The 63,273-nt window shown below is 41.2% G+C and overlaps 4 protein-coding genes and 1 pseudogene across 9 annotated transcripts; 2 read left to right on the top strand and 3 right to left on the bottom strand.

Moving 5' to 3' along the window:
* The first annotated feature begins 11,339 nt into the window (after nucleotides 1–11,339).
* Nucleotides 11,340–31,952, top strand: TDRKH (tudor and KH domain containing). Of its 3 annotated transcripts, none has more exons than XR_012468738.1 (14): nucleotides 11,340–11,435; nucleotides 19,352–19,500; nucleotides 21,192–21,298; nucleotides 24,969–25,158; nucleotides 26,017–26,156; nucleotides 26,238–26,571; nucleotides 27,434–27,597; nucleotides 27,775–27,947; nucleotides 29,260–29,324; nucleotides 29,505–29,656; nucleotides 29,814–29,921; nucleotides 30,175–30,271; nucleotides 30,455–30,577; nucleotides 30,722–31,952. XR_012468738.1 is itself a non-coding variant. In XM_074188853.1 (14 exons), exons 2-13 carry the CDS (start codon nucleotides 19,353–19,355, stop codon nucleotides 30,508–30,510), a joined length of 1,734 nt encoding a protein of 577 aa, XP_074044954.1. In that variant the 5' UTR covers nucleotides 11,355–11,489; nucleotide 19,352; the 3' UTR covers nucleotides 30,511–30,535; nucleotides 30,722–31,951. The 3 variants fall into 3 exon arrangements, 1 of the variants encoding a protein (XP_074044954.1); XR_012468737.1 differs by having other exon boundaries at nucleotides 11,354–11,489; XM_074188853.1 differs by having other exon boundaries at nucleotides 11,355–11,489; nucleotides 30,455–30,535; nucleotides 30,722–31,951.
* Nucleotides 15,233–19,302, bottom strand: LOC141489501 (ubiquitin-ribosomal protein eS31 fusion protein-like; annotated as a pseudogene).
* Nucleotides 31,953–32,313: 361 nt separating the features above from the next.
* On the bottom strand, nucleotides 32,314–34,894 carry OAZ3 (ornithine decarboxylase antizyme 3). Its single transcript, XM_074188856.1, is given in 6 exon segments — nucleotides 32,314–32,587; nucleotides 32,814–32,899; nucleotides 33,366–33,541; nucleotides 34,225–34,299; nucleotides 34,301–34,361; nucleotides 34,649–34,894. Coding segments are annotated over 6 exon segments (570 nt in total). The 5' UTR covers nucleotides 34,678–34,894; the 3' UTR covers nucleotides 32,314–32,444.
* A 1,053-nt stretch (nucleotides 34,895–35,947) lies between these two features.
* On the top strand, nucleotides 35,948–49,492 carry MRPL9 (mitochondrial ribosomal protein L9). Of its 2 annotated transcripts, none has more exons than XM_074188855.1 (7): nucleotides 35,948–36,112; nucleotides 36,252–36,408; nucleotides 39,614–39,738; nucleotides 39,963–40,013; nucleotides 40,685–40,786; nucleotides 41,874–41,957; nucleotides 48,539–49,492. In XM_074188855.1, the coding sequence occupies exons 1-7, from the start codon at nucleotides 36,002–36,004 to the stop codon at nucleotides 48,599–48,601; spliced, it is 693 nt and encodes a 230-aa protein (XP_074044956.1). In that variant the 5' UTR covers nucleotides 35,948–36,001; the 3' UTR covers nucleotides 48,602–49,492. The 2 variants fall into 2 exon arrangements, with proteins under 2 accessions (XP_074044956.1, XP_074044955.1); XM_074188854.1 differs by lacking the exon at nucleotides 48,539–49,492 and adding an exon at nucleotides 42,097–48,495 and having other exon boundaries at nucleotides 35,963–36,112.
* On the bottom strand, nucleotides 42,669–50,183 carry RIIAD1 (regulatory subunit of type II PKA R-subunit domain containing 1). Of its 3 annotated transcripts, XR_012468740.1 has the most exons (6): nucleotides 49,970–50,183; nucleotides 49,758–49,834; nucleotides 48,319–48,365; nucleotides 47,183–47,290; nucleotides 46,647–46,658; nucleotides 42,669–42,829 (listed from the first exon to the last, which is right to left on the bottom strand). XR_012468740.1 is itself a non-coding variant. In XM_074188858.1 (5 exons), the coding sequence occupies exons 1-4, from the start codon at nucleotides 50,051–50,053 to the stop codon at nucleotides 47,223–47,225; spliced, it is 276 nt and encodes a 91-aa protein (XP_074044959.1). In that variant the 5' UTR covers nucleotides 50,054–50,182; the 3' UTR covers nucleotides 42,669–42,829; nucleotides 47,183–47,222. The 3 variants fall into 3 exon arrangements, 2 of the variants coding, with proteins under 2 accessions (XP_074044959.1, XP_074044958.1); XM_074188858.1 differs by lacking the exon at nucleotides 46,647–46,658 and having other exon boundaries at nucleotides 49,970–50,182; XM_074188857.1 differs by lacking the exon at nucleotides 42,669–42,829 and having other exon boundaries at nucleotides 46,376–46,658; nucleotides 49,970–50,180.
* Between the last annotated feature and the right edge of the window lie 13,090 nt (nucleotides 50,184–63,273).

The following is a 63,273-nucleotide window of genomic DNA, read 5'->3' as shown; positions in this document are numbered from 1 at the left end:
CTAAAACCAATCTTTGGAGACAGAAGGAGTGAGCAGGGATTTTCCAAATTTCCCCAAATGGCACCAACATGTCTAGGGTTCATAGATCTAGAGATGAATAACCATCAATCCCCTTACTTTTCAGTTGAAGAAACTGGGGCTCAGGAAGATTAAGTTATTTGCTCAACATCACACAGATAGCAAAGCATCAAGTCCTCTGATTCAGGACCTGGAAACACACATATTCAGATTTAGAAACAAAATAGACTCAAGAGGTCAGGTAGTCTAGCTTCTTTATTTCTTTATTTTAAGGTGCTAAAAGGTTGAAATTTCTCAAAGGTCACACATCATCTCCCAGAGTTTAACTGTCATTTCTACACAGGTGACTCAGGCACAGTCCCATCTCTCCCCCGACTTCCAGTTGCACATCACCAATCACCAATTGGGATGTTTCAAACTAGATGTTCTGGACACATCTCAAACTCAACCTGTCCCAAATTGGACTCATCTTTCCTCTGAAACCCTTCCCTCACTCAAGCTTCATGATTTCTGTCAAGGTCCCAAGGTCTTGTTCCAGCTTTGTCATCTTGGCATCATCCTCCACTCCCACATATTCAACTAGCTGTCAAGTATAATCACTCTTCCTCCACAAGGTCTTCATCTAAGCCTTCCTTTCTCTCTTCAGGCTCGATGCTGCAGTCTTTTGGTGTTTGCCTTAAGGCTCTCACCCCTGTGCTACCCTTCACTTGGCTGCCAGAGTGATTTTTATAAAGGTAGCTGTCAACCCAATCCTCAACTCAATCAACTCCTATTGCCTCTGAGATAGAAACTCCATTCTTCTGCTTTTTTAAATCTTCACAAACTAGTCCCAATCCACCTGGTCAGCCTCTCCTGCACTCTGTGATCCTGATAAACTCATCTTCTCTCTATTCCTGACCCAGGCCACTCTATTTCCTGTCTTTATGCCTTTTTACTCACCATTCCATGCCCACAATGTCCTCCCAAACCTTCAGCTCCCTGAGTCTCTATCATCCTTTAAGACTCAGTTCCACATGAAGCCTTTCTTCCCAACTCCTAGTGCCCTTCCTCTTAAATGATTTTGTCTGTAATGACTTTAAATTTTTTCTCTTTGTATCTATTCTGTGTAAATGTGTTTGTAGTCTTCCTCACTAGAATGGAAGCTCTTTATGAATACAGATTGTTTCCTTGTATTTGTGCCCCAGGACCTCAAACGGTGCCTGTCTCATAGTAGGTACTTAACAAAAAGCTTAATGATTGTTAGTACTGAATCTCCTGACTCTTACTTCAGTGTTCTTTCCAATATACACACTGCCTTGTGTTAAAGGAGATTTGGATTGGCCTTCCCCATCTCCTTTCCAGCCTAAAAAGATGGAATTTTCTTCTAAACTCAGATATCTCCCAGAACAATGATGTTCATTCTCTACTCAACCATTTCAGAATCACCCCCATCTTGAGCTTGGCAAACCAGCCCAAGGGCTGACATTTACCCCTGATGATGTAGATGTCCTTTTCCTTGGACAATCCTTATTCCCCTAAAGGACCTGAAGACAGGGTGGGGACTGGGTTTACTTTTTCTTTGTATCTCCACACCAGACTCTGGGGATTTAAAGCTCTTTTCCCTAGATTAATTTAGGAGCAGAAACAAAAGTTGTGAATGGGGAGGCAGTATGATGTACTGCCATACTGGATTTAGAGACAGGACAGCTGGATCCAGTTTATATAATACCTTTAGATCACTCAGGTTTGTAATCTCCATGGTTACCTTCTACTTACTCATCCTAGATGTGTGTGCATAAACACACCTACACATTTACATATGTGTATATTAAACACATATGCACACATACAAATACACATATGGTGAGTTTCCCAATCTTGTCATTTCTATCTCCATAAAAAATCTCCCTTATTTGATACCTTCTCTCCCTTATCACCGTATCACCTCTTACCTGGACCACTCAAAGGGACTTCTAGATAGTCTCCCTGCCTCAACTCCCCTCATTCCCACCCAGCTGCCAACATATCCCCTTAAGCCCAGGTCCACCATGTTGCTCCTCAGTAGCTTCCTGTTACCTCTTGTATCAAACATAAATTGTTCTTTAATACTGAAAACCCTTCAGAGCTTGGCCCTTTCTAACATTTCCAGTCTCCTTGCTTGTTACAACTCTTCCCACACTCCACAGTCCAGTCACAGCTTGCTTTCCCTTCCACCTAACACTCCAGTGGCTGTCTCCAAGGCTTGAATTCCTCTCACTCCTCTCTCTACCTCTTGGATGCCCTGACTTCTTTAAGGGCTCTGTTCAAATCCCACTTTCTGCAGGAAGTCTTTCCAGTGGCTTGTTCCTTCCTTTCCTATTCTGTTTGAATCACATATGTCCCCATTTACAGTCAAGTTGCCTCCCCCTTTAGATCAGCAGCTCCTTGAAGGTAGAGGTTGGTTCTGTTTTTTCTTTGCCTCCTCAGCACCTAGCACAAGGCTTGGTATGTACTAAATAACAAATGCTTGTGGATTCACTGCTTGATTGTGATCTTCAGCAAGTAACTTAACCTCCTTGGACCTCAGTTTTCTGAATTGTAAAAGTGACCAGATGATCTGTAAAATCCCTTCTTGCTCTAAATTGATGATACTATGACTCTTCAAAGAGGCAGGGGTGAAAGTCCAGGTCAAATAGGCCATGACAAAAAAATGCTGCTTCCTCCCTCCTGTGTATTTTTACCCATCTGCCTGCAAGTATCCAGAAAAGAAGGGGGGGTTCTCATGTCCTAGGCACAGTAAGGCACCTGTGTATATATGTGTGTATATATATATATATATACACATATATATATATATAACTATATATATATGGAGTATAGTAGGGAGGGACTTTGCACAGCAAAATATCATTTGCCTTTAATCTTTACATAAATAAATTAAAACATAAATAAATTAAAATTCATTCCATAAATAAAAACAACATTTAATAGCCTTTCCTCTTTCACAGAAATCCACCTCATTTGTAAAATGGGGACAATAAATGCCTGTCATATCTACCTCACAGGGTTGCCATGAGAATCAAAAGCTAAAATGTTTGTAAAATACTTTGTTTGAAACACTATATAAATTTCAACTATTATTATTAAATAGAGAAGTGAATTAAGTTCTCTGTAGCTCCTAATCACAGGGAAGGGAGATGGAAGTTAGATGAAGCTAGATGTACTATGGAGATAGCTACCCTATGTTCTGTCCCCGGTCTAGAAGAGAAGACAGACTTGGGAGGACAGGGAAGCAAATCTCATTAGCAAGATGAAGGTGGGAGATTTACCATAGCACCTGTGCCCTAAGAAATGAATAGAGATGGTGGCCTATTAGAAGACAGGCCCCTCTGCTCCCACACACCTATTCCATCAAAAATCTGAAATTTGTATAAGCCCAAATAACAAACAAGAACTTTAATGAAATATTATAGTGACTTCTTCCACCCTAGAAATACACAAAAAATAAACCAAATGCCTATGAGAAATAGAAAAGAGAGCTTCAAAGAGGTCTGATGCCACCATAGTCAACTAAGTCAGTAGTCTTCAAGTGGGACTAGCCACACATATAATTTGGCCATAGATCTGAGATGGTAAGAGCTGTTTCCTCTAGTTTCTGTTCCCTCCAACTTCCCCCTATCAGGATGAGAACCCTGGAAATCCCAGGGAACTCCAACCAGTTTAAGTGTCAAAGAATTACAGGATCACATAAGATTTGGCAGCTTCTACTACAATTAGAGGAGACTTTGAAATACATATCCAAAAGACTTGGTTAACAGCCAAGAATAATTAACCCTGCAAAGCTCTGTATAAATCTACAAGAGGAAAAAATGAAGTAATAGAATAAAGTATTTCTAGTGAAAAGACCAGAGCTTCATGGGTACTATGAAATGAAAGCCTAGAAAAGCACATTTTTTGAACAATTGGAAAGAGCTATATGATGATATATTATTCAAATAAAGGGAAAAGAACCTCAATATCCTCAAAAAAAGTATAAAAGGAGTTAAATGAGAAAAACAGAGGACCTGGGTAGGGAAAGATTGCTTCTGAACTGAGGATTTTAAGAGGGCAAAGAGAAGGGAAGATAAAAGGAATACATTGATGAAGAAAGAAGGAAAGGAAGGTGGAACTTGATATTTTTTAAATTCTCAAAATACATGGAGGAGTATACAAAGATGGAAGGATTAGGTAAATGGGCACTAGATGAATTTCATTCTTATCTGGAACAGAAATGGGAGCACCAATAGTTTGATATAGAAATACAACAAGTTTAGCAGTGAAACAAGGGTATCAAGAGGGAAGACAATATCAGAAATGGGTGTTAATAAAAGAAAACTAGAATATAAGGGGAGGGCCTATCAATTAGGAATGGCTGAACAAACTGCGGCAAATGAATATAATGGAATATCACAGAAATGATAAAAGAGACAATTTCAAAGAATCCTGGTTAGTATGAACTGATGCAGAATAAAGTATGCAAATCCAGGAGAACAATTTATACAATAACAATATAAAGAAAAATAACTCTGAAAGACTTAAGAACTCTAATCAAAGCAATATACAATCACCTCTCTCTATGGTCTATAATGAAGCACCTCCATGCAGAAAAGCAGTATTCAAATCACAAAAATAGACATACTTTGGACAAGGCCATTGTGTGGCTTATTTATTTTAAGGATGTTTTCTTTCTGTCTCTAAATAAATCATGTTTGATCTCTCTCTCTCTCTCTGTCTGTCTCTCTCTGTCTCTGTCTCTCTGTCTCTCTGTCTCTCTGTCTCTCTGTCTCTCTCTCTCTCTCTCTCTCTCTCTCTCTCTCTCTCTCTCTTTCTCTAATTTTTATTTGCCAGGAGTTGCTAGGGGAAAGGGTAACAATCTTGGCACTCCCCCCCCAAAAAGAGGAGCATTGAAGCATGTTTTAAAATACACAAAAGAGGAGAAGAAAGTATAAACAAACAGGATTTCTTTTTTAATGTCACATGTGGAATTTATTATCTCCAGGAGAAGCAAAGATTGATCCCTTCCACCAGGTGGTGTCCATCACAATCTGTATACATCAGAAGTAAATAAATCAAAGAATCAAGCAATAATTATTTATCTAGTCCTAACTATGTGCCAAGAAATGTCCTAGGGGCTGAAACACATTTGCAAAGAATGAAAAAATTCCACTCTCAAGGAAGTTATATTCTAACATAAGAGATAAGAAATACAAATATGAAGATATAGACTTAATATAAAGAAAATAAATATAATATAATTAAAATACAAGGTAGTGAGGAAGTAAAAGCATTCACAGTAGAGGAAAGAAAGTAAAGAAAGGCTTCATACAGAACATTAGTCCTTTACCTAATACTGTGAAATCATTTTTGAAATAGAGACTTGATTACTATAGTTCAATATAACTGGTTTCCTTTGTAATCCTAAGTATTTTATATATTAAAAATATGATTCTGAGGAGTCTATAAAAAAGTCCTGACACAGAAAGTGGTGCTTGAACTGTGTTTGGAAGGAAGGGAAGAGTTCTCTGAAGCAAAACTGAGGAATCCACTGCAACATAGGGTTGTCCAATGCAAAGGTCAATGCAGACAGATGCCCTACAGTCTGAGGACAGCAGCAAGTCACTTTGGCTGGAGTGAAGAGATGAATTACTAGGATGGGACTGGCAAGATATTGTGATGAGGTTTAACAGCTTAACAGAAGAGCTGACAGTTGATTCTAAAGGCAAAAGGAAGTTACTGGGGAGGAAAACTGACATGCTCAGATCTAGTTCAGAAAAATCACTGGAGGGGCAGCTAGGTGGCACAGTGGATAGAGCACTGGCCCTGGAGTCAGGAGTACTTGAGTTCAGATCCGGCCTCAGACACTTAATAATTACCTAGCTGTGTGGCCTTGGGCAAGTCACTTAACTCCGTTTACCTTGCTAAAAAAAAAAAAACTTAAAAAAAAAAGAAAAAAGAAAAATCACTGGAAAGGGGAAAAAAACCTACAATAAGTCAATCAGGTAGAAGGTCATTGCAATAATACAAGTGAGAATTGGGGAAGACCTGAACTAAGGTTATGGTTGGTTGAGTAGAGAGAAAAGATCAGCTATGAAATACTTGGCAATGGATTGGGTATGTGGGCTGAAGAATAAAGAATCAAAGGTTGAAAACATAGGTGATGATGGGGCAGCTAGGTGGCGTAGTGGATAAAGCCCCGGCCCTGGAGTCAGGAGTACCTGGGTTCAATTGGCCTTGGGCAAGCCACTTAACCCTGTTTGCCTTGGAAAAAAAAGAAAACATAGGTGATGGATGGGAGGGTGGAGCCCTCAATAGGGAAGTCTGGAAGAGGAGTGAGTTTGTGGGCAGAGATAATGAATTATGTTTGCTGAGGCTGTGCCTAGGATATTCAGTCTCAAAGGTCTAATAGACAGCCTCATGTATCTAACTTTCAAAGAGTTTCTACTATAGCTAACCCCAAAAGGAGAGAGGTAATGATAACAACGAGAAGTTCCACAATCTAAATGGTGCAGGGTTGGGTTGACCTAACACTGAAAACTAATATTAGGTCTGATTTCAGTATTTCTGGTTTTATAGGAAGTCCTTACTTCCATTCCTCAGGTTTAACCTCAGTATTCCTGGCCTTATGGGAAGTTCTGCTTCCATGGTTCTCTTCTTTATCTCTGGTTATTAAACTCCCAAATCTCAGTTTTGGAAGGGATTGTAAAGGTTGTCTACTACAATCTGAACAAGCCTCCAACTGAAGATGTCAAGTGAGGTCTACCACCCAAGGCAGCCCATGTCACCTGTGCTCTGATTATTGGGAATTATTTTCCTTACATCAAGCATTTGTTTTCTTTCTACAACTTCTACTCCTCTATGGTTCCTGGATCTCAAATCTAAAGGTCAAGGGAAAAAAAAAGTTGAATTTCTCTTTCTACGTAATAGTCCTTGAAATACCTGAGGATTGGATTGGTGTCATTTTCTCTAAGTCTTCTCTTTTTCAGGATAAATAATTCCTATTCCTTCAATTGATCCTGACTGGGAATGTTCTTAAAGCCTTTCACCATTCCAGATCAGTTTCCTCAAAATGCTCTCCATTTATCAATGTCCCTCCTAAAATTTAGCACCCAGAACTAAATACAATGTTCCAAGTGTTATCTGGCCAGCATCTAGTCACAGGAATTAGTTCTCCAGTCCTGGACACTGTATCTCTCTCTTAATGCAATCTAAGATCACACTGGCTTTTTTGATGGCCATAGCACAAAACCTTATATCCTTTCTATCATATTTTCTTTCTATGTACCTGTATCTAAAGTCCCATGCTTATCTAAGTCAATTGTAGCTGAATTGTAACTCTTCCTATGGCTGGAGCTAGTTGTTTAGAAAGCACAAGCTTATCCTAGGAGATAGTGGGCTAAAATGGGAATATGGGCAAAGTTCTAAGGAACAGAGAAATATCTATTTCCTGCTCCCAAGGGTCTCTTGGCCTTGATGCCTCGTGTAGACCCAAAGGCCTCCCTCTGTCCCTAGTTACCTCCAAAGCCTAGAATCAGAGGATAGAGCCAGAAATGAGGCACATAGAGTGGATCACATAAGACCTTCCACCAGTAGTTGACAGGGAGAGCAGGGAGATGCTTTATGAGCTATATTAGAAAGTCAGATGGTAGAATGTGATAGTGGTATGAGGGGGTATAGAGATACCAAGAGGGTCAGTCTGATGTAAAAGGTTCAGACCAAGCCAGAATCATTTATTTTACTCCCCGTGTCATATTGTATGAGTTGGAGATGCCCAATGTTAAGTAGTTCCTCTCCTTATTCCACCTAGTTTTCTCCATTTCCCAACTAACTCTCTCATTTACCTACATATCCAGTAACAGTGAAATTGCTTCAAATGCTTCAAAAAAAGGTAAAGTGAAACCCAATGTGTATTCCTAATCACTCTGCTCACTGCATTCCTACCAGGCTATCTATGCATGAATCAAAGATGGCACCTCATAATTGGCCCATGTTCCGGACAGCTCCTCTAAGCTATTGCACAACAGAAGGGTGCTATCACAAAGTACAGAATCTCAGAGTTAAACTCCTCAACCCAACCGGAACCCTCCCACAGAGGATCATAGAGACTAAGAGCTAGCAAGGATTTGAGGTATCCTTTAATCCAACACCCCCTCCCATCAATTTACATATGAGAGAATTGAAACACAGATCTGCCAAGATCAGACAGATAGAAAGTAGTAAAACTTGGTCTTATACCAAGGTCTTCTATCTCCATACTACATTCAGTAAGAATAAATAATTGGGGGCGGCTAGGTGGCGTAGTGGATAAAACACCAGCCCTGTAGTCAGCAGTACCTGGGTTCAAATCCGGTCTCAGACACTTAATAATTACCTAGCTGTGTGGCCATGGGCAATCCACTTAACCCCATTTGCCTTGCAAAAACCTTAAAAAAAAAAAAAGAATAAATAATTGGTCATACCACCCAACTAACACTTACCATAATCTGACTTGAGTAGCATCTGTCTAAAGTCATCTTCTGAAAGTCACAAGTGCCCAGGATTTGCCCCTTCATTTTCTGTTAAGTGACAAAGAGCCAGAAGCAGGGAGGGAGAAGCAGAAAGACTCAGTTTAACTGTAACTATAAAGATCTTAAAAGCTCATCACCCTATGTAGAATGGGACATTTTTTAAGACGTGCCAATGCAGGAATTTGTTTTGCTTGAATATGGATATTTGTGTTATGAGTATTTTTTCTTTCTTTTTTCCAATGGGGAGGAGGCAAGAGGAAGAAAAAAAATAGATTTTTTTTTTTTGTTCATTGAAAAAAGAAAATTTAGTTAAAAGGACAGCAATAACACATTGTGATCCTAGAACAGAGTGGCCCTTAGAATTACAATAGTTTTTTATAGCTCACCTATCTTTCCATTGTTCTTTCTATGGGGATTGACTCAGGTGTTCAGGTGTTGAAGCTAAGCAGTCAGTCAGTCAAAAAATAAGTGCTAACTCTGGGCCAAGCATTTTGTTAACTACTGGAAATATAAAGAAAAGCAGGATTAGTCCTTGTCCTGAAGAAGTTCACATTCTAATGGGGGAGACAGCATGTATAAATGGGTTGTTGTTTGTCCTTCATTCTCAAAGACCATGATATCAAGGAAGTGATGCCATGAAAAACATGTGGATTGATTTTGAGTGAGGGGAGCTGTGCTGAATCACCAGTCTTGCTTTTTCCTTCAGAGCCAGTAGGAAGATCTGGAGATGGCCCTAGATGGGAGGTAATCAGGGTTAAGTGACTTGCCAAGGTCACACAGCTGGTAAGTGTCTGAGGTCACATTTGAACTCAAGTCCTCCTGACTCCAGGGCTGGTGTTCTATCCACTGTGCCAGCTAATTGCCCAACATGAAATATACAGAATAGATGAACATTCATCTCAGCAGGGGAAAAGTATTAATAGCTAGTGAGACTAGGAAACATCTCTTGCAGAATTTGGAATTTGAGCTGAATCTTTAAGGAAGCTAAGAAAAAGAGACGAGGAGGGAGAGCATTCCAGGAAAGGGAGTACCAGGTCAGCTCAAAGGCATGGAGATGCGGGAAGGAGTGTTGTTTGTGAGGAAAGGGCAGATAGATCATAGCACATGCAGAGGAGACTAGAATGTAAGAATGGAAAGATAGGGAAAGGGCAAGATTATGGATTTAAATCCCAAACAGAGGTCTTTATGTTTGATTGTGGAGAAATTAGTGGGTCACTGGATTTCCTTGGTTGGGGGATAAAGGGATATATCATCAGACTATGCTTTAGAAAAATCCCTATGGCAAATGAGTGGAGGATGAATTGGTATGGGAAAAGGATTAGAATAGGCAGGCAATTAGAAGGCTATGATGATAATACAGGAGAGGTGTTGAGGGCCTGAACTGGGGAGCAGAAAAGGGGTATAAAGGGAGAGAAGGGGACAGATATGAAAGATGTCATGAAGACAGAAATGAAAAGATTAAGCAACAGATTGGAGGTATAGAATGAGTGAAAGTGCAATGATATGAAAGATATTATGAAGATAGAAATGAAATGATTAAGCAACAGATTGGAAGTGTGGAATGAGTGAAAGAGAGGAGGTAAAAATAATACTGAAGCTTTGTACCTGGATGACTAGAAGGATGATGTGCCTTTGACAGTAACAAGAACCTTCAAAGGAGGGCAAGGCTTGGAAGGAATGATTATGAGTTCCGTTTTGAACACACTGAGTTTGAAAGCATAATAATGAAAGTGAGCATTTGGGTGATGCTTTAATGTTTGCAATCATTTTACCTACTCTAGCTCATTTGATCTTCATAATGACCTCGGGAAGGTCTCTATCACCAACCCCATCTTACAGAGGGGGAAACTGAGAGCGAGTGAGATTAGGGGACTTATACAGGGTCCCACCGCTGGAAAATGAGGAAGAGTTCAAACTCAATTCCCCTTCGAGTAGGCTCTTGGGGCTCTATAGAAATCCTGCCGCAGAGTTGCGAGCCAGGTCACCCAGGCTTAAGCCCCTATCCCATGGCAGACGTTGGAGGGAAAAGCACACGCCGCCCCTGCCTTCGAGTGGAATGGTGGAGGCCACGAGGTGGCAAAGAGCTGAACTGGGGATCACCCCGGGGGGTCTGCACCCCTCAGGAAGATAAGGACGCTCCAGGGCGGGGCTGAAGGGCGGCCCGGGGAGGTCTTGGGGGACGGCCGCCGCGGTCCTGGCTTCCAGCTCTGGCGGGGCCCCCTCCCCGGGTCCCCCCCATCCCCGGGGGCCCCTCCGCGGCTTCCTCGCTCCGGGCCGGCGGCCCCCGCCGCTCCACGTGCTCCCCCAGCAGCAAGGCCCCCCGACCCACGCGGCCGGCCAAAGAGGAGACGCGACGAGGACGCCCCGCCCCACTGCACCCCCATCGCCCCGCGGCGGGGCGCGTCCCTCCCCCTCCGGCCCGACCCCCAGGAGGAGCCTTTCGGGCGGGGGGGGGGGGGGGGACGCCGGGTTTTCTGCCAAAACTGAAGCCGCAGCGGACTCGTTCAGTGATTGGCCACACGCTAGGCGACTCGAGCTCCTTGAAGCTTCCGATTGGCTGTTTAATTCTCAGGCAGGTGCCGGTCCAATGGATGAAAGGACCGTCCCTCCCTACATTGAGGCGCCGATTGGCAGTCGAGGAAGGCCGACTTTGAAACTCTTCCCTATCATTGGGCGTCCTCTCGCGGCAGGTACGTCGTTCGTCGGGCATCTCGCGCGGTGATTGGCTTGGGAAAGGAGGGGGAGGGAGCGGGGGAAGCGGACCCGCGGGAGAGGACGGTGGCGGAGGATTGGCTCTGGTGGGTCACGTGGGCGGGCGCTGATTGGCTGAAGCGAGGCCCCGCAGCTCCCCTGGTCAGGGTGTGAGGAGACGGCGACCGGGGAGCGCAGGGGACGAGGGCTATTCCCGGAGGAGCGGTATAAGCTGGGACGCGGTCGGAAGAAGGAGTTTGGGGCCGGGTCCGAGGGCGGGTGAGAAGATGGAATGGAGTTTGGAAAAGCGAAAAGGCTGGAAAGAGGCCAAGTGTCTGGGGGCGGCGGGGATGGGCGTGGGGGGGTGGGGGAAATGGAGGCCGCCCCGGCCTTGGGGGATGGGAGCTGAGGAGCCGAGGCCAGAAGCGCTTATTATTTTCTTCCCTCGAGGGGAAGAAAAACGGAGGAGGCTCGGGCTCGGGCGGAGAGGGGAAGCGGGGGAGGGAGCCGAGAGCTGGGGCGGTGGGCGGGAAGACCAGCCTTGGGGCCTGCAGCGGGCGAGGGAGGGAGGCCTGGGAGACGAAGAGGGAGTTACTCATGGCAGACGAGTTGGGGGGAGGGGGAGGAAGGGGAGCTGGTGGGGGCAATGATGGAGGCTGGAGATGGGAAGGGTCCATTGTGGGAGTTGGTGCAGAGGCCACAGTAAACCCCGGTGTTGTCAAGTACTGTCTTTCTATAGCTGCTTTAAACTACAAAAGCCACTGATTGCAAGGGCCCTCCTTTTTTTTCCCCCTTTTATTAAAGATTTTATTTGAGTTTTACCATTTTACCCACCCAATCCTACTTCCCTCCCCCACCCCCCCCACGGAAAGCAATCTGTCAGTTTGTTTCTATGTTGTACATTGAGCCAAATTGAGTGTGATGAGAGAGAAATCATATCCTTAAGGAAGAAACAAAAGATATAAGAGATAAGAAGATCAGACAATAAGAGATCTGGTTTTTTTTTTCCTAATCGCAAGGACTCTTCTTTCAGATTCATTTAGGAGTTAAGGAGACTAATAAGTTGGGGGGGGTTATTTTTTTTTTTTAGTTTTATCGGGGTTCCAATCTTAGGATCATAGGTTTAGTTTATCGAAACTTAGTTTATCCAAACCCCATATTCTGCAGATGAGAAAATAAGTGATTTTCTCAAGATCACACAGGTAAGAAACCAAATTTTGGTTAGGTCTTTCAGCTCCAAAGAGGGCTTCATTGCTTCACATTAGTCCCGAGCTGTCTGAAAAATTCAGATCCCTGAGGTAGAGCAGTATAGTTGTCTCTTTGCCTTTCTACAGGTTTGTTTTTTCTTTTAATTTCCTTTAATTCCCTTTTAATCGAATTATCACTTGCTACCTAGTTTTTGCCTATATTCCTAAACTCAATTATTTGATTCCTCTCTCTACCACCCTCCTAGTGCAAGTAGAATAATTTTGGAAGAGACTGAAAATCGACTTTGCTTTCAAAGTCTCTGTTTCTATTCAATCAGTTTTTACTTGTAAAAGGAGACGACTATGGATCTTTAGCCTTAGATGAATCTAAAAATGCTCTTAATAGTCATAAGGAACACTACGTCTTGGTTAAAGTTCTCTTTAAAAGCAGTTATTTGACTTTATTTCATTGACTTCTAAAAGGAAATTTGATACAAAATATGTGTATATATATTATTATCAACTTGTTTACAATGGAAACAAACTTTTATGTATCAATTTAAGGTTTAAAAACATTTTCTTCACATCAGCTCTGTGAAGTAAAGCAAGTATCCACATATTTTTCTGTCTGAATCTGAGATTTCATCTGTGTAAGGGAGTTCCTGGTAAGGAAACACTTTCTGCCAATAATGATTTGCAATTTCAAGTCTTAAGAAATTTGCCTAGAGCATTGAGAGGTTTATCTACTTGCCCAGGGTCACAGAGCTAATAGGTCTGTAAAGCAGAACTTTATTCTTCTGACTGAAGGCTTCCCTTTGCACAGATGAGGAAACAGATACTCAAAAGAGGTAAGTGGGGGGCAGCTAGGTGGCCCAGTGGATAGAGCACCGGTCCTGGTCAGGAGTACCTGAGTTCAAATCCAACCTCAAACACTTAATAATTACCTAGCTGTGGCCTTGGGCAAGCCTTGCAAAAACCTTTAAAAAAAAAAGAAGAGTTAAGTGGTTTTATCCAGGGTCACCCAGCTAGTGTCAAAGTCAGTTTCCATTTGACTTCAAGGTTAGTTCTTTTTCTTTAATTTTATTTTCCCACACTGCCCATATGCCATGGAGGAAAGTTGAGTGGAATGAATTAAAATATTTAATTGTGAGGGGAATGGTGTCAGTTATGACAGATTTTTGCAAATGTTTCCCTATCTCAACCAATTTATTTTTAAGTATAGCAAGGATTGTTTTGTGCCTGTACTTTTCATGTACTATATTATTTAGCATTTTCAGACTTGTGTACACATCCCAAATGGTTCATTTTCAAAGGAGGTTATAATCATCCTTGAGCAGAATTAACAGCTTTTGAGTTGAATTGTCTGCCTTCCCTGCTTTCTTATATCTTTGTAGAATGGTTAGAGAGTCTGACATTCTTTCCCATATATTGCTCTTCCATTTCATTTTAAGTAATAAAATCAAGCAAACAAGGATCTAGTAACAGTAATTTATCTCCTTTTTATCTTTTTACTTTTAAACTTTATCTAATGGTATTCATGACAGAATATGTATGTATCTAAACTATTAATTTAGTTTTCAATTTAGCAATAAACAAGTATGATATAATTCTCTTATGATACATTCTCTACCAAGAAGACAACTAAAACTTTAATTGGTCTAGGTTTTGATTTTGTAATTACTGAGATTATTTAAATTTAGTCTTTATTACAGATGGGCTTGTCATATAAATTCATTCATATTAGCAAATGTTGATATTTCCCAAATGATGTCTCTGAGCTGAGCAAGATTTAACGATCCTTGCCCTTGGATTATTGGCTTTATGACTCTCAGTTATAATTACTTCAAACCTCCTTTGCCACATCTGTCTTCCCTTATCCAAATTGCTTTGAGTTCCCCAAGTTTGGAATGCATTCCTTCCAGATAGGACTAAAAACTAATGGAAATAAACTATTTGCATTGCTACAATCATAATCTTATTGAAAATAATGGTATTTCTTGTTATCTTGCATATTCTACTCCCTTCTGTTTGGAAGGGGGAGTATTTGTATATTTAAGTGTCACTTCTTCCATGAAAGCTTTTGAGATCTCTCTCATTCCATTCTGAGCTCCCTAATATGCTTATCTTAGATTTACTTATGTTTTATCCCCTTTGTTAGATTATAAAATTCATGTGGGTAAGGACTTTATAAATCTAGTCCCTGATAAAGTCCATGTAGTAACATACCTAATTTTAATGAATGCTGAAGTCAAATCTGACTTTCCCTTTTTTATATACATTTTTGTGAATAGAAAATGAGATTACCTAAAGGGAAATTTGGAAGCTCAGATACTTTTTTTTAAGAAAAATTTTATTTATTCTGAGTTTCACAATTTTTCCCCCATTCTTGCTTCCTTCCCCTAACCCCCCACAGAAGGCATTCTGTTAGTGTTTACATTGGTTCCATGTTATACATTGATCTCAGTTGAATGTGATGACAGAGAAATCATATCCTTAAGGAAGAAATATAAATTACATTATAATAAAATTCTATTCTTCAGATACTTATTTGAAAATACTTGTGTTCTCAATTCAGTTTTTAAAATACTTAAGTACCCAACTACCTGTCCATCTCTATGCTAGACAATGACAGTAGATTTTTTTTTTTAGGTTTTTGCAAGGCAAATGGGGTTAAGTGGCTTGCCCAAGGCCACACAGCTAGGTAATTATTAAGTGTCTGAGACCGGATTTGAACCCAGGTACTTCTGACTCCAGGGTGCTTTATCCACTACAACACCTAGCAGCCCCAGAGATAATTTTTTTTAATAGTTGAATTCTTTATTAACACATACACATTTATTTGTCTTCTGGCTTGTTGAAGCAGTCGGTTAGACAACACTTGCCACAATAATGTCTGTCAAAATGGCTGGCCATAAAGACTCCATCACCACATTCATTAGAAGGGCACTCCCAGCGAAGGCAGCTAATCTTGCCATTCTTCTCAACCTTATAGTACTTCAGAACAGCAAGCTTAACCTTCTTTCTCTCATGTTTGTTCTTTTGGGGAGTGGTGTAAGACTTCTTCTTTCTCTTCTTGACACCACCTCAAAACCTCAGAACATGATGAAGGGTAGACTCCTTGTGAATGTTATAGTCAGACAAAGTATGTCCATCTTCCAGTTGCTTCCCAGCAAAAATCAATCTTTGTTGATCAGGGGTACTACCTTATCGTGTATCTTGGCCTTGACATTTTTAATAGTATCAGACAGTTCAACCTCAAGGATGATGGTCTTCCCAGAAAAGTCTCCACAGGTCCACCCATTGATGGTGGATCCAAAAGAACAGTAGATATTAAGTAACAAAAATGCCAAACCCCTTGTCTCTTAGTTTTGTCTTTTACCCTGTGCCACAATTCTAGATAGGAGTTTGGCTGCATAGAGAACCTTGACTTTGATCTGGAGGAGTGTATCCCCTTCAGGACTGCCTGGACTAGAGAGCTGTGCTTAGAACTGGCATGTTCTTCCTTAGTCAGTGAGCATTTATTAAACTCTTAACTGTGTATTTAGGCATTGTCCTAAGCACTGGGAATAAAAACAAGGCATTCAAGGTCTAATGGGGGAACAACATGCAAACAAAAGCAACTGTCCATACAAGAAGAAGTGAGCTGAGCAGATAAGTAAAAACTTAGAACCCTGAATTTTAGAATACAACCAAAAGAGAGTTGGCATTCAGATTAAACTGTTGCTAGGTTGCTGGTTGAGCTAATGCTTGTACATATGGTAGGTGGTTTGCCTTAACAAATTTAGTTGGAAAGGGAGGGTAGAGAGAGCTCAGATGTTATAATAGAGCATTTGTTATTTAAAGTCCCATAATTTAAAGTGTAAAACTAAGAAAGAAATCATAGCATATATTGCTGTTTCAAGCTACTGCTTTGACTAAGCATTGAGAATCTATAGATAAAGCCATTTTAACTGAATCATTATTATATACATTAATATAATAGAGGAACTTTAGACTCTGTAGAGTCTATGGAAAAACTTACCAAATATTCAGAAATTAAGAAAAGTAACATAAGACGGGCATAAATAATATTTGCTCTGTGGATATGAATGTGTAGATTATTAAGACTTATTCAAAGAAAATCTTTCTAAAGAAAAACCTAGCTGGCTTCACTAGGAGAAATCTGAAGATTTTTCTTATCTTCAAAGAAAAACTGATTTATATATAGTAATCTGGGACAGAAATTTTGTTATCATAAAACTATGTACACATAAACCTCAATCTAGTCAAGGTCTCCTTGCCAAAGACAATTTACCAGAAATTACTTGGATTTTAAGATAATGGTAAGTTTTCTAGTTTACTGTAGGAAAAATAAGAGCATAGACCCCTCTGTCTTAAGCTGTAAACTCAACAGACAGTAGTAAAGGTTTGGGGTGTTTTTGGGGTGGGGAGGGAGGAGGAGGAGCCAGGCTGGGAAAGAATAAAATTGTTTTAAGTTTTACGAACACACTACAGTTGTACAAACTCTTCAGTGAATTCCCAAAAGCGTGGAAGCCTGCATTTAATTTTAAACTAAGAGTAAGGAAGAGATGCTTTTTCAAAAAGTTGAAATGGGAAATATCTCATTTCCCCTGAAAGGGAAATTAGAAGTCAGGTAGTCTAGCTCCTCATTTTGTAAATCAGGAAACTTAAGACCCAGACTGACCTAGAGTCACTTAGACAGAACTGGATTAAGGACCTGAATCCAGGTCCTGCAACTCCCAAGTCCAATTCTTTATCTGATCTTCCAGATTTAATGCTGTCTTGATTGTGGCAGCTGTTCTTGCTATTGTACTGCTCTTCTTGTATTTTAAATAGGAATTCTTCTATATTCCCCTCAGAAAAGAGCACATTTAAAACTGACATTTTATCCATATTTCTAGCATCCCTAAGATTGTGCCAGATTTTTTTTGCCAGTCATCATTTAAATTGCATTTTTGTACCAGAAATCTTTTGAACTTTTTTTTCCTTCCCATATCTGAGCACACCCAATGGGAAAATACTTTTTGATTTGTTGTTAGCAGTAAAGCATGACTGTACCCTGCAGCCTCCTAAAGCTGCCTGAACTTTCAATTAACTAATTAATTTGGATTGTCTTGGCTATTCAGGTTAATGAAACTACATTAGATGCAGAGCCTCACCCCTCAAAGAACCAAAAAAAGTTCTGGTTTTTATTTGAATAGATATTCAAACCAAAAGGAAACCAAAGGGAATACTAAGATTATCCTGGGAAAATAAGTGAAATCTGATTGGTTAGGTCTTTAAAAGTTGAAGAGAAGAGTTTAGATTTTAACCCAAAGGCAGGAAGGAGCCACTGAATCTTCCTGGACTAGGGAACTTGATGAGACCTGTGCAGCAGGACAATCACTGTGGTGGCTATATAGAGGATGGATGGGGAGGGAGATGCTGGAGTCAGGGACTCAGTTGTAGTCAGGGACTAAGTGATAGGCATGAAAAATCAGAAGGAACAAAGATATTCTGGAGGTAGACTTCATGGATATGGGCTGTAAAGGGAAAGAGAATTTGCATCTTATCTAGCACCTACCATGTGCCAGGCACTGTTCTAAGCACTTTACAAATATCTCATTTGATCCTCAAAACAAATCTGAGAGATTTTATAACTTGAGGAAACTGAGGCTGGCAGAGGTTGGTTTGATTTGTGTTGATAAGTTCTTGAGTCAAGATTTGAACTCAGTTCTTCCTGACTCCAGGCCCAACTCTCTACCCCATTGTTTCACCAGCTGCCACTAAAAATAGGGAATACTCCCATGTGATTCTGAGATTGCAAAACTGAGTGACTTCTGGAAGAGTGGTATTCTTGCTAGTAATAGAGAAGTTGGAAGGCATAGGTTTAGGAAGAAAAATGTCTTCTAGGTAGTGATGTCCAGCTTGCAGTTGCAAACATTTTGTTTTGGAAGTTGTCTGCTGAGAGGTGATAGTTGAAATGGTAGGAATTGATGAGATCACCAAAAGATGGTGTAGAAAGTTCAGAGAAGAAAGCCAAAGACAGAGCCCCAGGTATACTCATACATAAGTAATAGGACATAGAAAATGCTCTTCCTTAGGAACTGAGAAGAATGAATTAGGTAGAAGAAAAACTCAGAATAACTGGGAGCTTGAAGTAGTTGGTAAGTTCAGACACTACAAGACTTCATGAATGATAAGGGCTGAGAAAAGACTTTATTTAATGACCAGAGAGATTGTGACCTTGGAGACTTTAGTTTTAGTTGAATGGTAAAGTCAGAAGCCCCATACCAAACTTCACTATCCAGTACATTCTGTATACTGATGTAGAGCAATTTTCCTGACTCTTAGTCCTTAGATCAGCATGGCACAGTTGGAAAAGCCCTGAAACTTGGAGCCAAGATCTGAGTTTGAATACCATTTCAGACACTTAACCAGTTGTGTAGCCCCAGGCAAGTCACTCAACCTTTCTTAGTCTCAGTTTCTTCCTCTATAAAATGAGGATAATATCTGTAATACTTAAATCAGGGATGTGAGGGTCAAGTCAGAATCATCTGTAGATGTAAAATACTTAACTGATTCCTTAATATTATTGTTACCCTGGAATTTATTTTAAAAACCCTTTATTGGGTCACTACTGCTACAAATTAAATTCCTTAGCATAAGTGATTTTCAACATCCTTCATAATCTTTTCCTATTGTCCAGCTTTAACTGTTAACTTTTTGTTTTATCATCTAACCACCCAAGCTGGTTTGTTCATTGTTTTTAAATTTCATGAGTTTGAATGTGTGTTTTTCTAAGGTTGGACAGCAAGGAGACAAATTAAGTCTCTTTTTACTGTGGTCTTCAGGTGCTTATGTTGAGTCAGGTTTCTCACCTTGGAGTTGGGTGTTGGAATTTGGACAAAAGTGTGGCTAGTCATACACCCGTTTTGTTTGAAACTTCCCTCTGTTTCCCCTCCTGTGCTTCAGAATGCAGGTTAAGACTCCAGAGAAAATGTCCACTGAATGGTCTTCTTGGACAAATCTGTCAACCATTCAGAAAATAGCACTGGGCCTTGGAATTCCAGCCAGCCTGACCGTTGCTTATATCCTCTATCGAAGATATAGAGAAAGCAGAGGTGCGTATAAGGGGGGTGTGTGTGTGTGTGTGTGTGTACACATGATGAAAAGTTTTAGAAAGTGATATACTTCATTAACCTGAAGTAAAATACAGTAAACTTTTTAAACCTGTTAATTTATTATATTACAGCTAGAACAACATAAAGGGTCTGTACCACTTGAAGTAACACAGAGTCACTGATTGTTCCTTTTTGTTACCGCGGCTTTGCCACTTTTGTTTTTGGAGTGAGATTCCAATTCATCTGTCCTTTTCTAAGAGTTATCTTGATCTAGGTCAGGAACCAGATTAAAATTGTAGTGGGTTCTTTTTTAAAAATAAGTTTTTATTTCTGTCCTTTTTTTCATATCACCATAAATTCCTATGCCTCCCCATCCCAGAGAGCTAGTCTACACAACAAACTGTATTTTCAAGTCAAAAAAAGAAAAAGAGGGGGGAAAAAAACAATATAACTGCTCAATACATGGAAAAAGTCTAAAATTATAGCAGGATACAATACTCCTGGACCTCCCAACTCTACTTTAAAATCATGTTTTTCTTTGTAGTTTTGCAATATTCTCTTGAATTTTTTTGTTTATATTGTTGAAACCTGGGAATATTGTTTCTTTGACTCTGCTATCAGTTCATATAGATCTTTCTGTTTCTCTGTATTCATAATACATATAATTTCTTATAGCACAGCAATATCGTATTATTCATATAACATAATTTGTTTAATCATTGTCCAGTTGATAAGTATGTACTTTGTTTTGAATTCTTTACTACATCAAAAAATACTGCTATAAATATTTTAGTGTATTTGAAGACTTTCTTGTTGTCAGTGACCTCCTTGGGTTATAAGCCCAGTGCTAGAATCTCTGGGGCCGTAGGGGATAGACATCTTGTCACTTTATTTACATATTCCCAAATTGTTTTCTAAAATAGCTATACTGATTCATAATTCCAGCAATAATGCACTAAGGTGCCTATCTTCCCACAGTCCCTCCAAGGTTAAATATTCCTACCTTTTTTCATCTTTGCTGATATACTGGATAGAAGACAAAAAAACCTCATGGTTATTTTGCATTTGGAGCATTCTGTCTGATTATTAATAGTTTGCAATTATTCTTTTGAGATGTTTATGTTCTTTGACCACTTTTGGAAATAGCTTTTGGACTTATATTTTATTCATGTGTACGTGTAAATATAAATGCCCAATTCTTTTTATATGTACCTTCCTCTTCAGCCTTGACAAGTAACTCTCTCCTCATTCACACCCTCCCCCTAATGGGCTGTGTGATTGTAATAATTTGGTGGGATAAACTCTGAATCTAAACAGAAAATCCAAGTAAGTCTAAAACCCATTTAGGTCACTCTTCTTCTGGAGTGACAGTTTGGAATTGGAAGCCTTTCTGACATTCAGCATACCTTCCTAGGGACTAGGACTAGGGAGCTTTTCTTTTTTTTTTTAAAGGAAGCTTTTCCTGCTTTGGAAGTTTCATTCCACAGAGTAATCTTGTTTGCCAGTCACAAATGCTATTAAGTTCCCATTCAGCTAGCACTTTTGTTTGTTGCTTTTATTGAATTTCTTGATCCGTATTCTCCCTTGACACTTCTTATGTTTGACTGTCAGGTGTTTGGGGTAAAAGTCAGGGAGCCAAGAGTATTATATTAGCCTTCACTATTAGGAGTTATCTAATTGTCATTTTATAGAAGAACGCTTGACATTCGTTGGGGAAGATGATATTGAGGTGGAGATGCGGGTTCCTCAGGAGGCTGTGAAGCTGATTATTGGCCGACAAGGAGCCAATATTAAACAAGTAAGTTTGTTGACTTTCATGGGTATTTTATGTTTGTAGATTTTTTCCTCCCCTCCCCTCAAACACCACATGCACAGACATAAAATAAGTTGTCTTTGGAAAAAAAGCACTTTTTGCAGGCTAAATTACTTCCCTTGGATGACAGATGGCTTTCATTCTTGTCATTATTCATTGTACAAGGCTATTACTTTCAAGAAATGGACTCCTTAGTTACTCAGAAATTTACTTTATAGATAATTTACCACAGATATTAAGTTCCATGCCTTTAACTGTCACCTTCCTCTTTTATCAGAAAATTGGGAAAACAACTTATTTTCCTAATCCTGATATTAATAAGGAAATTAAGACTGCTTCACAGATGGGGAGAAATAGTTGTGAACTTAAGTTTCATTGAAGATTTCAATCACATATAAAAAATTTTTTACATTTTTTAAAATTTGAGCTCCAAATTCTCTTTCCCTCCTTTTCTCCCACCTCATTGAGAAGGCAAGCAACTTGATATAGGTTATGCATGTGCAATCATGCTGAACATTTCCATATTAGACATGGTGTGAAAAAAAACACAAACACTCCTTCCCCCTAAAAAAAAAAAGAAACAAAAATAAAAATGGGGGGGGATGTATGCTTTGATCTGCAGTTCTTTCTCAGGAAGCGGATAACATTTTTTATCATGAATTCTTCAAAATTGTCTTAGGTCATTGTGTTGCTGAGTCATTTACACTTAAGCGACATACAATAGTGCTATTAACATGTACACTGGTCTGCTGGTTCTGCTTGCTTCACTTCCAATCACTCCATGTAAGTTCAGGTTTTTCTGAAAGCATCCCATTCACCATAGCATAATAATATTCCATGACGTCATATACCACAACTTATTCAGCCATTCCTCAATGTCTTCTCAGGTTCTAGTTCTTTACCACTACTAAAAGAGCTGCTGTAAATAGTTTTGTACTTTGACAGTCCTTTTTTCTTTTTTTTTTTTAAATCTCTTTGAGATACAGACCTATTAGTGGTATTGCTGGATCAAAGGTAGGTACAGTATAACCTTTTGGGTATAGATTCAAATTGCTCTCCAGATTTTTTGGATCATTTCATAACTCTACCAATAATGCATTGGTATCTCAATTTTCCCACAGCTCCTCCTATAGTTATCATTTTCCTTTCTTAATAACCAATCTGATAGGTGTGAATAATTGGACCTTCAGAGTTGCTTTAATTTGTTTTCTCTATTCATTTTTTAATGACTATATATATATATATATATATAGAGAGAGAGAGAGAGAGAGAGAGAGCTTTGATTTCTCTCTTTGATATGAAAAAGAAAATTTCCTGTTCATGTCTTGATTCTTTTCAATTGGGGACCAACTTGTGATTCTGATAAACTTTATTCCGTTTTCTATATGTGAGGCTTTTATCAGAGAAATTTATTATAAATTTTTCTACCAGTTTTCTACTTTCTAATTTTACCTGCATTGATTTCCTTTGTGAAAACCTTTTTTGATTTAATGTAATCAGAATTATCCATTTTATATCTCATAATATTTTCTGTCTCTTGTTTGGTCATAAGTTCTTCCCTTAATCTTCAAATCTGATATGTAAACTATTCCATGCTCCCCTCATGTGCCTATGGTATCACACTTTGTCTAAATCATAGGTCTATTTTGACATGTTTAATGTGAGCTGATCCTACTCCTAGTTTCTGCCAAAATACTTCCCAGTTTTTCCAGAAATTTTTGTCAAGTAGTGAGTTCTTGTCCCAAAAACTTGGATCTTTAGGTTTATCAAACACTAGATTACTATGGTCATTTACTATTATGTATTGTGTACCTAGTCTGTTTCACTTCTCTATCTCTATTTCTTAGCCAGTACCAGATTGTTTTGATTGTTTCTGTGTTATACAGCTTGAACTCTGATATAGCCAAGCTATCTTCGTTCACATTTTTTCCATTGATTCCCTTGATATTCGTGACCTTTTGTTCTTCAAGATGAGTTTTATATTTTTTTGTAGCTCCATAATATAATTTTTGGTCGTTTGGTATGACACTGAGTAATTTAGGTACAATTGTAATTTTTATTATATTGGTTCATCCAAGAAATTACTATATTTCCAATTAATAAGATCTGATTTTCTTTGAAAAGTGATTCATGTGGTTTTGTTTTATATCCTTCAATTTAAAATTTCTTAATCATTTCAACTAGTTTTTAAGTTGATTCTCTGATTCTCCAAGTGTGCCATCATATCATCTGCAAAGAATATTAGTTTAGTTTCCTTATTGCTTGTTCTAATTCTTTGCATTTTTTCTTCTCTTATTGCCATATATTTCATTTCTAGTATAATATTGAATAATATTGATGATAATGAGCATCTTTTCTATACCTCTGTCCTTATTTGGAAGATTTGTAGCTTATTTTCATTACAAATAATGCTTGATGATAGTATTAGATAGATATTTATTTTAGAAAGATTTCGTTTTCTTACTCTTTTTTTTTTTTTGCAAGGCAATGGGGTTGACCCACAGCTAAGTAAGTATTAAGTGGCTGGATTTGAACTCAGGTGCTCCTGACTCTAGAGCTGGTGTTGTATCCACTGTGAAGGTTTCATTTCCTAAGATACCTAAGGAATTGATTATGAGCCATTCTCCAGCTGATAAATGACCAAAGAATATGAAGTTTTCTGAAGAAGAAATTCAGGCTAAAAATAACCATATGAAAAATGCTCAAAAACTAATTAATTAGATTTTTACTTCTTACCTTTCAGATTAGCAAAATTGACCAAAGAGAGGAAAACAGATGCTAGAGGGATTCTGGGATATATACACATACATTTATGTACTGTCGGTAGAACTGCTGAAAAGCAATTCAGAACTATACCTAAGAGGCAGTTAGGTGGTGCAGTGAATAGAGCACCAGCCCTGGAGTCAGGAAGACCTGAGTTCAAATCCAGCCTCAGACACTTAATAATTACCTAGCTGTGTGGCCTTGGGCAAGTCACTAAACCTCATTGCCTTGCAAAAACCTAAAAAAACCACAACTATGCCCAAAAAGTTTTTAAACCATGTATATCATTTAGGACTGTACCCCAAAGAGAGGAAAGGAACTCACATGTACAAAAATATTTATAGTAGTGTTTTGTTTTGTTTTTTTGTGATGGCAAAGAATCGGAAACTGAGGGGGCTGCTTATCAATTGGAACAACTTAATTATCATATTATGATTGTGATGCTGTAAGAAATAATAAAATGGTTCAGAGAAATCTGAGATGTAAATGAACTGATTCTATGAACAGATAAATAACTGAGTTAAAAAGGAGAATAATTTATATAATAATATTATCGTAAGACTTAAAACTTTGGAAAACTTAGTAACTTTGGTTAAGAATGATGACCAATCACTATTCCAGAGATCAGGTCCTGATAAAAAGGTGAAGGACTCGAGTACAAATTGAGAATTATTTTTTTCGACATGACCAATCTAAATTGTTCTCTTTTCCCATGCCCTATTAAAAAGAGCAAAGAAAAGTCCTTATAGCAAATGTGGTCAAGCACAACAAATTCCCACCTTGATCATCATGTCCAAACAACATGTGTCCATGGGGTCTCTTCCTAAGATCTACCACATATATAGACATACACACTTTCCCCCTCCTCTTTCTTCCCCTGTCCTCTCTGCAGTTGAGGAAGCAGACTGGTGCCCGTATTGATGTGGACACAGAAGATGTAGGTGAGGAGCGGGTGCTGCTCATAAGTGGTTTTCCTGTCCAGGTTTGCAAAGCCAAAGCAGCAATCCACCAGATCCTGACAGAGAACACCCCGGTGTATGAACAGCTTTCAGTACCTCAGAGATCTGTGGGCAGAATTATAGGTACTATTATCTCCCTTTAATGCTTCCTCCTTTATATATCTTAAATCTTCACATCTTCTTAGGTATTTTTTCTTGGTCAGTGTCTATGGAGAAGACAGTTTTACCCAATTTATCTCAAATGTGACCCCCCCCAACAGACAAAATGGGTTCAAAAAGGATTTAAGGAAATTCACAGGTGGTAGATTTACAAAGGATTAAAAAAAAAGTAAGACTACTTGTGGTATATCCCTAACCTTTAAGGACAGTAGAATGCACATGTTCTCAAAAAGTCTTATCCCTTTGTGCTACTGTTGGGTCTTAAAATTTTGTAGTTAATAGTATTCATAGATTGCTTTTGATAAATTCATTTTCCATACACCTCATAAATCCTCTTTTTAAGTAGGCAGGACAGGTGCTATCCCTAGGTCACAGATGAATAAACAGTCTCAGACTGATATCTCCAAGGTCATAAAGTTATGATTTCCCCCACAACAGGGACTAGAACCTAGTTCTTCTCATTAACTTGTTTATTTACTCTTTGCTATCTCAGTCTAGTAGTGTATTCTGGTTTATTTTAGGATTTAAGAGTGTTGGCCTCTGAATAAATTAGGAAAATATACTTGGAGGAAAGCAAATGAATTGACCTAAAGTTTTTAAATTATAAGAAAATTTAACATTACTTAACCTAAAGATTTTATTGGCAGGAACAATTTTTAGAAACTATTAGTCCCATAACTTTTAGTGTTCAAGAATTTATTAAGAACCTGGTGCTTGGCTCAGTTTAGAAATGAAAATTTATTCTTATTTCCTCCTGATTTTTCTAGTTGCTGCAAATATAAGGAGACAGGTGGAGAAATTTGTAAATGTATCTTTCTGCAGGGAGAGGTGGAGAGACTATTCGTGCCATCTGTAAGAGTTCTGGAGCCAAAATCACCTGTGACAAGGAATCAGAAGGGACATTGCTTCTAACACGACTCATAAAGATTTCAGGAACACAGAAGGAAGTGGCAGCAGCTAAGGTAAATATGAAAGAGAAGAGCTCTTTCTTGTTCTTAGGATGATTAGTATTATTAGCTGATTATTCTTTCTCTTCTGGCAAGCATCTTATCCTAGAAAAAGTTTCAGAAGACGAAGAACTTCGGAAGAGGATTGCTCATTCAGCAGAATCTAGAGTACAGCGCAAGCAGCCCATCAGTGTCAAGAGAGAAGAAGTGGCAGGGCCTGGAGGATCTGGGGAGCCAGCTTTTCCTAAAGACTTGAGCACCAGCAAGAAACTGACCCCACTGCTAACTGCAGCTCCTAGCCGAGGAGGAGGAGATATGGCTGGGCCAAGACCAGAGCGGATGGAACATTCCCATGAAAAAAAGCTTAGTGACAGCAAATGCCATGAGGATGTGGGAGCCCAAGCCAATCCAGAAATGCCAAAGTTTGAAAGTATGTTATCTCCAAAGAAAGTTTGACTGTCCGTGCTAACCAATGGGGAAGCTCATATGGATAATAGATAACCAAAGCACTTTGTGTCTTCGAAATGAATCATGATTCTTTAAAAATAGCAAATTGCTAAACTAATATTTTCTTGTAATTATTATAGTAGTTTATTTCCAAAGTATAAAGTAGTGGCACAGAAGGGCACCTCAAAAGCCTTTTGCTAGAAGTCTAGCAGTCCATTGGTAAAGATTTTCTTCAGATAAGCCAGCAACTAATTAAAGGTCTGCTCTACCTTGGATTTATATCTAGTATTCATCAAAATACTTCTCATTCAGCATGAGGTGTAACTGCAAAGGGTTGAAATTGTTTTTCTTAATGTGGTTTGTGGAATCAGTCTTGCTACTTTGTAGTCATGTATCATATATCTTAACATCCCTACAAAGGAAGGTCCCAACATCTGGCAATTTTTTCTTCCTTGAGTAGAAGTTGTGGGATAGAGTGGTGAATGGGGAACACAGTTCAAGGGGGTAGTCATGTGGATACAAATCCCTTGTTGGATACCTTATTTGCTCAGTCTTATGTCACATCCATCCTGTGGAAGTTGTAGCAATCTCCAAAGGAGACTTGATATCTGAAAGGATGTAAAATGTGACTGGGGGATCTGAATTTTATCAAAGCCATGTGTCATAATAGGAAAGGAAAAAGAGAAGTATCAAAATTCTCATTCAGTATTTCTTCAGTGAATCATTGTTTTGTTCTTGAATATTTTTTAAAGCTTAAAGCTACCATTCTTTAGCCCTATTCCCTCATCTACTAACCAAGGATGGTTTTGTCATATCCACCAACCTCAATCCTACAATGTGTTCAGTCCCCAGCCCTGACTTCAGTTTCCATGCTGATGAGTATCTGGAAGTCTATGTGTCTGCCTCTGAAAACCCCAACCATTTCTGGATCCAGATTATTGGCTCCCGCAGTTTACAACTGGACAAGCTGGTCAATGAGATGACCCAATACTATGAGAACAATCAGTCAGTGAGTTGCCATATGGATCAGGGGGTTGTGGGACTAATAGAACTCATGGGAAAAGGAGTATCTCCCCTCCTTTCTCTTTCTGTATATTTGGCCCTTTGTTCTCCTGTCACCTTTTTTTTTTCTGATCCATCTGTCATTGCTACCCTCCCCCTTTTTACCTCCAATTTGGACATGTAGCCTGAAGATCTGACCGTGCACGTGGGTGACATTGTAGCTGCACCTTTACCTACAGATGGACCCTGGTATCGGGCCCGGGTCCTGGGTACCCTCGAGAATGGGAACCTGGATCTCTACTTTGTTGATTTTGGAGATAATGGGGAAAGCCCACTCAAGGACTTGAGAGCTATCAGGTCAGTATAAAGTCAATCTTGTTTGGATCTATAGTGAGAAATCAAATTCAAATCTTAATTCCAATGAATTCATTTTTGTCAGGTATTTTGTGGAGAGTTCATTAATTAGATAATTTTGATTACATTAAATTAAAAAGCTTTTGCACAGACAAAATCACTGTAACCAAGATCAAAAGAAATGTAGTAAATTGGGAAACAGTTTTTACAACTAATATTTCTGACAAAGGATTCATTTTTAAAATAGAGAAATGAGTCAAATTTTCAAAAAAAACAAGCCATTCCCCAATTGACATGGTCAAAGGATATGCAAAGGCAATTTACAGATGAGGAAATCAAAGAGATCCAGCCATATGAAAAATTGCTCTAAATCATTACTTTATTAGAGAAATGCAAATTAAAGCATCTCTGTGGTACCACCTCACACCTCTCAGACTGGCCAATATGACCAGAAAGGACAATGATCAATACTGGAAGGGATGTGGGAAATCTGGGACACTAATACATTGTTGATGGAGCTGTGAACTCATCCAGCCTTTCTGGAGAAGCAATTTGGAATTATCCAAAGGGCAACAAAAATGTGCATACCCTTTAATACATCAATAACCACTACTGGGTCTATACCCTGAAGAGATTATGAAAAAAGTCACTTGTACAGAAATATTCATAGCAGCCCACTTTGTGGTAGCAAAGAATTGGAAATCAAGTAAATGTCCTTCAGTTGGGGAATGGCTTAGCAAACTATTGTTCTATTAGAAACCAGGAGGCATGGGAATTCAGGGAAGCCTGGAGGGATTTGCACGAACTGATGCTGAGCAAGATGAGCAGAACCAGAAAAACATTGTACACCCTAACAACAACATGGGGGTGATGATGTCAACCTTGATGGGCTTGCTCATTCCATCAGTGCAACAGTCAGGGACAATTTTGAGCTATCTGCAGTGGAGAATACCATCTGGATCCAGTGAAAGAACTGTGGAGTTTGATCAAAGAACAAAGACAGTTACCTTCAATTTAGGGGGGGGAAGCTGTTATTTTATTATGTAATTTTGCTTTCTTTTATACTTTTTCTTAAGGATATGATTTCTCTGTCATCACATTCAACTTAGATCAATGTATACCATGGAAACAATGTAAAGACTAACAGAATGCCTTCTGTGGGGGGTGGGGGAAGAGAAGCAAAAATGAGGGAAAGTTGTAAAACTCAAAATCTTTTTAAACCAATGTAACCAAAACAAGGAGATTAGCTGACTTTTAGAGCATCCTTCTTGTCATAAGCATCTTAACTACAATTTCCTAATTTTTTTTCCTTCAGGAGTGACTTTCTAAGCCTCCCATTTCAAGCAATAGAATGTAGTCTAGCAAGGATTGTTCCCTCAGGTAAGTTAGCTGTGTGATTTGGTCTCAGAGTAGAATGAATACCACATAGCACATTGGGGAAAATTCTTAACTTGTCTAGCTACCTAACTTCCAGGAGCTCAGATCATTTCTGTAAGGAAGGTAGGCAAACTCTTGATTTTATTCCACTCCTCAGCATTAGTTCCCTTGCCTGTTTAACAGGTGAGCAGTGGGAAGAGGAAGCCCTGGATGAGTTTGACCGCCTCACTCATTGTGCAGAATGGAAGCCTCTGGTGGCCAAGATCTCTAGCTATGTCCAAACAGGGATTTCTACTTGGCCTGAAATCCATCTTTATGACACAAGTAATGGACAGGTGAGGCCAAGAGGTTCATTGTATTATCTTGGTGAGGTACAAAATTCAGTACTTTTAGATTTGGGGAGGGGGTACCCAGATTCCTCTTCCTGCCTACCCTTCCCTATTTTCAAGTCTAGCATACATTTTTTTTTCTGTTTTTTTTCCCCTCCTCCAGAATCTCGATATTGGGCTAGAACTAGTGCGCCAGGGTTATGCAATTGAACTCCCCCAAGACGTGGGAGAAGGAGATGCTGCTGTCCCTGAGATGCTACAGGATATCTTGGTAGGTGAGCTGCAGTGGTTGTAGAGGGTGGTGCCCCTGGGGGAACCCAGTCTCTGTCCCAGGATCCAGGTAGCAGTTTTTTCCTTGGGGCCGAGATGGCTTCACTAGCAAAAGGTGCTTTAGTTTACTCTCGAGCCAAATTCAGCTGCTTCCATGAATTTTTGTAGTTTACATTTAACATCGTGGGGGCATTGATGTTTCCTTTTCCTTGCTCCATTTACTAATCCTGTCATATTTTGTGTTATTCCCTCAGGCCACAGAGACAGATGCCTCTCTGGACAGCCTGATGTCTGAGACCAAGAAGAGCCCTGGAGAGACACCGCATACTCTCTCATGCCTCAGCTTGTCAGGTAACCAACATTATTTCCTACTGTGCCTCCTGAAATTCTTTGTTTTGCTGCTTTTCCAAACTAGGGGATTTGAATTGGGAAAGTTGAATAAGGTCCTAGTTATGCCCAACCCAGTACTTTGGAAACAGCCTAATTTACCTAAATTTAGGTATTGCCTAATTTTCCTGTCCTGTCTTTGCTTAGAAGCTGCCTCAGTCTCTGGTGATGATGGTGTTCTTGCAGAAGATGATTTGCTCTGACGTCTATGCTCTGGCTGGCTGCTGTGTGAGTGGGGCTCTGATATGTGTCTTATGGAGCCGGAAAACGGTGAGGGGTGAGGATGGGGAGGTGCTACATTCTCTCTTCCTTCTCCCTGATCCTAGTGTTCCTTTTCTGTGGCTGATACTCTCCAAGCTTGACTTGTTCTAACTCATACATTGACCCTTTCTCATATTTCATGTCCATGCTTAGGAAGTGGCAAGATATGGCATCATGGGAGCATTTGACTGGACAGAAAATGGAATCCCATAGAAGATAACCCTACCTTTTCTCCTCGGTGGGCTGCCTTACTCATTGACTTGTTGTGAACCAAATACAGTTACTTCTACTTGCAGAATGAAGAACTTTTCAGAAAAAGACTACTAGTGTGCACGTGTGTTTCTATCAGCTGCTGCCCCAGAAGAGCTTCCCTTAGCCTGTCCCACATACTGGGTACTTGGGTGGAACGGGGATGAAAAACGATTACACTTCTATTAGTTGAGAATAGGGATCGGTCAGAAGTCTACTTCAGTTTATGAGATGAGTTACTGCAAAATGTTTATGTTGTGAATTGAGGAAGTTCTGGCCACTATAGGCTTATAGTAAACAGAGTTGAATCAAGGAAATAAGTAGGGAATGCTCCCTGCCAGCTTAAGATGGGGCCTGTTTAATTGCAGGTTAATTGAGAATTGTTTGCCATGCTATGGTGCAACTGGAAAAGAGAGTTCAGGAACATGCCTTAGGGTAGTGCCTAATATATAAACATATACACACATGGGGATGATGTAAAAGCAGAATTCTGTAAAGCCACTTGGGAATCATTACTAAAATAAAGTTCTGTTTTTAGAATTACCCAAAAAGCTACCTATTAAACTATTTCTAGAGGCAACCCTCTAGGAGGAGAGGCTGGGAACTAAGTTCTGCCTTGGCACCTTAATTACATAGAGATTTGAGAGATCCACTCCAGGGAAGGGAGATGTCCCCTTAGGAATCTTGTATTCCTTAGTGTAGTATTGAAAAGATTCTGGAATAAAAGTGAACTTCAGTGAGTAAAACTGTCTTTGGTGGAAGCTGGGAAGCCTCTGCTTACTATGACCCCACACACTAGTAGAATGCACACTGGCTTTTGATGTCAAGTTGTCTGCCTTGGTGTGGTATCATTCACATGATGAGCAGTGGATGGACAAAGCTAATTGCTATGCTTTAAAGATCGCAACACATTTTGCATCCTTTGATGTTTATACCAACTCTAGAAGATTAATTCCCACGTTATGGATAAAGAAACACTCAAGTTGTGATACACTCTTAGTCACCCAGGTGTTTTAAGGCCAATAAAATCTTCCTGACTTAGGTGTCGTCGGTGTGGCCCACATAGCTCACATGAGACCTGAATCAGATTAAAATGTAATTGGGAGGGGTGGTTAGGTGGTTTAGTGGATAAAGCACCGGCTTTGGAGTCAGGAGTTACCTGGGTTCAAATCCGGTCTCAGACACTTAATAATTATCTAGCTGTGTGGCCTTGGGTAAGCCACTTAACCACATTTGCCTTGCAAAAACCTAAAAAAAATAAAAATAAATTTTAAAAAATGTAATTGGGAAATATTTAACCAAATTAGTTTTTTAAATATAAAAAAGTAAAAATTTTTACATATTAAAACTAGGTATATGCAACCTGCAATCTTTGAGCACTCCACATTTAGTGCCCATTTTCTTTGTTTTGCACCACTGCCTAGACCATCTTGCCTCAGGATTAAATATATACAGTCCAGTACTATTCCATTAATCTCTAAGACAAAAAGCAAGGATTGATGATTCTACTACCCTTTATTCCTGGGTTGGGAGGAGGTGCCCTAAAAACCTAGGACTCTGGATCCCACTGTGCCTGTGCCCATGTTACAGCTTCAGCCCTCCCATTTGATGGGAACCCTGACTGGATTCAGGAAGGCTTACTGGGTAAGTGGCTGTATTCCCTCTCAAGGGGGTATACCATAAAGATGACATTGTCCCAGGGTGGGAGGGCAGGGTGGTCAGGTCTAACCACCTCAAAGCCCATGTAGCTGAAGGCCCGAAGCAAAGCACCTATGAGGGGAGAAGAAAGTTATTAGAAAAAACCTTTGGAGCTCCCCAAGTTCTTTATCCCTCTATTTCTTCATACACTTTGTTGCCCAACTCCCCTCAGGTATGGATAGAAAACTCCCAGTAAGGATGACTTCCCAAGCCCATGTTCTCAATGATAATGGAGGAAAAGGAACAACAGTGAGATCTGTCTGCATGTAAGGCCAGGGCAGTTTCCCAATCCCAGTACCTCGGTCATTCCTAGCATTGTGGAAGTTCACAAACACAGAGTCCACATCTGTTTTCTCCTCCACATACTCCAGTGTCGCTGTCAAACTGGAAGCCAGAGAAAGAGACAAGCTACTGAGCATAACTAAGTAACAACAGGGGTGACAACCTATTTAGAGAAATAATTAAAGTCAGCATTTGCTGATCTTGCCTCTCCTAGACCTAAGGAACAAATTTACTGAGTTGGTAGATTAAATATTCCTTTGATGTCTAATCATTATTAGACTTAGCCAGAGTAAAAGACTTCTTGCTATATAAATAATAAACCCCCATACCAATGATCATAATTTCTAGAACTCTGAGGGCCCCATTTCTTTTGTGTACCTTATCCTATGAAATGGGGATTGGCTCAATCTGTGTTCGAGCTTTCATCTGATATTTTTCATGTTCATTTAATCCCTTACATGTATTGTTCACATCTAGTGCATCATTGTTTCTGGGACAGCTAACTAAAACTCCCTGGCTATTCCATTATAGTGGTTCAATTTGGGTTAGCAAAGTGTTCTACTTTCACCTCTCCCGATTGCCTTGGTCCAGCGCCCGGTAGGGGATGTCCAGGAACAGTCGGTGGTCACAAAGAAGGCCATGCCAGTGGGCAGAAGCCTGAGGGGTGAGGCGGAAATGAAAATCTAACTGTACTGGGTCCTGGTGAAGCAGGGAGTCATTAGCTAGCACCGTCAGGTTCCCAGCCTGTAAAGAAAAAAAAATGGCAGGTTATAAAAGGTTTTTATCTACAGAATACTACACTACTATCCAAATTTGTCCCACTAGAACCAGAATCTTAGTGTGGGAGGTAAGGTGAGTTTCTCTCATTGGAGATCCCATTGTATCCCTAATAACATTCAGAAATAATATCACTTAGACAACATATTATCTAACTTCAACGTTACCATTTTAACCTCTTTCCTCTAGAGGTTTTAGACTTAGAGAATGGATGCACTTATTATCACCCTTCCCTATAGAATTTAGAAACTTAAGTCCTTTAGTTACACCATAGGAAAAATCCCAAGACAGCAATATTGTCTCATTTTTAAGGCAATGTCCTACCCACTGCCTACTCTGCTAATTCATCATTTAGGTTTATTCTATCCTTTCCTAACTTCTTGTAAGAAAATCAAACCCAAACGTCCTACTAAAGTGGAAAAAGGACACCAAGTCAAAACAACTGGTTTCTAGTTATAACTTTTGTTGCCTTAGGTAATTATACTCCTCCATGGACCTGCTTTTGCAATTGTAAAATGAGCTTCGACAAAATCTCTTCCAACTCTAAAATGATGACCTTTTCCAACTGGCTACTTCCCTGAGACGTCAGTATGGAGAGAGAGGACTGGGGTGGAGGTGAGGGGTGGGGTCCCTGCTTTGAGTCTACTTACCGAGTACAGCTCTTTGAGCTGCTCGTGGTCTCCCTGCTCAGTGCTTCTGCCCACCTGGAGGCCTGCTAGGGACTCAGGAGCACTGGAGGCAGCACCGAGGTCGGAGTGTCAAACTATCCCTCTCAGTTACGACGACGCTAGTTAAGAAGCAGGGGCCAAAATTAGCTCATCTGTGTATGGTGGGGAGGTGAAGCATTGGACCTGCTTGTGCTCCCTCCATTCCCCATATCATTCTATCAGTCCCACCCTGCCATCCTCTAATCCAGCATCTTTATTACTGAAAGCTTCAGAGAAGAAGCATCCCAAACTGCCACCCTGTTTCAGTAGTTTCCCATCCCTTGCCAGTTGGTTATTTGAAATGCAGATGGAAGAAGAGAGTTTAAAGGAGCAAGTGTATCTGAGGAAGATTTAAAAGAACTACTACCTTTTGAAACAAGGGTTACAAGGCATCATCTTCTCCCGAACACTGCACTGGTACCTGTAACGGTAATTAAAGTAGGCAAAACAAGAGTTGTGTGGGTATGAGCAGTTACGTTTTTTTCCCCTTCCTGCTATGAGAAAAGGAATTCACAAGAGGGCACTATCTGTGACAAAGCAGTTTCTTAATTGAGTGCCACCCAGCAGCAAAGTGAGATGATGAGAGGAGAGCTGGGGACCTCTGTGCCCTCCTGCCATTGTGACCCAATAGGCCAGAGACAGTCCCACTGTGACACGGACAGAAGCCCTGGCCCTAGCCCATCTCAGGTCTCATTGTTGCTCTGCATCTACTTCACCCAGTGGCTCAAAGGTACCATTTATCTCAGAGACAACACACAGGTTTTCTAGTGGTTAGCCTTTGAAAGTCATTCCAACCTCCCTCAAAGGAGCTCCCTCTCTCTGTTCTGGGTAATGGTGCTTTGAGGGGAGAAAGGTGAATCGATATTCTCTACTGCTAAGCTATACTCCAGGGGAAGAGATGTTCTGGATACCCTTTTTCTCAACTGGTGAAGTTCTGAGTTTCTTCTTAGATGATCCATAACTTAGCATCTCTTTGCTAAATTCTTTTCTGCTGTGGTGTATTAACTTGGCAGAATAGGAGTACCTTCAGTCTCATCAACTGGGCATATCTGAGCTGGCAGATGAAGGGTCCCCTTTCCCCAAGGTCAATGTTCATTCAATTTAACTTGCATTAAGTGCCTACTATTTTTCATCCTAGATCAGAGGTCGCAAAATATTGTAACTTCATTCTCTCGGGGTTTTTTTTAAACTGTGGTAGTTTGGTCATAATTTTTCGGGTTTAATTTGAGAAAAACCTCTGCTTTTCCAGGGCTTGATGTCATCAAGGCAATGTTGGGAGTCACGCAGCCACTTTTAGGGACACTCTCCTGTTTGGAATCCGTTGACATCTGTGACAACCCTTGCTTTGTTCTTCCCTCCATTCCTGGCCTTTCCCCTAGGCCTTCTGGGGGCGGGGTCTGCCCTTGGCTTTCCCTCGGACGGTGGCTGGCGAGGGCGGGGGGATGCCCTCCTGCCCCCGGCCGGGATCCGGCTGGACTCGTGGTCCCCAAACTCCACAAAACAAACCCGGGCGGGGGGCATCAGGCGGCTTCAAATCTGCACGTGGCTCTGGCCGGGACACCCAAGGCCCCTTCCCACGCAAAGCCGTGGGCGGCCAGCCCGAACGCCTGTCCTGGCAGGCGCAGGCGCAGTACGGCTCGGTTCAGGCGCGCCGGGTCGAGCGTGGGGTCCTTCCTCTCTGCGCGTCGCCGGGGTCCTTTTCTCCTCGGTCCCCGCGAGCATGGCGGCGCGCCTGGCCCCGGCGCTGCTGGGCGCCGCCGGGAGGCTGCTGCCCCGGCTCGGAGCCGGCACTCCCGGCCTGCGGCGTCACTTCGGCCTGTCCCAGAGCTGGGTGAGGGGTCCGAGGGCTTGCCCCGGGGGCGGCGGGGGAGAGGGGCGGCCGCGGGGGAGGGCCGCGCTCGGGGCTTCGGGGGGCGGGCAGGCGGCGGCCCCCCGCGCTGACGGAGCCCCGTCTGTCCCGGGCCGGGCAGAGCACCGTGGTGGTGGAGCGCTGGTGGAAGGTGCCGCTGGCCGCCGAGGGCCGGAAGCCGTACCTGCGCCGGCGACACCGGGTGTACCGGCTGCTGGAGGACACGCAGCACCGGCCGCAAGGGACGATGCAGCTCATCCTGACCCAGACCGTGGAGGGTGAGCGGGGCCGGGGGCGAGGAGGTGCCAGAGCTCCGGGAGGGAAACAGCCCTGCCGGCCAGGCCGCCCCCGAAAATGGGACCCCTTCCTTTAAAAAGGGGCGGGCAGAGCGCCGGCCCGGAGTCAGCAGGACCTGAGTTCAAATGCGGCCTCAGACACTTAATAATGACCTAGCTGTGTGCCGTGGGTGAGCCACTTTAACCCCAATGCTTGCAAAAACCTAAAAAATAAAATGTGTCAAAAGAGGCGGCGGGGGGGGGGGCACATCCAGAATCTGTTGTGACTTCCAGGACCAGGATCCTCCAGACATAGCCCCTCGAGAAAGCATCGAATACTTGCCAGCCTCACTCACCCACGGTTTTCTAACAGCTTACTGACTTGTTTTCTGTTTTCACTCTGAATCACCTCCGTTTTCTTTTTATGCTTGGCCAAGTTTAAAAAACGTTTGGAATAGCGTTGTCCTTGAGAAAGTAAAAGTGGCTGTGGCTGAGGATGAAGAGGTTTTTTCTTCCTTGACTATATCTTAACAATCCCAAAATATTATTGTTCCTTTATAACACTTTTCAACGTGATGACCCTTCAAATGCTCGGAGGTGTTGTGCTCCCTCCCGTTCAAATATCCCAGGTTCCTTTAACGGATCCTTGCATGGCCTGATCTCTGATCCCCTTATCATCCTGACCCCCCTTCTCTAAACTCACCTTTCCGAGTTTATCACTGTCTTTCCCAAAATGTTGTACCCAGATTTGAACACATTTCTTTTTTTTTTTTGTTATTCCAACTACATGTAACAATAGTTTCCAACAATCATTTTTCACATTTTCCTCTGACATCTATAACCGTGCTAAATATAGATCCATATTACTCATGCTGTGAGCTCATTTCTCTAAATGCAATTTGACCAGCTAGACTATCACATCTCATGTTCAAGCTTTACCTTAATGCAACCAAAAATCACCTCAGTTTTTTTTGTGGGTTTTTTGGTTTTTTGTTTAACTATCATGTTGAAAACTCTCAAATACTTTTCAGTCAAATTTGTCTTTTGGTATCTTAAACTGGGTGTCTTTTGGACATCCCAAAATCAGCCTATCCAAAACAGAACTAATTCTTTTTGGCATAAACCCTTCCTGTGAATTTTCCTGTTACGGTCAAAGGCACCACCATTCTTCTAATCACTTCTCAAAATTTCAGTTTCATCTTCAGTTCTTTCATCCATATGTAATATGTTGCCTATTCTTGGTATTTTACTCCCTTCTCATCAACTACTTCCTCTTTTTTACTTCACATTTAATATCCTGAATCACCTTAGTTCAGGCCCTTGGCACTGCCTCACCTGCCTCTTCCTTCCTTTCTCCCCTCCACGCAGACCAGATACACTGCCTTAATTAACATTTTTTTTAGGTTTTTTTAAAAACGTTTGTTGTTTTTTTGTTTTTGTTTTTGCAAGGCAATGGGGTTAAGTGGCTTGCCCAAGGCCACACAGCTGGTTAATTATTAAGTGCCTGAGGCTGGATTTGAACTCAGGTACTCCTACTTAATTACATTTTTGCACACATAACCCTCTTATCTCCTCACTCTGCCTTTGCATTCAACATCCCTCTCTATGTGGAAGAATGCCCTCCCTTTTTATCTCAACCAGTTTCCTCTAAGACTCAGGTCAAATCTCCCCTAAAAGAGGCTTTTCCTGGTCTCCCCAGGTACTAGTGACTTCCCCTCTGAGGTTATTTTTCATTGGGTCTATGGCTATCTTGTATAGACCATCTCCTCTGTTCTAAGACAGGCAGATCTACTTTTGTCTTTCTTTGTGTCTTCCCCAGTGCTCAGAACGTAAGTGCTTACCATTTAGTCTTTCATCTCAAAGTTTTTTTAACCCAAGAATAGGATTTATATTTTATACTTAATTATGTTTTATTTGGCTCACTATACTAATGTTTAAACATCAGCTTGTCCCAGCTTTGTGTCATCTCATAAGTTTTCCTAAGTAAATAGCAAGCTGTCTCCAACAGAATATAAGTATATAATCCTCCAGAATAAGAATGCATATTTATAGATGTTTTCCCCAATAGAATATAAGGTCTGTGAGGAAAAGGACTGTTTCCTTGCTTGCTAGACCCCCAGGATCTAGCAAAGGTACATAGTAGACACATAAATGCTCCTGAATTATATTGTGGAAGGCCTTTTCTTTTTGGTTCAGAGTTTAGAACTAAGAGTAGTAATAGAAGTTAGAGAGGCATATTAGGTTCAATATAAGGGAATATTCCTGGGGTTAGGATGCGCTGACTGTCTTTGGAGATTGTGGTCATATGTTTCTCTCTCCTTGACAAGGCTGGATGATTATTTGTTGATTCTATAAAGAAGATTCGATTCAAATCAAGTCTGGGCTGTAACCCAGAAAAGTAACCTTCTCTACTTGAATTTTTGTGATTCTATCTTTTATTTTCTCTGAGCAAGTTACTTGACATTTTTATCTTCATAAGCTCACACTTTTAGAGTTAAGAGGGACCTCAGAGGTCAGTTTCCTTAAGTAATAAAATGGGGTTAATAATGCACTTCTGTTTTGCTGGACTGCTGAGAAGAAAGAACTTAGAAAAAACTCTCTTCCTGGTCTTTGATTCCTCCAAGTAAGATCTCTGTTTTCCTTTTCATAGCACTTTAATCTGCATTCTCTCTTGTACTTTCTTTGTATTCCTACCATGTACCTAGCCTGGTAACTTGTAATAAATGTTTGTAGCATTGAATATAAAAGTGAGAGCACAGTATTATTACTATAATCATGATATGTAGGCAGGCAGGGACTGTGAATTCTCTCATATTATACTATTTTCTCTTTATAATAGTGTTTCCTATCTACAGAGCACTCCAACAAAAAACACAGTTTAGTCCTGATAATAACCTTGTAGAATAAGGTATCTAATTATTATCCTTACTTTACAAATGATGTTTCTCAGAAAGATTAAATGACTTGCCCAAGGATACACATCTTATACAAGGTTTATAACTAGAAAAGCCAGGACTTAAACTCAAGTTTTGCTTGCTATAATGTTTTAGTTTTTCAATAGGAAGATAACCTGCATAGAGAACATCAAGTTCAAAAGTTGTCACAAAGAAACCAAAGGATGTCCTTAGTTGACATATGCCTATTTTTCTCTCTTCCCCTTTTTGGGTTAATGGGCATAATACCTAGTGTTTGTGTTATCCTATGGCAGATCTTGGAATCCGAGGCGACACTGTCGCAGTAAAAAAGTCACTGGGCCGGAATAAACTGCTTCCTCAGGGTCTGGCTGTGTATCCATCACCAGAGAACAAGAAAATGTTTGAGGAAGAGAATCAGGTGAGCCACTACCGTGAGATGGGAGAGATGAAGAGGCAAAGGAAACAGCTTAGAACCCTTGGGAGCTTCCTGAAAGAACAGTTACTGAGTTAAGTTTTAAGATTTAATTTGAAAATTTAGAAGTGACAGAAAAGAGTAGGAGCTAAGAACCAAAACCTATTTAACCTCTCCAAGCAAAAGCACTGAACTCTTTTTTCCCCCCCACGGCTCTTTATTTCATTTAGTTGCGGCAAGAGGGGAAACTGGAGAAGCTCCAGACCAAGACAGGTGTGACGGTGAGTGGGGAGGCATTTCCTCCTGCATCAGCCCCAGCCTTTTCCTAAGGATAAGCAACTTGTGATTTTATTTTTTCCTCAGTTCACCAAAATCCTAATAATCACTGACTAGGAGTGATAGGAAGGTGGGGGAGGAAACATGGTGAAAACTGGGACAGGGAGCAACAGCCAATTTGTAGATCTAGCATTGAAAAAGCCTTATGAAACAGCCACAGGCATGGTCCTCTTGGAATACATTGTCTAAATGATGATGGTTGTCAAAACTAGCATGTCAGTAAGATTGGGGGGGAAATTGTAAAACTCAATATCTTTAATAAAAATAAATTTGAAAAAAAACTAGCATGTCAATAGAGTGTATCTTATGCCAGGCCCTCTTAAGTGCTTATTACCTCATCTAATCTTAACATCCCTGAAAGGTATAAAGCCTTCCCTGGGGAGTTCTGAGAAATAAGTATATGGCAGGGGCCAGAGTGTAAAGCTCCTTGAATTCCAAGAATATATACCTAGATAGATATGGCTTTCCCATGTAATGCTGATACAAAGCCATTCTTCTGTGATGTCAGAAAAGCTGAATTTATTCAGTCGTACCTCCTCTGTAAGTTATTTATCCCAGGACTCCAAGCTGTGATGTCTGCACCATTCCTAACCTACCCCATGCCCCTGATTCTCAGACATTGAAGTTCCTGAAGAGCTGCCACCTGGAAGTAGGAATGAAGAATAATGTCAAGTGGGAACTAAATCCTGAAATTGTCTGCCGCCACTTCCTCAAAAATGTGAGTGTTTCATCTTTTGATGACTACATCTGCTAGGCAGACTTCACTTCAGCTCACTGCTAGAGGGAGAGGTAGGGAAGGGGGGAACATAAAGATAAGGCACTCCTTAGGTTATGGGTCTTAGTTTGGAGGCACATAGGGCAGAATTGGTTTTTATTTTCAAGATGGAAAGAAAGAAACTAGGAAAACAGCAATACACTGCTTGGGTTTGTTGTTGGTATGGAATGGAAAAGAGAATTAGCCTTGGAGTCAAGAGACCTGGGTTTGAGTCCCTGATCTGCTCTTTACTGGCTATGTGACCTTTGAGCAAATCACATCTTAGGCCTCCAGCTTCTCATCTGTCAAATGAGAATAATACTGAATCTGTTTGCATCATGGACATTTTAAGGATAAAAGATAATGTTATGAAAATGCTTTAAAAGCTGTAAAGATTATAAGGCTACAAGTATGCATTTTTAGTAAACTGTCACAGAATTTCCTGAAAGAAGTAAAAGCTGCACAATTCACTACCACCATCCCCCTTTCCCCCCAACACTTTTGACTAATTATTTTAAAAGCATTTGACTTTGTTATGCCAAATGTTGTGTGAAAGGCTCTCCTCCACAATCTGTAAGCACTAAAAAAACAGCATTAGTTATGCCTCCTCACCACTTTATACAAGCTAGATTTGGAGGGAGACTTTGGTTTTTATTGAAATCATTGTAGTAAATGTGTGCTGCCGTTGTGATGTTATGGATTTGAAGGCAGAAGTCCTTGCATCAAACCCTGGCTCTGCTCATCAATCTCTGGGTGAGCTCCAGCAAGTCACTTAACATATGTGGGCTGGTTTCCTTCCTTATCTGTGAAATGAAGGTGTGGGGCTTGGTGCCTCTCCATCTAAATCTATCATCCTAAGATTGGGTTGGAAACTCTTTGCTTCTGTCCTTCTTTGTTTTTCTTCCTTTAGAAAATTGAAACTATAACAAACTTAGCTTTGATCAAATCTTTTCATAGGAGTGGGCAAATCTGGTTTTTCTCCAATTGCAGTTTTGTGATAAGAGTTAGAGATGCCATAACATTGGTAATGATACTGAATGTTGTCTTGCAGCTTGGTGTGGTAGTATCTCCACATGCTCTAAAGCTACCTGAAGAGCCAATCACAAGGTGGGGTGAATACTGGTGTGAAGTGACGGTGAGTTTCTCCTTTGCAGGAATCCTTTTTTCTTATTCTAATTGAAAACCAAATTGAAGAGGTAATACTAGTTGGTATTTTGGGATGATGATGATGGTATCGTTTCCAATTCCTGGATGTACTGTCTGTTTTTCTACAGGTGAATGGGCTTGACACAGTGAGAGTCCCCATGTCTGTGGTGAACTTTGAGAGACCCAAGACTAAGAGATATAAATATTGGTTAGCCCAGCAAGCTGCCAAGTAAATGGTCTCTACCAGTAAAGAACTTCTCTTTCCACTTATGGAGATACCTCCAGGCCCCTGATCTGGAATCAGGTCTACACTTGATCTTGCTTCCCTTACTGTGACTTAATTTGGGGTCTAGGTGTGAGGGCATCAGAGAGAATGTCACATCATTTTCCCCTGTGTTTGCCACCTATGTTGTGGATGTTTCCAGCACTTTTCACTTTCCATCCACTGTCCTTACTGAAGACCTGCTTAGAAGCATTGGAGTCAGTAGATAAGGATTGAAATTTACCATGGGGCATCTTCAAAACTGAAAATTAGACTAAGCCCCTCTGAATGAATAGAAGTGGAAGTCCTATCTAGCATCCCCAGGATCTTTCCATTCTTTGTGGGCTATCCATGGCCCACCACCTGCATCATGATCATCAATAAAGAGATTGTGCTTTTTGTAAGTGTGCTTACTTGAGAACATGAGAATGAGAAATATTTGAGCCAGATTCTTTATAAGTGCTAAGCTTTGACCCTAGGTAATAAAATAGAAAACAGATGAGACTCCCATATAATTCTTCACAGACATTGTTCTTGGCCAGTCTGATGAAAGGGGTAGTTAAGCTTTTTTGTTTCATTTTCTGGTGATGGAAATGAACCTGAAGTTTAAAAAAAAAAGACAAGTAAGCTTAGTGTTGCTCAAAGACAATGTTTTGTTTATGTTTACAGTTCCCTGTATAATTACAAAAAGATCTGCATCTCTTGAAAGACCTAAGTCTAACAATAGCAGTTGCTAAATTAACCAGAACGATGGATTAGAAAGAGAGGGCTGCCTTTGCTTCTGGACGAGACTTAAAATGTGTAGAGGCTGGTGACTGGGAGACTGGAATAGGAGCCAAAAGTGTCATTAACTCACTTTCATTAACTTGCTTTTCCTAGGAGTTGAGGGGAAGAAGTGGTCCTGCCGAAGGGTCCAGTAGCAGGAGAAAGGCTATCCATTAAGTCTAGGTTGACCTGGTGGCTTATGCCAAGGTCATTTTTAAGTGCATTTTGAGATAGACTGATTTGGAATAGGAAGAAATCATTTAATCTGTCTTTTTATCTGATACAAGAAGGATCTTAACTAGGCCTCTGGCTCCAAGTAGGGGCTTGCCTTTCTTAATAGCGTCCAATATCATTTTTCCCCATTATTCTCTCTTCTAGGAAGGTTTATTTCTTTGATGGAAGAAGTTATAGGAAAGTAAACATTGAAGTTCTCTTTCCTCCTTTATCATACCAGCCATATCCAGCTATTCAATATGCTAACATCTGTGGGCCCAAAGTCTTGTCCATCTCTTCTTTTCCTATATAACCAACACTCTAGTTCATGCTTTCACTTGGATTACTACAGTAGTTTCTTTGAATATCATCCCGTCCAATCTCTCGTCCATATTCCACATAGCTGCCAAATTGGTATCCCTAAAGCACAGGTCTGACCATATCACTTAATATCCAGTGGCCTTCTATTTACTGTCATAAAAAAAGGAAGACCTGGCTTCAAGTCTTCCCCTTGACATATTGTCTGTATCACCATGGACAAAGCCCTATGCTCTAAGCATCTCTTGAGACCATAAATTGTAGCCAAGGTATCAGTTTGTACTGGCAAAGTTTCCTCATTTGGGTGTTCCCCTCTTCTGGCTTTAGCTGCTCTTCTTCCCAATTTCACTTTCTATCATGCCTTAGCTCTTCTCAGCCTCTGGGCATGCTCCTCATCTCTTCCCCTTGAAATCCTGAGCCTCTCCCTTCAAAGCTCAGGTGCTACCTTCTTTAGATGGTTTCTCCTGTTCTGGGTTATTAGGGCCCTCCTCTCTAAAATGACCTACTTTGTATTGTTTCCTTTCATTTTTGTATAGGTTTCTGAAGTACCTAGCCCCATACTGCCTAAGGAAAGGTGAAAAGGAGAGACTTTCTCCTGATCCAGTGCAATCTAATGGCTTTCCTTTGGCACAGCTTACAAGGCAACCCTTGGAAGTGCCAGGAACTTGGAAAATTTTAAGCATTGAACAGATACTCAGTTCTCACTGAGTGTGAGGCAACATGCCAGATACTAGAATTATAAAGACCCTGTCCTTAGAAAGAGACAGGGATAAAAATAGAACTTTTTAAGAAAGGTGGAGGAAAATGAAGAACCAGCAGGTAGTTGGAGAGGTGCAGCTTCTGTTTATTCCCCTATAAAACAAAGGCATTTGACTCAATAACCTCTATCTCTGAATCTTTGATGCTGTGACACATGTTTTAAGAAAAGCTTTTTGGCAGAAAGGAATTATTGTGGTTCCAGAGTTAGTTCCAAGAGCAGAACTAAAGAAGCTGGAACTTCAGAGGCTTGATGAGAGATTCTAGCAAGTAGAATTCTTTGAGCAAAGCTTGAGGACGACCACTTGTCAGGGATAGATGGACCTGAGTGCTCCCCAAGTCCTGTCTGCTCCAAGTTTCTGTGATTGAAGAACTTCATTATTCTCAAGACCAACAGAAAAGAATCATTTTTCCCAGTCCTTCAGTGAATGGTTCTAGAGATCCATTAGTAAGATGGTGATGGTGCCATCTTGCCTGGAGACAGGCAGCTGGATCAGAAGACTTCAGTCCAAATGTTGGTTCACAACTCCTAGCTCAGCTTCCCCATTATCCATAAATATCCAGCAGCAGGTATTTCTCTGCATTCTTTATTGGATATTTTCAGCTCTTAAGGCCTTTGCACCACAACAGGGAAGATTAGGAAGTCTTCGCCAATGTGGAAGAGGCAGGAGCAGAAAAGGGCTTTAAAATCTAACCCATGTTTGTAGAAGCCTGCCAAGGGCAGGCATATTTGTGGTGGGGAGGAGGGGGTCCTGTCTGTTTCCCCCGGCCCCAGCCATCAGTTTGGAAGAGATAAAAGCATTTTGAAACAAAGACACAAAATTTTAATGAGTGTAAAAGTTCAGTCCTTTAAATAGAAGCTAATTTTGTCTCTTCCAGTCATTTTCTCTCTTGGTATGAGCTCTCAGCACCTACTATTTTTATACATATGTACCAGGTGTTCATATAGATTCATAGATTTTTGAGCTCAGAAGAACCTAAGAGGTCATCTTATTCAGGTCCAGAGGAGCTAAAACATTACTCGGGTGGGGGGGGGGGGCGGCTACAGTTTATACCCCACCACTTCTTTGATTACAAGGGCAACAAAATTTCCACTAAAACATGCTGTGGTCCAAGCCCTACCTCATAATTAGTAACTGAATCTGTATCACTGATGACAAACACTATGTCTGTCCGTTTGGCCTTCCCTTCACACTTAAGGATAGGAACCAAATCTCCAGTCTTTAAAGTTCACAAAGCCCCCATTGTAGGGCACTCTTTGAGAAGTGAGAGGCACTGGTATGTTTTTGAAGATGAGGGCTTTGTCTCACTTCTTCAGATATTCTGCCAGTACAGTGCAGAGAAGCTCTGGCTGTTTAGTGTTATGGCTGGGACATGGTTACAATGCTTCCAGGTCAGAACCAGGTCAGAAATTGTTGGTTTGGTTTAGGTAGTTCTCAGAGTACGTTCACTTTGCATTCTTCCATGATGATTTGAGACAGATATAAAGGCAATATGGTATGATGGGGAAAGTCCTTTACTTCTAAATCATAAGACCCAGTCCTGCACTTATTATGGCTGTGTCACTTTGGATAAGCCTAAGGCCCCCTCATATGTAAAACATGGGTGTTAGACATCTGGGATCCTGTGGTTTCTAAGGTGTTGTTCAGCTCTACAATTCTCTGGTGGTTACTACTAGACTATTGCTATGGTGATGCTGACAGAACGTGAGGAACACAAGGTTATAACTTGTAATAGAACAGAACCACCAAACAGGATAAATTTGGGAGGCTAGACCAAGACAAGCAAGCAAGACTGCTTTTTGGTTAGCAAAGGATCCCAAAAGTTAACTGCTCTATCCCTCCAGCCTTGGTCTCAGTCCTGTTCCTAGAGAGTATCAGGGATAGACTACCTGGCCCTCCTCACCTGCCTGATCTTCTCCACATCTTATAACAGTCAGTACTGTAAGTGCTTCTTTACTTCTAGCATCACTACCTTTTGCTCTCCCTATCAGAGTACATCCTCCTAGCCTTGCCATTTGGGGAGTTTAAAAAGCTGATCATCATCCCACCTCCCACCCCACTGCCAGATATAGTAAAGAATAAAAAAACTAATATTGGAGAAGGGTTTAATTTGCCTTTACTCCCTGTAAGAAATTGCTACCTATTTTTTCCCCCCACAAAATCAGCATACAGGATATTATGGCCAGGTGTATGATTGTGCAGAAGCTTACATAGGTCCCAAGAATTCGGGAGTCATTTGAGATTCAGCAGTGAGATGGATTAACCTACCAATGCAAAGCTTTTTTTAATGCAAAGCTTTATAACTTAAGGGGCAAAATCCAGGGTGGTTTACAAACCGATGATGATGGAGTGGATTTCATACCTTCTTATGAACCTGTGAAACAAGAATAGGTTTAGCTACACTAGCAGTGTGGAATTTGCCTCAATTCCTCCAAAAAAGTTATTTCAGAAATCTATTGGGACTTAAAAACATGCACTAGTCCTAAGGACCAAACTAAATTGGGGCCACTGGTGTATTGCACCAGAAGAGAATCTTGTTAGCCAAGAAATTTAGACTCCCTACACTTCTTAATTTTGCAATATGAAGAACCCATCTCAGCCTGAAAGATGAGAGTAGGTGAGACATTGCCATTGCTTGGGGCAAAACAGTCTCCTTTTCCCTACACTTAAATCTTCATGCTTTCAGTTCCTTCTATCTCACTAGAACATTTCTTTGCATTTAATACAGTAAGTGACTCCCCTTGCTGTCTTCCTTCAACAATAAAATGAATTATCAAATAGTTTGGGTCTTGTGCCAAGATTGTTTTAGGCCCTGGACATAACAATACACATTTTCATAAAAATAATGAAGTTTCCATGGGTGCAGACAATTGCCTAAAAAACTAGATTCTCTCTTACCTGTGCTCCCAGCAGCAGAACATCACAGTTATGCCAATTGCTACTGCTTTTGATTTTCAATTAGCTGAGCCTCTATCTTCCCAGGAAGTAGTGGGTCTGTGAAGTACTCTGGGTTAAGAAGCAAAGGGAGGAATTTGAGTGGGAGAAAAGGATTCAATGCAGACAGCCTACATCACTGTAAGACAGGAAGCCTAATCCCAACATCATTTATGACTTAGGAGAAAAGAGCTCCCTTTCCTCTAAAAAAATATGCTTCCCTTGGTTTAACTATATTTGCTTATCTGCCTGCTAATGCCCAAGGGAACATTCTGAAGATGGATTATCTGGGCTTTTCTGTTCCATAGTCCAAACTCTGCTTGCCAGCTTCTGAATTTTAGATTTCATACCCTCTCTGAGAATATCCTCTTATGGGGAAAGCCAGGCCTCAGGAAGATAACAAAGCAAGACATCTGAGAATGAATCTGGCACAGATCTGCAAAAATAGGACTGAAGATACCTACTATTAATTCTTCAGGCCTAGAAAGGGGCCCAAGAAGTCATCTGGTCAGTCCAGCTACCATCTAACCAAATTCCACTGCACTGGAAAGTTCTACTTACTTAAAGACTTAACAGAGATGGAGAAGCTAGTGTCTTCTTGGAAGTGGATTGTATTTCATTTAACTAGCATTTAAGTCCCTATTATGTATGCAGTACCATACTAAGTTCTAGGAGTACAAAGATAAAATGAAAGTCTGCCCTCTACAGAGAGCATATGGTCTCCTTAGATAAAATGTGTACACAATTTTAAATGCAAAGTGGCTTCTAGGCAGAGGGAATTAGCATCTGGGACATTGGATCAGGTTTCTGCAGGAGGGGGCATCTAAACTAGGCCCTGAAAAAATGAAGTGCTGGAGGTGAGCTGGGAATCTATCCCAGAGACAGTGCAGAGGGGCTGCCCCAACCCCTTAGGAGGCCTAGTGCAGGGTTTGACACTGCTTTGGCTCTCACCTGTCCAGTCTAAGGAGATGAAAGAATGGGGCCCCTACTTCCAAGATCCACCAAACAGACCCATAACAGCAGGGATTCTGGCAGTCCATCTAAACCTGCACTAACTTTTTCCCTGATTTGATAAAACACTGAAAAAATGGTAGTCTCACCTGCAGCAAATTCTTGGATGTCCTCTGGCCTTTTCAAAAACATTTCTCTGAAGAATACAAAAGGTAAAGGGGGGAAAAGGCAAAAACAAGGAGTTCTTGACTATTAGATTTCTTTATCAGAAAGGAAAAACGGGTTAATCGATGGCATTAACTATTGGAAGTTTTTTTTACTTCCAAATGGATTATAATCTAATCAATTCTTTTTTGTTTGTTTGTTTAGGTTTTTGCAAGGCAAATGGAGTTAAGTGGCTTGCCCAAGGCCACACAGCTAGGTAATTATTAAGTGTGTGAGATGGGATTTGAACCCAGGTACTCCTGACTCCAAGGCCTGTGCTTTATCCACTACCCACCTAGCCTCCCCTAATCTAATCAGTTCTTGACAAAAACATGTTTTTATGGTCTTCTGCTCTGGGCTCTAGAGCCTTGTGTCCTAGACTCCTCAGAATCATGTCTTAAAATGTATAAAATATGGCCTTGGGCAAGCCACTTAACCCCATCTGCCTTGCAAAAACCTAAAAAAAATGTATAAAATATTTAGATTACAAAGGAGATGGATTATATTGAAGTAAAGATGTAAGTTTTGCCCATCTGAGTTGAGCCTTCTGAAATGGACCCCCATATTGAGAACACCTGCTCTCCAATGAAACACTTGCAGGTATCCCTCACTTATGGAATGGGCAAGGTTGCTTTAAAAGGAAGCCCAATTTCTCAGTGGTGAACATTATAAAGCTGAAGACTGAAAAGTGCCAGTGGGCTGAGGCGAAGTTCTCTGAATAGCAAAGGTTACCGTAGCTTCCCACCCTGTTTTGTTGTGAGGGCCGGCCAGTGCCAGTGCCAGTGCCAGTGCCAAGTCGGCCGGAAGCCCCAACGAGTCACTTTCCCTTTGTTCCCGGTTTGGGGCTCCCTCAGAAGCAGCCGGGCACCGTCCGTCGGGCGGCCTTCAGCTCCACAGCCAGGTGGATTTGCCCTCTATTTCTGTCTAATTGGCTGTGTACCTCGGGTTAAGGGAGGTTCGGACTCATCCAAAACAGGTTCCCGAGTGTCCTTTGCAGTTCTGTCCGCTGTGTGCGCGTGCGTGAGCCTACAAATGTACTTCACACGGTGCCGGTTGCTATTTGGGGTTTGGGCCTGAGTAACGTAAAGCAGGATGCCGAAGCTCCCCCAGCTGGGGGGTGGCCGGCGGGAGGGTCAGGGGCGACGGGGGAAGCCCTGCAGGTGCTGCCGGCACGTCTGTCAGCGGGGGCGCCTGAGGCCCCCCGCCCCCCGGAGAACCCGCTCAGGTGCCATTCCGATGCACAGAGGGGCGGCACCCCCACCCCAAGGAAAGGGGGCCCTGGCCAGCGAGAAGCCCCGGGCGGCGGCCCCACGGCGTGGCAGGGCCCGGCGGCGCTCCCCGCGCCCCTCCTCCCCGGGGGGCCGCCGCCCGGCCGGGCACGCACCTGAAGAAGCCGCCGAGGAGCAGCCTCACCTCCGTGTGCGCGCGCAGGTACTTCTCGTCCGCGATGCGCGTGTGGATCTGGGCGGGGGAGGAGGGGCGGGGCTAGAGCGCGGAGGCCCCGCCCTCCCCGGCGCCCCCCGCCGAGCCCCGCTTCGGAGCCTTCCTAAAGCCGCACAGCCCGCCCGCCCTGCCCCGGCCCGGGACCGCAGCCACCTTGAAGTCGCGCAGCCGTGCGATCTGCTCGGGGCTCAGCGCGCCGGGGTCCGGCCCCTCTAGCCCGGAGCTCAGGGAAGCCATCTTGTCGCGGTCGTCATGGCGACGGGCGGCGGGCCCGCCCCTCCAGGGAGCGTGCGGGGGCGGGGCTCAGGGCGGGCTTCCTGAGTGGCTCAGCGGCCGCTGACGTAACGGGGGCGGGGCTCCGGCCCGGTCACCTGACTGCTGCGGAGGGAGCTCCCGGCGCCGCCGCACGTGACCTTCCGTTTCGAATCCGGGACTCGAGCCTCCGGCGCCAGCGCGCTCCCCGCCCCCACTCGCCGGTCCCTTGCTCCAAGCCCCCCCCTCCGCCCCAGACCCCTCCCCCCGTGGTCCCGGCCCCGCCCCCGATGCCCCCGATGCCCCCTCGCCGCCCGGACGAAGCCCTGGGAGCCGGAGCGGCGCCAGCCCCGCGCCCTCCCGGACGGACATGTCGGGCCCCGGGGTCCCCCGGCGCTGCCGCCCCCACAGACAGCAGGGACCCCCCGACAGCCCCGGGGCCCCCCGACTCGCGCTGGCCGCGGCCCTGGACCCCGCCTGGCTTTTCCGGGCCGGGCCCCGGGCCTTCGCCGTTTCCTCCTCTGCTCCTTGGAGAAAGGAAGCCGGGGAAGGCCTGGCCGGAGCCCGGGCCCCGCGGGCGGCAGCTCCCCGCGCCCCGCTCCGGGCGGGGACGGCCCCGGGCCCGCCGGAGCCCCCGCACCAGGGCCGCGGCTCGGGCGCGGGCACTCCGGCCGGACTGAGGCGCCGCCGCCCCCGTAGTGCCCACCTAAGACCGGGCAGAGCAGACAGAACAGCGCAGAGTTGTTCGGCACGAGACCGCTCGGAGCAGGGGTGCCCGCTCTCAAGCCAGCAGCAGAGGCTTCACGACGATTGGACTTGAGGTGGCCGCGGCGCCTTACGGGCGCAGAGCCAGGGCTTTTTGCGACGTGGCTCCACTTGCACTGAAGTAAAACCATTTCGACAGCCAACTAGGGAGCAGTGAGAGGATTAAAGCAGGAAAACCTATCAAAAGACTGTTGTGGGCGGCTGGGTGGCGCAGGGCATAGAGCACCGGCCCTGGAGTCGGGAGCACCTGGGTTCAGATCCGACCTCAGACACTTCATAATGACCTGGCTGTGTGGCCTTGGGCAAGTCACTTAACCCCATTTGCCTTGCAAAAAAAAAAAAGACTGTTGCAATCATCCCACCCAGAGGTAATGGAAGCCTGGACCTAGGTGGTCAAAGGGGTCAGAAGCAAGAGAGGAGCTGAAAGGCAGCTGAATCCCGGGGGTGTGGGCCCCGTCAAATCCACTATATGCCATCAACTGCCAGGTCTTGTTTCAAACTCTATAGGGGCTTAGCCTGGCCCCCACTCCCCCTAGCTCTGCTGCTTCTGGGCCTCTCTGGTACTGCCCAGCTTCCCTGGTGTAATGTCTCCCCTAGTGGCCCCTGGATTGGGGGGGGGGGGAACTGCTCTCCTTTTTATTTGTCTCCCAGTGTGAAAGTCACAGTGAGGGCCAAATACATGTTTATCGATGGACTGACATGTGGGATGAGGGAGAGTGAAGAGTTAAGGAGAATGCTGGGATTATAACCATGGAACAGGGATTGGGGAAATGGTGCTTTTTGGCAGAAATAAATGTTTCAGAGGAGTGGATTTGGTGTGAAGATAATGAGTTCTATTTTTGGAAGACTTCTCTCCTCCTGGCCAATTAATTCCTTTTTCTGGGGCTTGGCTACAACTTCTGTCCACTGGAATCATCCTAAATTCTGAATTGGCAGCTATGGACCTGAATTTTTTTCAAATCATTTATATGAAGAAAATGAACTCCAACATGTAAAACACCAGAACAATTGTTCTTCTTAGGATTTCTTTTCTCATTCATTTTTTTTCCTTTTGTGATCAAATTGTGCACATCCTCATTCTCATTTTCCTTTTTCTTTCATTTTGTATTATTTCATAAAGGTCTTTCCATCTTGTCTGTATTCTTCCTTAGCATTCCAAATTTTATTAGAGTAATCCATCACATAAATATACTACAACTTATTGGTTGTAATGGTTATTTGACCATTGCCCTAGTGTTGAATATTTAGGTTGTTTCCAGTTTTTTTGTAATTACATATAATGCTCCTATGAAAGTACTTTTATATAGTACTTTTCACATATATCAACAATGAAATGATTGGGTCAAAGGGTGTGATGGGGGAGTAATTTTTATTGTATTCTGCTTGATTATTCTTCAGAAAGATTCAAGGTTGCAGTTGCACCAATAATCCCTTTCATGCTGCTATAAGCATGGAGCTTCAACACTTTTACATACACACACATATACACATTTATAAAAACAAATTTTTTGTCAGTTTTATAGATATGAGTTGGCAGTGGTTGTTCATTTTTGTCCAGCTCTTCATGACCTGATATAGGGTTTTCTTGGAAAAGATACTGGAGTGGTTTGCCATTTCCTTCTCCAGGTCATCTTCAAATGTGGAAACTGAGACAAAGAGGATTAAGTGACTTGCCCAGGGTCACCCAGCTAGTAAAGCTGAGTTCAGATTTGAACTCAGGAAGAAGAGTCTTTCTGATTTCTGGCCTCCCTATGAGGCAGTAAATGGCTATTTTAGTTTGGCTATATTAGTTTGAGTATGTTTCAAATTACTACTATCAATAATTTGAGTTTCCTCTTTTAAACTAGGATATTTGAAGGGACTTTATCTTATCACTGAATCTCACTTTGCTTCAAAATAATGCCTGGTATATAATGAGTATTCAATAAACATTTGTTAAATTAAATTGAGATAGATAATTCATTCTAATGTAGCATAGGTGATTTTATTTTTAGATAAAAAAAGAAGAAAGTGCCCTTGCCAAGGGAAAGTTTTATTTCTTTTTGGATCCAGACAAGTTAGAGGTGTAGAGTAGCATTCCATATTAAGAGAGTATACCTATGAGAAAAAAACAAAGGGAGAGCATGGTAGAAAATACCTGAGTAAAGATAAATAAAGTGAGTTTGTCAGTGAAGTATACTATTAGCCACCTGGACAGGATTTAGATGAGGAAACAGGGAAATGAATTATAAGCCTAATGCAAAGCCTTGACTTGGTAATGGGAGACTTTGATTTTCCCAATATCTTTAATTACCTAGCAAAATACTCCTCTCCTTGTTCTATTTCTTCTCTGTCTCTGTCTCTATCTTCTCACTCCTCTTGCTCTCCTTCAAAAGTAAAGCATCTTATAACTATCTCATCTTTTTTTTAAAGGTTTTTGCAAGGCAATGGGGTTAAGTGACTTGCCCAAGGCCACACATCTAGGTAATTATTAAGTGTCTGGGCCGGATTTGAACTCATGTGCTCCTGACTCCAGGGCTGGTGCTCTATCCACTGTACCACCTAGCTGCCCCAAAAATTTCAATCTTAAAAATTGTGGAGAGGAAAAGGAAAATTCTACTCTAGATTTGATTCTCACTAACAAAGAGGAATTGTTTCCTAAAATAAAAATGATTAGAGTTTGTGGTACAGGAAAAGAAAATTAGGCATACTCTGACATGTACATTATAGTTTAGGAAAGTAGATTTCAGAGGATTCATGAGAAGCCTAGATAAGATCCTATCATCTAAAATTTTCATAAGAGAAATTAGCCTAAGAGGGATGAGAAATTCTCTAGAATGAAATTTTGAAGGCACAAAAGGAAATTACAGTATGGAGGGAAAACAGGAGTTGTATAAAGAAAGAGATGAAGATGCAGAGAACTCACCATCCAACCCAGAATTTTTTAAAAGTGTTTGTGTATAGTCAGCTAGGTGGCACAGTAGATAGAGTACTGATCCTGGAGTCAGAAGGAGCTGAGTTACAATCTCTCCTCAAACATTTACTAGCTGTGTGACCCTGGATAAGTCACTTAATTCCAATTGCTTCCCAAGAAAGTATATGTGCATATATATATATGTAACATTCATATGCACATATATCATGTTTATATATAAGATAAATATAATATTAAGAATGTTTACACATAAAACAGAAGGGAAGGTACAAATAAAAGAATATGGCATTAAAAAATAGTATCAGAATTTCAAAGTTTACAATGAACTGAAGCCAGTGAGGGAAGCAAAGATCAACAATAACCCTCTTTAGCTATTTTAGGGAAAATAAGAGGATCCTAGAAAAGAGTGTTTCTCCGAGTGGACCCTTCCCCCACACTTACCTATTCCCATAAAGGACAACAACCACACTTGTAATCACCCGGCTTATGCCAACCTCGGTATTCTCAGTTCCCCTTATTGACTTCCCCTATCTAATCAGTTGCCAGATTCTCCCTCTGTAGCTTGTCTCCAGGCTGAGCCCTTCTCACCACTCCCTCAGTGGCCACTCTGGGTCAAACTCTCATCGACTTTCACCCCTATGACTCTTAATCTGTTATAGGTCTCCTTAATTGGTCTCCCTCTCTCAAGCCTCTTCCCATTTCCATCTGTTCCTGACAGAGCTTCCAAAGTGCTTTTCCCTAAGTGTAGATCCAACCAGGTGACCCACTAGTAAACTCCAGTGGTCCCTTTGCCTCTCAAATACCAACTTTGTTGGGCAGTGAAAGCCTTCTAGCCTTATTATACATTATTTTCCTTTCTGTGTTTGGAGGTCTTCTTGCTGTGCCTCTCACAGGACTCTCCCTCTCCCATCTTATTTCTGCCACTGAGAGTCTATTTTTAACTTGAAAGACACAGCTCAAATCCTGCTTTCTACATGAAGCCTTTCTTGATCCCTCCAGCTGCTAGAACCCTTACTTTTTGTTGTTTTGTTGTTCAGTCGTATCCTATTCTTTGTGAGCCTATTTGGGTTGGTTTTTCTTTTTTTAGGTTTTTGCAAGGCAAACGGGGTTAAGTGGCTTGCCCAAGGCCACACAGGTAATTATTAAGTGTCTGAGGCCAGATTTGAACCCAGGTACTCCTGACTCCAGGGCTGGTGCTTTATCCATTGCGCCACCTAGCTGCCCCTGGGGTTTTCTTGACAAAGATCCTGGAGTGGTTTATCACTCATTTCTATATGCAGCTCATTTACAAATGAGGAAACCGAGGCAAATTGGGTGAAGTGACTTGCCCATGGTCACATGGCTAATAAATGTTCAGAGTCAGATTTTAACTCAGGAAGGTGAGTCTTCTTGACTCCAAACCAGGCACTCTATTCACTGTTCCACCTAGCTGCCCTTTTCCAAAACTACCTTGTATTTTTGTGTATGTATTTTACATATTCTATTTATATATGTCTCCTCTGACAGAACATAAGCTCCCTAAGTGAAGAAATGGTTTCATTTTTTCCCTTTTTTTTCTACAAAAGGGCATATTGAGTCAATCAAATCACCTCATTACACTTAAAGCATCATACCACTATGCCCTGATATGTTATAATGACACTCATCTATTAAATCTATCAATCATAAGTTTAAAATAAGTTCAAAAAAGCCCTTGATTTTAAAAGCCATTTGTTGGCTTAAAATGCCAAACTAGAGGGTTTATATTTGATGCTAAAAGTAATAAGGTTGGCCAAGGGAAGTCCTTGTATGGCATAATGAGTTCCTCAGAACACCTCAAAGAAAGCTCTTCTACCTGCTATTTTTCACTTGTCTTAAATGTCTATCTTCATCACTCAATCTAAAACTATTGGAGTATGCTGTCAACATTCAGGGGGCGGCTAGGTGGCGAAGTGGATAAAGCACCAGCCTTGGAGTCAGGAGTACCTGGGTTCAAATTCGGTCTCAAACACTTAATAATTACCTAGCTGTGTGGCCTTGGGCAAGCCACTTAACTCCATTTGCCTTGTAAAAAACCTAAAAAAAAAAAAAAAAGAAAAAACATTCAAAGTCAGGTTGGCCTCTGCATCACTTGGACCCACATCTGCTCATTCAATTGCTTTATTCTATAAGTGGCGTGAACCAGCCTACACTAGTCTTAAAACAAAACTTGTAGCATCTGAATCATGCTCACTGCAAAACTAGAAATTGAGTCCTGCAAGATAGAATCCATTGGTCCTGGACCACTAGGGAGCGACATTACTCCAGAATGAGTTCTCATCAAACCAATCAAATGCTTAAGTCACCTTTGATAGGTACTAGTCAAACTTGTTCTATCAGGTAGTGAATTGAAATCTCATGAGACAATAATAAGCCACATCCCTTCAAAAAACAGATATTTACCCATCCAACCGGTATTATTTTTCTTTCTTTCTAGGTTTGTTGCACCAAAACGACAACATCATAACCATGAAACTTCTGCTGCTTTGATATAAGAAGCCTCTGCATCACCTGGAATACCAGTTCAAATTTTATCAGGAAGGTTAAATCTTCCATCCCTGATCTGTTGAGATATCAATGTCTAACAGAAACCCTAGAAAAACATTTGGAGTTGCAGAGATTTGTCTTTTCAGTCTCATATTCTCACTAAGAAATGATTTCTATTAATGTGGGAAACCTTGATGCAATTTTTTCTCTATCTCTAGTGTTACTCTCAATCAATCATGACTTTTGTTTAATGACCTATAATTACTTCCTGACCATTGCTGACACTTAATGATCCCGTATCCATTTAATTTTTGCTTCTCTTATAGATGCTGTACTGAAATGGCTTGTGTCAGCAAAGAGATAAAGTCATAACATTCTTACAAGTTCTTGATGAAACAGCCACAAAAGTGTCCCATGATGAATATTTCAACACATCTTGTATCCATACACACAAGATCTTGTAATGTTATGTCACAATCAAGTAGTAGCCGATGAATTTTACAAAGTTACTGAACCAGCAGTTGGCATTTGCTCCAAAAAAAACTGATTAAAATGGTAAGAATTCTAGCAAAAACAGTACCACAGTTTTGTCTTGTGTTATTTAGTGTGTCAAAATCAGTTTTCTTTTCCGGAAATAAGTTTGCAAGAAAGATCATTTTCAGCAGTTCATAAGAATGAGGAGGGAAGTAACTGGCTCAAGTGAATTTAACCGTATAGGCTGACAAGCACTTTGGGTTTGTTGAGCAGCATATATTCGAGGATATACAAGAAAATGTGATTTGTAGCCAAAGTCTTTGGGTTTTTTTCTTTACATCAAGAGAAACAAAGTTGAATAGTAAGGCCTAAGTTGGGTACTTGGTCATATCTAGATTTTAAATACTAGAATTTAAATCTAGATTTTAAATTCAAGTACAACTTGAATTCAGAGGAAACAGGCTGCAGTTTGAACCAGACTTCAGCAATGTTGTAACAGATATAAAGCAACTATAGCAGATAGAGACAGGTGGACATTTGAATGCAGTAGTGTCTTAACCACAACTCAGAATTATGCTATCATTCTGAAGATAAGGGCCATCAAAGATTAATTCTTGTGCTATTTTCTGGAGAATTGGATGATATGGAAGAGAAAATAAAACCATTTACTGAAAATACACTAAGATCAAAGGATTTGATCACAATATTGGTACTAAAGGAAAAAGAGCTTAAGGTTAGAGGTAGATATTTTTCAAAACAATCATGTATGATTAGTTTATACCAAGTTCTATCTGAATTAAATTTCAAGAAATATATTATGCCATATGTTAGAATCCATTTAATGACAACTAATGCAACTCAAATCATTTTAGATTACATCTAAACAGCAGATAACATCAAAAAATGCATTTGTTATTAATCTGGTTATGCATCATGTTGTAACACCTTCCAGCCTGAATTCCAAGTAATTCTGTGTCTAGAATTAGATGAAATGTTTAGTTCACACTGCTTTTTTCAACAGGATCTTGGATGCCTGTAGTAATAACATCCATAATCCAGGATAGATTTAACCCACCTAAGCAGTCCACGTGGAAGATGGAAAAACATGCATCCAGGGAACATTAACAATGGAAGGAATGAGACAAAAGCTTTGAACCATATTAACTAGTTATATATAATTGTTTTGTTTTTTTGGGCAGGGCAGTGAGGTTAAGTGACTTGCCCAAGGTCACACAGCCAGGTAATTAAGTGTGTGAGGCCTGATTTGAACCCAGGGTCTCCTGACTCTAGGGCCAGTGCTCCACCTAGCTGCTCCTCTATATAATGGTTAATATTTGAACAGCTGGGTTTACAAGGAGATATTCCTGGGCAGGGAAACAACCAGGCATCAATTATACAATGCCCCCATAATTTTAACAAAAGAGGCCTGTAAAGATGCCTTAAATAGTCAAACTTAAAAAGATGCACTGAAAGCAGGTCTTGTTTTCAAACTGGAGGAATACTGGGCTAGTATTGTTTATACGAGTATGGAGAGAGGATGGATTTTAAAGGTCCTCCAGTGCCCAATTTTCTAAAAATACTTTCTTGCCAGACAGTACAGGTAAAGTTCACCCAAATGTCTATTCATGACCCTCTTGTTTAAGTTCTAGCAGCCTCTGATTTTTGATTTTTCAATTATTATTAATAAGAACTGCTCTCCATACAGGCATGTCATCAATGTTAATTTACCAAGTGTTAAGGGCAGTTAGATGTCGCAGTGGCTAGAGCACTGACCTTGGAATCAGGAAAACAGATGTTCAAAACCAGCCTCTGATACTTACTAGCTGTATGATCTCGGGCGAGTTACCAATCCTGATTGCCCCGCATCCATGGTCATCTCCAGTCATCCTGATTCATATCTGGCCACTGGACACAGATGGCTCTGGAGGAGAAAGTGAGACGGGTGACTTAGTACAGCCACCCCCTCACTCAGATCCATTCCACGTGCTTATCATGGTATCATCTCCCTGATGTCATGGTCTTCTTCAAAAACGAAGGACAAACATCAATTAATTACCAAGTAATGAATTTAATACCCTCCTCTTCCCCAAATGAGATTGCAATATATTCAAATCCAACTTACTTAAGTATAAGACTCTTTAGACAACCAAAAGTTATGTTAAAAAGTTGGATTGAGGGGTAGCTAGGTGGCACAGTGGATAGAGCACCGGCCCTGGAGTCAGGAGTACCTTAGTTCAAATCCAGCCTCAGACACTTAATAATTACCTAGCTGTGTGGCCTTGGGCAAGCCACTTGACCCCATTGCCTTGCAAAAAAAAAAGTTGGATTGAGGTATCCTTTGGAGATATGATAAGTTCATCAAGGATCTTTAGACTTTTGCAGATGAATCTAACTGAACATGGTGAGATCTTAAAAGACTCAATACCTCCATTCCCTAGGCCGATGATATATCATTTTACAAAGAGTAATGTAGTTTATGGGCTATCTATGTAAGACAAGTTCCAAAAGTCCAGCACAATAATAGCTCTTAGTTAGTCTATGAGTATGAGATACATAGCAGAAGAAAGTAGAGCAGTTAAAGCTCGTGTCATCAGAAGTCTATTGTCTCCTAACCGAAGTGGCATTAACATACTTCAATTTATAACATCATGTGGTAGGGAAGAAGCAGACAATCTTAGAAAGTATTTTTATGGAATTATGGCTCTCTTTATTGCAGAGAAATTTGTATTGAAAGCAGAGTCTTCCAAAGATGATCATAGGTCTATCATATTTACAGGTCTTGAGCCAAGATCTCTTATGAGCAGAGGGAAGTGACTATTGTACATTGGTTCACAGATTTTTATTAAAACGGAGAAGCCGCAACAGGCCTTCCAGAAGGCAAATTAGGAAAAGTGGCTGAAGACTTGGTGGCTGTTATGTGAATGGATCTGTATTAAAGAGCCCTTGATAATAATTTAGGTTCTCTCATTTACAAGATGCTTACTAAGAAAGGAGTAGATCTGCCATTCTTCCCTGTTATGCTCAAAGGAATCTTGACTCATAGACTCCCTATTGCTTCTGATGGTAGGTCAGGCTTGACTGGATCATTGAATATTATCTCAGCCCGTATCTTGTTCACCACTGACTACATGTTAGATTAGGCTCAATCTCAGAAGGATTGCACATTGCATTTACAAACTGTTTTCATTCATGGATGTAACTTTTTAGTATAACATCTCCATTACAGCACTCTTAATAACAAGGCAATGTTCTTAACAATTAACTGTCCAAACTGCACTAGGGAAATCAAAGAAAAAGAATTTATACTTATAAAGTCAAATTGCATGAATTACTGATAGAATATACAAACATACCAAGATGATGGTGTGTTGACCCTGCTATCACAGCCACATTTAAGCTGGATAAAGAAGTATATCAGTCTTTTTATCTAGAGAGTTAGGAATTGTCATCACTGTTGGACTCAAGACAGTCCCCCACCCATCTAGAGGGATTGTTCTTGAGAAATATCTTCCCTCTTCCTGGATTTCTTATATTATTAATTTGGTGTGCTGCAAAATCAAGTCATGATAGAACAAGTAAGCTTGTAGAATACTTACAATCAGCTGCATATACTCTTGGGTCATCCCCCATATTATATGACTTTCTTGAGCATTGTTTTCATTGGCTAGCACAAATCAAACTTTTGATACCGTTTTTAAATTAGGCTTAACCTCATTTGTAATTCTACCTGGACTCTCTTGGATAGTTAATGGTGTCAAGGTAAATAATTCATGAATTAAAGACTATTGACATCCAGGTGATCAGGATGATCAGGCAGATGAAGATGGATAAAATATGAGTGTGCTGTAGAGAGTGTGCCAGACATTGACTCTGTTTCTCAGAACAGAATGTTGAAAACTTTATTCAACAAACTAGGAGTATTACCTACTATCCTGACTCTGCCAGTTTTTTATCCTGCTACTGAATGCATCCACCATAATATACATCGGTATCTGACAATGAGTCCTCATAGACATTTTGTTTTATTACTAAAAGCTCATGTTGCTTAATTTTATGTGTGTCTTTGTGGTATTATCTGACACTCCATCTGAAGTTGTTTTAGAATTTTGCTATGTGATCAAAATAACTGTGTATCCAAGCATTTCCCATATCTCTGGACAAAATACGAAGTAATGATCTCTGTGGAGCAGCTTCAGAAAACCTATGTGTTGAATTATCATTATCTACACTTTTACCAGTTCACTAATATCAACTCAAGAGTGCCTCTTCCTAATACTATAGTTTTTGGACTAAGTAGACAGATGGCTTCAACTGCGCCTTATGGATCATTAAACACAATGTCCCTCTCAGAGGATGGAGTGGAAATAGGTTTGTTATCATTAACCTGTTGCACTGTAGAACAAACTACCTTGTGTGCAACAGTTTGCCCAAGATCTGATGAATTATTTTCATGCATGTGTGAAGTAGACTTATCAGCGCCAACTGCAATAAGACTCCACCTCTGTTAGCTCTTCTAGGTCAAGATTTGGCTAGACTGATGCCCAAAGGAGGATCCATCCCATTCCACATCTGCAAGGGTTAATCAATCAACTTCATGGTTACCTTGAACTAATTAAGAGTTGCCACTAGGTGGAAATCACACCCTCATTGGACAAACTGCTGTTTTCCAAAGAACAATATGTTTAAAATTCCTTATCAGAACCAAGCCTTAAAATAACAGCAAAAGCAATCCAGTAAAGCATAGTTCTGATGCCAGGAAAATCAAAGAATTTGGAAGAGTTAACAAGACTATTGTGAATAGCTATGGCAATTAAATTTAAAGTTAGTTTGCACAAATCACTTTAGAGAAAAAAGTGAGACATTGTAGTTTATTGCTTAAGGAGGTGACATAATCAGACCTAAGCTTTAGGGCACACTTTGTCAGTTTGTGGAGAATGAATTGGAGTGGGGAATTAAAGAAACTGTTATTATTGTCCAGGAAAGAGAGGATAAGGGCCTAGGCTGAATTGGTAGACATGTAAGTAGAAAGAAGGGTCTGGTTGTGGAGGGAGAAATGTCTAGGTTTGTCAATTGGGTGGGGTGAGGGAGAGTGAAGAATTGAAGATAAATACTATAGGTGACTGGAAATCACCCTTCAAAAGAACTCTCATCCCCTTGACTGCAAGGCCAATGCTCTATCCACTGCATCACCCAGCTGCCCACTGTGTGCTTGGGCAAGTCTGATTGCCTTCACATCCCAGGCCACATCCAGTCCTGATTCATATCTGACCCCTGGACCCAGATGGCTCTGGGGAATAAGGTGAGACTGGTATCTTAGCACAGCACCCCCTCACTCAAATCCAATTCACTTCCCCTGATGTCCTGGTTTTCTTTGAGAATGAAGGGCAAATAGCACCTTTCAAAGAGCAAGGAAGTAAGGTGAGGATGGGGAGAAAGAATCAGTTCTATTTGAAAGTTTTAACTTTGAGATGCCATTTACAGCTTGAAAAATCCACTGGGCAGTAGGAAGTGCCTAATTAGAGAAAAAAAAGAGAGTGAATGGATATCTAGATCTAGGATTCATATGCACAGAAATGATAGTTGAACCCATGGGAGCTTATAAACTCATCAAATGAGAGTGTAGAGAGAGAAGAGAAAGTGACCCAGGGACAGAATTTTTGGGGGTACCCACAGTTAGAGGAGAGGAGATAGATGATGAAACCAATAAAACAAACTCAGTTTGGAACAAGTAGAGACAGGGTAGACCTAATGAGTCTTCTTTAAGGAGACTTGAGCATCAGTGAAGGAACCAATGGATAGGGAGAGGTTGAAGATTAGAGGGGGAAAAAAGGAGATAATTTGTAGATGCAATCTGCTTGAAAAGAAAATGAGATGGGATCAAGGTTACACATGAGGGTAAAGCATCGTCTTTTCATCTCCACAAGCTGACAGTGTGCCCTAAAGGTAAAGATGAAAATGTGCTCTAAGATAAAGAAGAAAATGGAGGGTGACAACAAGGAATTTTGAGGTGTAAAAAAGGAGGAAAAGGAATTCATAGCAAATTGTTTCTATTTTCCCAGGAAAATGTGAGATAAGGTTTTCTTCAGCTTCAAGGGTGGGGATTGCTTGTATGGGAGACTTAGAGGAGAAAAGGTTTGAAACAGCCTCTGTAGGGAATGGACTGGAGACTCACTGCGAAATAAAGGAATTGCTTTGCATATAGGCAAAGACAAGGGTGAGATTAGCTAACATAAATTTGTAATGGACATCCCAGGTCATTTGGTCATATGAAATCCTCCAGTTTTATTCAACAGAATATGAGTAGGAGTAAAGGAGGCTCAGGAAAATCCAGGATTTTTGTTGTTGTTTAGTCATTTAGTCATGTCCAACTCTTTGTCACCCCATGCACCATAGGACGCCAGGCTCTTCTGTCCTCTACTAGCTCTCAAAGTCTCTCTGAGTTCTTGTTCATTGTTTCCATGATACTGTCTATCATCTCATCATCTACTGTCCTCTTTGCCTTCAGTCTTTCCCAACCTCAGGGTTTTTTCCAATGAGTCCAATCTTT

This window comes from Macrotis lagotis, chromosome 5 (genome assembly GCF_037893015.1).
Source record: "Macrotis lagotis isolate mMagLag1 chromosome 5, bilby.v1.9.chrom.fasta, whole genome shotgun sequence".
NCBI classification, from domain to species: domain Eukaryota; kingdom Metazoa; phylum Chordata; class Mammalia; order Peramelemorphia; family Peramelidae; genus Macrotis; species Macrotis lagotis.
Note: the sequence above shows the minus strand (reverse complement) of the source record. Positions and strands in the feature narration are given on the sequence as shown.

What these genes read in the sequence shown, in the direction of transcription:
- MRPL9 (XM_074188854.1), top strand. Translation starts at nt 36,002, where the DNA reads ATGGCGGCGCGCCTGGCCCCGGCGCTGCTGGGCGCCGCCGGGAGGCTG. An exon ending in GCCGCCACTTCCTCAAAAAT is followed by an intron (nt 40,787 to 41,873) that starts GTGAGTGTTTCA and finishes GTTGTCTTGCAG; the next exon opens with CTTGGTGTGGTAGTATCTCC. An exon ending in AATACTGGTGTGAAGTGACG is followed by an intron (nt 41,958 to 42,096) that starts GTGAGTTTCTCC and finishes GTTTTTCTACAG; the next exon opens with GTGAATGGGCTTGACACAGT.
- RIIAD1 (XM_074188858.1), bottom strand. Translation starts at nt 50,053, where the DNA reads ATGGCTTCCCTGAGCTCCGGGCTAGAGGGGCCGGACCCCGGCGCGCTG. An exon ending in CACGGCTGCGCGACTTCAAG is followed by an intron (nt 49,835 to 49,969) that starts GTGGCTGCGGTC and finishes TCCCCCGCCCAG; the next exon opens with ATCCACACGCGCATCGCGGA. An exon ending in CATCCAAGAATTTGCTGCAG is followed by an intron (nt 47,291 to 48,318) that starts GTGAGACTACCA and finishes TTCTTAACCCAG; the next exon opens with AGTACTTCACAGACCCACTA.
- TDRKH (XM_074188853.1), top strand. Translation starts at nt 19,353, where the DNA reads ATGCAGGTTAAGACTCCAGAGAAAATGTCCACTGAATGGTCTTCTTGG. An exon ending in AGGAAGTGGCAGCAGCTAAG is followed by an intron (nt 26,157 to 26,237) that starts GTAAATATGAAA and finishes TCTTCTGGCAAG; the next exon opens with CATCTTATCCTAGAAAAAGT. An exon ending in AGCAAGGATTGTTCCCTCAG is followed by an intron (nt 29,325 to 29,504) that starts GTAAGTTAGCTG and finishes CCTGTTTAACAG; the next exon opens with GTGAGCAGTGGGAAGAGGAA.